At 39.4% G+C, this 72,089-nt stretch overlaps 1 protein-coding gene across 2 annotated transcripts; it reads left to right on the forward strand.

Annotated features, from left to right (window-relative positions):
* Positions 1 to 29,124: 29,124 nt before the first annotated feature.
* PGLYRP4 (peptidoglycan recognition protein 4) lies at positions 29,125 to 40,739 on the forward strand (the record flags this gene model as incomplete). 2 transcript variants are annotated; one of them, XM_080916352.1, is made up of 8 exons in its annotated part: positions 29,125 to 29,173; positions 30,044 to 30,151; positions 31,059 to 31,257; positions 32,542 to 32,660; positions 34,643 to 34,795; positions 36,332 to 36,533; positions 39,365 to 39,483; positions 40,561 to 40,739. In XM_080916352.1, the coding sequence occupies 8 exons, from the start codon at positions 29,125 to 29,127 to the stop codon at positions 40,737 to 40,739; spliced, it is 1,128 nt and encodes a 375-aa protein (XP_080772478.1). The 2 variants fall into 2 exon arrangements, with proteins under 2 accessions (XP_080772478.1, XP_080772479.1); XM_080916353.1 differs by having other exon boundaries at positions 36,335 to 36,533.
* Positions 40,740 to 72,089: the final 31,350 nt, after the last annotated feature.

Here is a 72,089-nt window from a genome sequence, read left to right on the forward strand (position 1 = left end):
CTTCACTTTATGTTTTTTTTTAAATTAACCATTACTGTCATTTACATCTCAAATGATATTTCCCCCCAATCCCATCTGCCCTCGTCCTCCTCCCCTTTGCCTCTATGAATCCACCTTATGTTTTAAGACAGGGTCTTCTTGGATTCAGGCAGGCTGGGCAGCCAGAGAAACTGAGGGCTATGGGGACTGTTTATATGGCCACTGAGGATGGAAACTCCTCATGCCTTAATGGTAAGTGCTTTACCAACTAAGCTCTCTCCCCAGCCCTATGTACCCTCTGTTCTAATTTATGATGACAATACCATTGTGTTTTTGTGGCTGCTGTGGCACTGTGGTCTAGAGTTAGTTACTGTGACTCCTTCAGCATCATTAACTTAGCACAGGGTGAGAGTGCCAGTGGGGTAGGCTTGGCTCTCGGTAGTCTCTTACACTTCTATACAAATTTTAGGATTGTGAAAACTGTTGTTTTATAGCTTTCTTCTGGGCAGCATGCATCATTTCCTTTGAATAAATACCCCCCTTTGTTCACAGAAGCCAAGATGGTGTAGCTCTCAGCACACACCCCCTTTGTACACAGACCCCACCTTATTCTGGCTTTTTTAAATTGTCTCTCTGCTTGGACTCAGAAGACCCACTGCTCATCTCCTCACCACAGGAGTGTCCCTCCTCAAGTGTGAAATCTTCCCCAGCTCTCTGGTTAGATTCAAATGCTGCTCCATCCTTCCCACGGGGAGATAATCTCCTTTTTGAGAACCTTTTCGTACAGCGCTCTAGCTTTCAACATGTGCTTTCTTGGAGTGAAGTTGTATGAATATTTGCATCTGTCTAAAGACTGGTTGTAGATTCGCAAGTAAGGATCTTGCTCATGGTCTCCTCTCATGCCTATAACTAGAGTGTGACACATGGGAAACCTTGATGTTTTCTGAATCATCCTGTCTCCTTACTGGCAACCCTCATCCCCCGGGACATAGGGAGGAACCACTTGCTTTGGCAATTCCTGGACACTCCTGTGTTTGTCTAAGACTCACCACGAGGACAAACATCTCCCCTTCACATTTCCGCTCTGCCTTTTCTCCAGTCTTCATAGACTTTCCTCATTGCTCAGGTCCCTTCTGCTGGCTTTGTTTCTGAAATTCCAGAGCAGCCCCTGTATGTGATCATCCTCAGGCCCGAGCATCTTCTGCCTTGGCAGTTCAGATAGCACTTGTAGTTGTGATAAAGAGTTCAGTTTTTTTCTTCTTTACCTGAAAGGCTTTTTATTATTACTCCAATCTCTTCATTTGTTATGGGTCTGTTCAGGTTGTCGAATCTTTCTGGTTTAATTTTGGAAATTGCACTAAACCTAGAAATTCATCCATTTATTTTAGGTTTTCCAGATTAGCAGCATTCCCAGGTTTTTAAAATACTTGTCTTTCTTTTGGTTTAGTTGGGCCAAACATCTGTCCATCTTGTTTATCTTCTCACAGAACCAGCGTTTAGATTCACTGATTTTCCTTTTCCTGTCAGTTTTATGTTTTATTGCATTGTGGTCAGATAGGATACAAAGAGGATTTTAATACTTTTGAATTTGTAAAAACTTGTTTTATGTCCCAGGAAGTGGTCTGTTTTAGAAAAACTTCCATGCGTTGCTGAGTAGAACATATATTCTTTGGTCTTCAGGAGAAATATTCTGTGGATAGTTGATAAGTCCACTTAATGTAACGTCAACTAATTCTGATGTTTCTCTGTTAATTTTTCCCAGATGACCTGACTGTTAAAGATTGTGGAATATTAAATTTATTTATTGCTATTGATTAATGTTAATGTATGTCTTTAAATCCAGCAGTTCATTTTATGAAGTTGGGTGCATTAGAATTTGATCCAAGTGATCCCTTGATTAGAATGGAGTGTCCCTCTTTTTCTGTCATGATCAGTTGTGTGGTTTGAAGTGGATTCTGTCAGCTGTACAGTAGTACTGCTTGATGTTTCTAGGTCTCATCTTACTCTATCCCTTTGCCCATCCTTACTTTAATGTGGCATTCATCTTTAAAGCCCTGCCTTCCTTTTATATCTTTTTAAAGATTTATTTATTTTTATATGCATTAATGATTTTTGCCTGCATGTGTGTCTCTTTGAGGATTCTAGAACCTCTAGAACTGGAGTTATAGGCAGTTGTGAGCTGAGCTGTGGGGCCTGGGAACTGAACCTGGATCTTCTGGAAGAGCAGCCAGTGCTCTTGAGAATGGAGCCATCTCTCCAGCTCCCTTAATGTGTTTCCTAACAGACAGATGGATTTTGTTTCTTTTTTAAAATTTTAAGTATTTTATTTTTCCATTAACTAATTTATTCACTTTATATCTCAGTTGTTGCCCTCCACCCCCCTCATACAGCCCTTCCTCCCCTTGCCCTCTCTTCTGAGAGAGTAGAGAACTCCCTGGGTATCTTCCAAAACTCTCATGACTCTGCAGCGCTAGGTGCCTCCTTTTCTGTTGAGGCCAGATAAGGCAGCCCAGCCAGGATTTTGTCCCCAGCTCCTTTTTCTTTTTAAAAATTTTTGCTAGGTCTTTTTTTTTCTGTTATTGGATATTTTCAAATTTACATTTTAAATGTTATCATCTTTCCCGGTTTCTCTCCAGAAACCCCCTATCCTATGTCCCCTTCCCCTGATTCTATGAAGGTGCTCCCACACCGACCCTTGCACTCCCTCCTGCCTCCCCGCCCTGGCATTCTCCTACACTGGGACATCAAGCCTTCAGAGGACCAAGGGCCTCTCCTCCCATTGTTGCCCGGACAAGACAATCTTCTGCTACATATGCTGCTGGAGCCATGTGTACTCTTTGGTTGGTGGTTTAGTCCATGGGAGCTCTGGGTGTGTGTGTGTGTGTTAGGTTAGTTGATATTGTTCATCCTAAGGAGTTGCAAACTCCTCCAGCTCCTTCAGTCCTTTCTCTAACTCCTCCATTGGGGACCCTGTTCTTAGTCCAGTGGTTGGCATTGAGTATCTGCCTTTGTCTTTGTCACGCTCTGTTCGAGCCTCTCAGGAGACACCTACATCAGGCTATTGTGAGCACGATCTCACTTCTTGGCATCAGCAATATTTTCTGGGTTTGGTGGCTGCATACGGGATGGATCCGCTGGTGGGGCAGAGTCTGGATGGCTTTTCCTTCAGTCTCTGCTCCACACTTCATCTCCATACTTCCTCCTGTGAGTATTTTGTTTCCTCCCTTCTAAGAAGGACTGGAGCATCTATATTTTGGTCTTCCTTTCTCTTGAGCTTCCTGTGGTCTGTGATTTGTATCCTGGGTATTCTGAGATTTTGAGCTAATATTCACTTATCAGTGAGTGCATATCATGTGTTTTCTTTTATGATTGAGTTATATCACTCAGGACGATATTTTCTAGTTCCATTCATTTGCCTGCAAATTTCATGAAGTCATTGTTTTTAATAGCTGAGTACTATTCCATTGTGTAAATGTACCACATTTTCTGTATCCATTCTTTTGTTGAAGGACATCTGGGCTCTTTCTAGTTTCTGGCTATTATAAGTAAGACTGTTATGAACATGGTTGTGCATATGTTTCTGTTAGATGTTGGAGCTTCTTTTGGGTGTATGCCCAGGAGTGGTATAGCTGGGTCCTCAGGTAGTACTATGTCCAATTTTCTGAGGAACCTCCAGACTGATTTCCAGAGTGGTTGTACTAGTTTAGAATCCCACCAACAGTAGAGGAGTGTTCCTCTTTCTCCACATCCTTGCCAGCATCTGCTGTCACCTGAGTTTTTGACCTTAGCCATTCTGACTGGTATGAGGTGGAATTTTAGGAATGTTTTGATTTGCATTTCCCTGATGACTAAGGATGGTGAACATTTCTTTAGGTGCCTCTCAGTCATTTGATAATCCTCAGTTGAAAATTCCTTGTTTAGCTCTGTACCCCATTTTTAATAGGATTGTTTAAATTTCTGAAGTCTAACTTTGTATATATTGAATATTAGCCCTCTATTGGATGTAGGACTGGAAAGATGCTTTCACAATCTATTGGTTGCCATTTTGCCCTATTGATAGTGTTCTTTGCTGTACAGAAGCTTTGAAATTTTATGAGATCCCATTTGTCTATTGTTGATCTTAGAGTGTAAGCCACTGGTTTTCTGTTCAGAAAAATTTCCCCTGTGCCTATGTGTTCAAGGCCCTTCTTTACTTTCTCTTCCATTAGTTTTAGTGTACCTTGTTTTATGTGGAGGCCTTTGACCCACTTGGACTTGAGCTTTGTACAAGGTGATATGAATGCATCAATTTGTATTCTTCTGCATGCTGACTGCCATTTGAACCAACACCATTTGTTGAAGAGGCTGTTCTTTTCCATTGAATGTTTTTACCTCCTTTGTCAAAGATCAAGTGACCACAGGCATGTCAGTTCTTTTCTGGGTCTTTAATTCTATTTTATTGATCTACCTGCCTTTCTCTGTATAAATACCATACAGTTTCTATCATGATTGAACTGTAATACAGCTTGAGGTCAGGGATGGTGATTACCCCAGAACTTCTTTTATTGTTGAGAATAGTTTTCCCTATCTTGTATTTTTTTGTTATTCCAAATGATTTTGCAAATTGCTCTGTCTAACTCTATGAAGAATTGAGTAGGGATTTTGATGAGGATTGCATTGAATCTGTTGGTAAAATGGCCACTTTTACTATATTAATTCTACTAATCCATAGCATAGGAGATCTTCCTATCTTCTGAGATCTTCTTCAATTTCTTTCTTCAGAGACTTGATGCTCTTGTCATACAGCTCTTTCATTTGCTTGTTTAGAGTCACACCAAGGTATTTTATAGTATTTGTGACTATTGTGAAGGGTGTTGTTTCTCTAGTTTCTTTCTCAGCCCATGTATTCTTTGAGTAGAGGAAGGTTACTGATTTGTTTGAGTTAATTTTATATTCAGCTACTTTGTTAATGTTGTATATCAACTGTAGGAATTCTCTAGTGGAATTTTTGGTGTCACTTAAGTATACTATCATATCATCTTCAAATAGTAATATTTTGACTTCTTTTTCCAATTTGTATCCCCTTGACTCCCTTTTGTTGTCTAATTGTTTTGGCCGGGACTTCCAGTACTATATTGAAATGGTAGGGGGAGAGTGGGCAGCCTTAACTAATCCCTGAGTTTAGTGGGATTGCTTCAAGTTTCTCTCCATTTAGTTTGATGTTGGCTATAGTTTGCTGTATATTGCTTTTACTAAGTTTAGGTATGGGCCTTAAGTTCTTAACCCTTCCAAGACTTTTATCATGAAGAGTTGTTGAATTTTGTCAAGTGCTTTCTCAGCATCTAATGAAATGATCATGTGGTTTTTTTCCCCTTGAGTTTACTTCTATAGTGGATTCTGTTGATGGATTTCTGTATACTGAACAATCCTGCATCCCTCGGATTACTTGATCATGGTGAATGATTGTCTTGACGTGCTCTTGGATTCGGTTTGTGAGAATTGTATTGAGTATTTTTGCATCAATATTCATGAGGGAAATTTGTCTGAAGTTCTCTTTCTTTGTAGGTTCTTTGTGTGGTTTAGATATATGCATAATTGTGAATTCGAAGAACAAATTGGGCAATGTTCCTTCTGTTTCTATTTTGTGGAATATTTTGAAGTGTATTGGTATTAGGTCTACTTGGAAGGTCTGATAGAATTCTGCAATAAACTCATGTGGTTCTGGGCTTTTCTTTTGTTGGGAGACTTTTAATGACTACTTTTATTTCTTTAGGGGTTATTGGACTGTTTTAATGGTTTATCTGATCCTTATTTAACTTCAGTACCTTGTATCTGTCTAGAAAATTGTTCATTTCATCCAGAGTTTGCAGTCTTGTTGAGTATAAGCTTTTGTAGTAGTATCTGATTTTTAAAAAATTTCCTCAATTTCTGTTATTATGTCTCCCTTTTCTTTTCTGAATTTGTTAATTTGGATACTCCTTGTGCCCCCTGGTTAGTCTGGCTAAGGGTTTATCAATCTTGTTGATTTTCTCAAAGAACTAGCTCTTTGTTTTGTTGATTCTTTGTATAGTTCTTTTTGTTTCTACTCCTTTGATTTCAGCCCTGAGTTTGATTATTTCCTCTGTCTACTCCTTTTGGGTGTATTTGTTTGTCTTTGTTCTAGAGCTTTCAGGTGTTCTGTCAAGCTGCTAGTATATGCTCTCTCCATTTTTTTTTTTTTTTTTTTTTTGTTTTTTGGAGGCACTCAGAGCTATGTGTTTTCCCCTTAACACTGCTTTTATTGTGTCCCATATGTTTTGGTATGTTTGGTTAAATTCTAAAAACTCTTTAGTTGTTTTCTTTATGTCTTCTTTGACAAAAGTTATTATTGATTAGACCATTGTTTAGCTTCCACTTGTATGTGGGCTTTTTGTTTTTGTTTTATTGAAAACCAGCTTAAGAGCATGGTAATTTTTATTTTTTTAGGATATATGGGATTATTTCAATCTCCTTGTGTTTGTTGAGGCCTGTTTTGTGAGCATTTATATTGTCTGTTTTGGAGAAGGTACCATTAGATGTTGAGAAACAGTTATATTCTTTTTTGTTTTAGGATGAAATGTTCTAATAATAACTGCTAAGTCCATAATTTGTTAGTTTTATTGTGTGTTTGTTTAGTTTCCATTTCAATGATCTCTCCATTGGATTTTTGAAATCTCCTGTGTTGTTTCCCTCATTGTGTTGGAGTTTTTCTTTTATTATCCTTTGTAGAATTTGATTGTTGAAAGATATTGTTTAAATTTGTTTTTGTTTTGGAATATCTTGGTTTCTCCATCTGTGACAATTGATAATTTTGCTAAGTATAGTAGCCTGGGCTGGCTTTTGCATTTTCTTAGTGTCTGTATGACATCTGTACGGGATCTTCTGTCTTTTAGAGTCTCTGGTGAGAAGTCTAGTGTAATTCTGATATGCCTTCCTTTATACGTTACTTAACCCTATTCCCTTACCACTATTAATATTTTTTCTTTGTTCTGTACATTTGGCATTTTGGTTATTATGTGACAGAAGGGCTTTCTTTTCTGGTCGGTCTATTTGGGGTTCTGTAGACTTCTTAAAAGAACCTCTCTTTCTTTAGGTTAGGAAGTTTTCTTTCATATTTTGTTGAAGATATTTAGTCCCCTTTAAGTTGGTAGTTTTCATACTTATCCTTAGATTTGGTCTTCTTATTGTGTCCTGGATTACCTGGATATTTTGTGTTAGGAGCTTTTTGCATTTTGCATTTGCTTTGAATGTTGTGTCAATCATTTCTATAGTATCTTCTGCCCCTGGGATTTTTCCTTCTATCTCTTGCATTCTGTTGGTGATGTCTGCATCTATGACTCCTGATCTCTTTTCTAGGTTTTCTATCTCCAGGGTTGTGTTTCTTTGTGATTTTCTTATTGTTTCTATTTCCATTTTTAGATCCTGGATTTTTTATTCATTTTTTTCACCTGTTTGGTTGTGTTTTCCTGAAGTTCTTTAAGGGGTTTTTGTGTTTCCTCTTTAAGGGTTTCAACCTGTTTGTCTTGTTCTTTATTTCTTTAAGGCAGTTATTTTTCTCCTCCCTAAAGTCTTCTATCATCATTATGAGATATGATTTTAAATCCGAATCTTGCTTTTCCAATGTGATGGGTTATCCAGGACTTGCTGTAATGGGAGAACTGGGTTTTGATGATGCCAAGTTGTCTTGGTTTCTGTAGTTTATGTTCTTGTCCTTGCTTCTCATCATCTGGTTATCTCTAGTGCCACCTGCTTTTGCTGTCTCTTACTGTAGCTTGTTTCTCCTGTGATCCTGATTGTGTCAGAATTCCTCAGAGTCCAGCTGTCTCTGTGATCCTGTGATCCTGAGATTCTGAGTGTCAGAACTCCTGGGACTCAAGCTTTCTCTGGGTGTTGCAGGAGTTGGTGGCAAGGCAGAGCCCTGGGTTTGCTCCGAGTACAAGTGCAAACTGGAAGGAACTCATGCCTTGGACTGGGCAGGGGTTTGTATTTCCCTGGTTCCTATGAGGGGTCCCAGTTATTCTGGGTGTTGGGAAAAATGTATGGCTGCAAATATGATCTGGTGTCAGAGCTCCAGTGTTTCTGGGTAGTCAGATCTCCTGGAAGTCGAGCTTCCTCTGTTATCCTGTGATCCTGGGTATGTCAGAGCACCTGGGCCTGGTCTCCCTGTGGTTGTTGTAAGAGTGAATGAGGAGCCAGCACCCCAGGTCTACTCCAGGTGCAGGTTCAAAACTGAAAGGAGCTTGTTTCATTGGTCAGGTAGGGAAATCTTGCATTCCTGGATCCCGGAGGTCCCGATTACTCTGGGTGTTGGGGCAGTTGTTGTGGCTTCCTTACCTGTGATCATGGGTGTGTTAGAGCACCTGGGCTTTCTCTGGGTGTGTTGTGGAAATGGGTCTGCTCAGGGCACAGGTTCAGATTGAAAGGAGGATTTTGTTTCTTGATTCATTCAGTAAGCCTGCGTCTTTTGATTGGAGACTCGAAACCATTGATATTAAAGTTATTATGTAACTGTTAAGACTACTATTTAAGTGTTTATTAGCGGTGGTCATTGAGATGTTGGTTTTTGGTTTTGTTGTTTGTGTTCTCAATAGTACTTCATGTTTTGGTAATAATGGTTTCATATTTCTTTCCTCAGGTTTTCTGCTGTGCTCATTCCTCTCTTCAGCCTAAAATACCGTTTTCTGTATTTTCTTTACGGTTGATTTGTTGGATATAAATTTTAAAAGGCAGTTTATAACGTGAAAAGGTTTTCTTTTTCTTTTCTTATGGCCGATAGTTCTCTGGGCATATTACTATAATCTGGCTATCATAATCGTTTAGGACTTGGAATAGATGTTCCAGGTTCTTCTGGCTTTCAAAATTTTCATTGGGAAATCAGCTGTTATCCTGTGGGTTTTCCTTTACACATGACTTTTTTTTTTCTTGCAGCTTTCAACACATCTTGTTATGCATACTTAATGCTTTAACTATGATAGACCATGGGATTTACTTTTTCTGTGGTATCTATTTGGTGTTCTGTGGGCTTCTTGAATCTGTATGGATGTACTTTCTTTAGTTTGGGAAAGAGATTCTTCTATGATCTCATTGAAGATTTGATTTATGCCACTGACTTGGGATTCTTAACCTACAGTTTAAAGATCTGCCTTTTCTCCCTATGGTGTTCTACATTTCCTGTGTGTTTCTCGTGTTTAAATTTTCCTTCATATTACTTGCTTATTTGGTCCAGATCCTTTGCTTTATTTCTGAGTCCTGAACTTTAGTCTTCTGCCTGATTCATTAGACTTATAAAGTTTTTCTTTAAGTTTTTGGTTGAGCAATTTTCTATTTTTCAGCTTGAGCCCTCATCTTATTAAATTCCATTCTCAAGTTCTGCCTTGTCTTATCCTCCCTTCTGCTTCATACTTATGTCTTCTTGGGCATCATTAAGGTTCTCCTTCTCCCTAGGCTCTTTCTCAAGTCCCCTGAGCTATTTCTTCTTTAAACTTCTTGCGTTCTTTGATGAAGATTATATATAGATTTTTAAAATTCTATGTCTTGGCATAAACATTTCTATAGAACTAGTAGGTACTGGAGAAAAGATTATTAGCTTGATGCTTCATATTGTTGGTATTTTTTCAATGAGAGCTTGCCAACTACCCTTGGCTTGGAGAGGGGTTCCGAGAAAGGGGTGTCTGGGAGTAGTGAAAACAAATGACTCAAAGTCAAATTGTGGGTCCAAGCTGACAGCATAGGTTCTGCAGAGATGACTTACCAGACTGTTCTCTCTCTGTGTTCTGCTCTCTGTTAGACAGCTTTTTCTTGCTAGTCTTAAAACTCTCTGGTTGAGACAGCTCTCACTGCTAGGAAAACTTCTAAAAGCTATCTGGATAGCTCATGGATCCTCTGAACACAGAGGATTTTGTTAATATCAGAAATTGTTTGAGTCAGAAATTGTGTTAGAAAAAAATTCTTGAAGAGCTGTTTGTGCTCTCTATAGATCAGCCCTCAAGAGATAAAATTCTAAAGAATGGTGTCACTTTCTGCTAGCTCATCCCACGAAGACTAAAGTCCAGTTTTTAATTTATATATCAATTCAGTTATTTATTCCAGGTTCCTTTTTGATTATCTTATAAATCAGCATTGTGTGACCCCAGTCCCTTAATTCTTAGGAGATAGAAAGCACACGTTTTCTTTTAACATTGCAGAAGAATTCAGAGATCTGCCTGCCTCTGTTAAGTACAGATGCTAAGCTGGCTGAGTGAGACCCCAGCCTGAACGTACCATTTCAACCACAATTGGGCATAACCTTGTCATAGGCTAACCTGTCACAGACTGATCCTGAACTCAGGAATTTGTCTCCCTTTGTAAACATAAATCAAATAAAACTTAGCTGGTTTTCCTGAAATCTCCTACTGTGTGTTGATGCTAAGGTGATATATGATTAGACAGTGGAGAGACAGGCGGTGAAAGGCTAGAAAAACAAGAGGAGGAGAGAAGGAAGAGATTCTGGGAGGAACAGAGATGGAGGCAGATGTGTATGTTTTTCTCAGCACATCTCTAGTATGATAAGGTTGTTATTATTATTTCTAAGGGTTTCTATGGCTCTTTTTTTTTATCTCATATAGAAGGGCAGTTTGTATCGTTGTCCATTGGTTGTAAGCTTACTGTGTAGAGGGTTTGTGAACTGAGAATTTAATAAAACCTGCTTGATAAGTTAATGGGTTTTGGAGTCATGTTTGTGCTGGGTGGTGAAGGAAAGGAAAACACAGGGACAGAAGCAACAGGGCAGGCCGAGTGAACTGCCTGGGTAGGAAACCGCGTTGAGAGAGCGGTATGCAGACCGACAGAGTCCATGGGCTCGGCTCCTCACTAGAGTGGAGTGAGACCATGGAGGCCAATCAAAGGTTCAACCATCTTTTTAATATTTACTGCAGCATCCTACAATCACCACTCACTAAATTTTAAAATGTTCTTCTTTAGTATCTTTCTGACATCAGTTTATAGTGTGGCTGCCTCTGTTTCTTTAGATTTATGAAGCCACTCATGTAATTCATATTTTGCATAGTTGAGAAATTAAATATTTTTTTTGAATTTATGTTTTTAGAACTCTTTTCCACAGTCTTGAGGGTTCTAGTGTTTACCATTTTGCTGAGACATTAGCCACATCTTTGCCTCCCGGACATGTCATCTGATTATCATAGAGCCATTAACAGGGAGAATGTTCCTTAAAGGAGGAATGTAAAATATGTATATCATAAAAACAAACTTTATGAGCACAGCAGCCAACAACACTCTAGGAGGCCTACATTTGCTGGCCCTGACCCAGGGCAGAAACCATATCAACATGTTGGATTTGTCAAGATCTGGACACATAGACTTCTGTAAGTTCTAAGTCTAATATGGACAGAGCAGGTTGGGGCAGAAGAGATGATATTCAGACAGGTTGTACCAAGAGGTTGGAAATGGCCTGGGTGAAATGAAGTTACGTGGACAGATGACTGGTGTACAGGATGTGAATCCTAGTCCGAGCCTGGCGTGCTGGGGTCGATCTGGATGGGTGGAAGGGTTTGATAAGTAAGGCAGGTCCTGGCAGAGGTCGAGAGATCAGTTGTGGCACAGAGGGTGGAGGACGAACTAGGCCAGAGCACTGGATGTGGAGTCTGGGATACATCTAGCTGGTTGGGGAGAAGGCGTGGGTAGGGAGAGTCAGGGAGACTCATTGGTTTAGACCCTTGAGAAGAAAATGGGAGTTCTGGTTGTATGGACCAGTTAGATGTAGTGCAGAAAGGACTTAAGGATGCTCCAGGGCCTTTGGTGACTTTTGGTTTGCTTATTGTTTCCTCTTGTAGAGGAAGTTAGCATCCCCCTCACCAAAGTTGCCCCTCAGGCCCAACACCACCCCTGCCTGCCTGTAGGTAGCCACAGATAGCTCCTGAGAGCCATTCCTATTGTACCTCTGACCAAGAACGAACAGTTTGAGACAAGGGTGCCTGGAAATCCAAATTCAGAGAGCTCCCAGGTAGTGGGTAAGGAGCATCGTTCTGCAACCTCTGGGCTCCATTCACACCAAGTCTTTAATAACTAGCCACCCTGAAGGCCACCTTAAGTTTTTTCTGTACATTGGGCTATGCCGGCATCCATGTGGAGGGCTTGTCAGCCACCTGGCTTCTGTTGAGACTGCACACTTCTCTCATTCCTGCCTGGGCCTCTCTGCTAAGAATCTCTGACTGCTGGGAAACTTGACCTTCCAAGCTGAGAAAGTTGCTTGCTTTTTCCTTGTTCCTGGTCGCTGTTCTCCAGTCCTTCCACTTCCCCTGGGTGTTGAATAAACCGTTGCCCTCAATTCACTTCCTGCTGAAACTCCGGACCTCATCCCAAGACTTGAAGGTGTCATATCTCAGGAGCTTCCTGCTGCTTGACTCCACTTCAGGAATCTCCTTGAAGTTTACAACCCTTTGTAGAAAATAGCAGGCTTTCCCAAGCACCACACTGTGGACATTATAATTACTGGCTTTTTGGTCTGTCTCCCTTCCTGCATTATTAATCTGCTAATTCATCACTAGATAAGTTTTGCCTATGGGATAAACATTTGCTAAATACAATGAAGACTGTGTTGGTTTTGACAGAACGTATGTTTAGAAGGTTATTTTCTATAATTAAGAAGTTGTGCAACACAGGACACAACAGGGAAGAAGATGAGATTAGATTGTGAGGAAGATCTCTGTTGGTGAGTAGAAGGATTATCAAAGTGCTTATGCTGCCACCTCATGGCCTGTCTAGGTCATGACAGCCTCAGCAGTCTTAAGTTTTAATTTTTTAGTTTTGATTTTTCAGCCTTACTTTACTTTATTTTTCTTGTATAAACTCCCTTATGTGGGAGCCACGGTTGCAGCCTGGGTTCTCTGAAGGGAGTCTCTGTTGTGGGTTTTCACAGGATGGTCAGTGAATTCCTGATAAGGAGACTCGGTGAACAGCCTCTTTCCAGAGGCTGGAGAGGTGGTGGGGAGTAGGGAGGTCAAGTAGCTGTAGATCTTGGATATGGCACTGAAGATGGCTTTGGCAAAGTTGCCCACGGTGGCAGTGAAGGCCCTGTATGATGTGGAACAGTCATCAATACTGACCCGCTTTTTACTTACTTACTGGCAGCTACTTCTTGGGCACAGGAGCGAGAGACAAAACCAGTGCCTCTCAGGGCAAGGATGAGATGCACCATCACAAGCCACAGCTACTCGTCACCTTGCATGGGACACTGTGGGACTTGCCAACCTTATTCCCCCAGTAACTTCTCTGCCCAGGGATGATAGAAAGCTTGGTCAAGATGATGGTCCCTCCCGATGGCAGTGGCTACTTCCTTGGAGGATTTACCACCAAGACCAACACGACCACTGTAGTCTCCAGTTGCAGACACGGCCTTGAATCTGGTTGGTTGGACAGCCTGAGTCTGCTTCCACACCAACGTGATCTTTAGAATTTCAGCCTTTAGGGATGTGCCCAGGATAAAAATCAATAATCTCAGATTTCCTGATGGTCAGGAAGAACAGCTGGATCACAGGCCCCCCCCCACTCCCCCAGGGTTTTGATTTTTATGTTCTCTACCAGGCAGCTCAGTTAGTGGTGGGAATGCACTCCTTGTCTTTGGCTTTACCTCCATGAGCCCCGGAGTCCTCACACATGAGCATGGGTCCCAAGACCCGCTAAATCATCTGCGGACGCTGCTTGGCCTCCTACTGGCCATTTGGTGTTCTCCCAAAGAAGTGAACATCACAGGCCCCGCACCGGCAGCACAATAGAGCTGGCTCCGGTAGCAGGGATCTGGGTGAGCTGGTCCTGAGGGCGTGACGGGGTAGGGGGGGAGCTGGCCTCTGCCCCTCATCTGCAGTGAGGCGGCAAGGGCCTGGGGGAGATACTCTTCCGCTCTTACCCATTGCCGCCGGAGGTAGTTTGGAGAGTTGGCCTCATGGTCAACTGAAAGCTGGTCCTCACTAGTTACAGCTTCAGTTCTCCTGGGCAGCACGGTGTGGGTGCGGGGAAGATACTCTCTCCCTTACCACTTGAGGCAGTTGGTTAAGCCAGCACGGGGGACGTGAGAACTGGAGAGCTAGTCCAGCCTCTCGATGGCTAAAGCGCTTAGAGAGTGAGCGCCGCACCACGACCAGGGCAGCACAGTAGAGCTGGTTCTGGTGGTGTGGGTGCAAGTGAGCCCGTCCCAAGGGCATGAGTGAAGGAGAACTGCCCCTGCCCCTGCCCCTGCCCCTGCCCCTGCCCCTGCTCCCTGCTAACTGCAACATTGCTTGAGTTAGTTGGAGCAGTGCTGAAGAGCTCGCCCTGGTGGTGCAAGCGTGGTAGAGCAGCAGGCTGACCAACTCAGCTAATACCCAGGTCTAGATCCAGGACTTTGAATTAGTCCACCCCCAAGTCTACCTCATTTATGAGCTGCTGGAGGACGTGAAGAAACCAATCCTGCAGAACAAAAGCTGCAGGATCTCCATGTCATAGGGTAACTACAGGATATCTTGGAGGAGTCCTTGTGAGGATCCAGTATTGTTGGTGCAGCAGAATCATCTGCAAGGGAAGATGTGTGGAAAAAGGGTAAACTGTATGACACATTACAGCTTCTACCACAAGCTGTATTCCACGCTTTGTTTTGATTATTTCAAATTTTGTTTTGTTTTTTATTTTCCCTCGGAGGGAGAGGGGAGGTTGCAAGGGAAGAGGATGGATACAGAGGAACAGGGAGAAGAGTGGAATAGAAGTGCTTGATTTGAAACTAATAAAAAACAGAAAAAAGTTTAAAAAAGTGAGATCTCTTCTTTTAATTGAACAACTTTATTTTAAAAAACAGAGATAAATGTACAGATTTTAAAAGAATTTTTGCATAAAAGTATATGAATATATTTTTGTTACTACTTGATTTTTTTTTTAAAGGTTTGATAGTGTGCATTAAAATCTTACTAATTACAATGAGTATAAAGTACATGTAAAAGAAGATGAAACCTGGAAATAGTCAAAGTTTTTTTGGTATGAAAAGATTAAGCATAACGATTTTTTTTGGCCTTTGTTTTCTTGAACTTCATATAGTCTGTAAGTTGTTTCTGGGGTGTTCAGAGCTTTCTGGGGTTAGTTTCCAATTATCAGTGACTGCATATTATGTCTGTTCTTTTGTGACTGGGTTATCTCACTCAGGATGATATTCTCTAGATGCATCCATTTTCTAAAGAATTTCATAAAGTCGTTGTTTCTGATAGCTGAGTAGTACTCCATTGTGTAAATGTACCACAATTTTTGTATCCATTCATCTACTGAAGGACATCTGGGTTCTTTTCAGCTTCTGGCTATTATAAATAGGGCTGCTATGAACATTGTGAGGCATGTATCTTTGTTGTATGTTGGAACATCTCTGAGGTATATGCCCAGAAGTGGAATAACTGGGTCTTCAGGTAGTACTATGTCCAATTTTCTGAGGAATCGCCAGACTGATTTCCAGAGTGGTTGTACCAGTTTACAACCCCACCAACAGCGGAGGAGTGTTCTTCTTTCTCCGTATAATCGACAGCATCTGCTGTCATCTGAATTTCTGATCTTAGCCATTCTGGTTGGTGTGAGGTGGAATCTCAGGGTTGTTTTGATTTGCATTTTCCTGATGACTAAGGATGTCGAGCACTTCCTTAGGTGCTTATCAGATATTTGATATTCCTCAATTGAGATCTTTTTGTTTTGCTCTGTATCCCATTTTTAAATAGGGTTGTTTGATTCTATGGTGTCTACCTTCTTGAGTTTTTTGTATACCTTGGATATTAGGCCCCTATCTGATGTGGAGTTGGTAAAGATCTTTTCCCAATAAAGATCTTTTCCCAAAAAAAGGCTGTCCTTTTTTTTTTTTGACAGTTTTTTTAACCTTACAGAAACTTTGTAATGTTATTAAGTCCCATTTCTTGATCCTTGATCTTAGAGCATTGGTGTTCTGTTCAGGAAAATTTCCCCTGTGCCTATGTGTTCAAAGGTTTTCCCCACTTTCTCTTTTAATAGTTTTAGTGTACCTGGTTTAATGTGGAGATCTTTGATCCACTTTCACTTGACCTTTGTACAAAGAGAAAAGAAAGGGTCCATTTTCATTCTTCTGCATGCTGACTGCCAGTTGAGCCAACACTATTTGTTGAAGAGGCTGTCCTTTTTCCATTGAATATTTACAGCTCCTTTGTCAAAAATCAAGTGACCATATATGTGAGAGTTCATTTCTGGATCTTCTATTCTGTTCCATTGATCTACCTGCCTATCTTTGTACCAGTACCATGCGGTTTTTAACACAATTGCCTTGTAATAAAGCTTGAGGTCAGGAATGGTGATTCCTGCAGAAGTTTTCTTGATGAGAATAGATTTGGATATTCTAGGGTTTTTTTTTGTTATTCCAGATGCATTTGCAAATTGCTCTTTCCAACTCTATAAAGAATTGAGTTGGAATTTTGATGAGGATTGCATTGAATCTGTAGATTGCTTTTTGTAAGATGGCCATTTTTACAATGTTGATCCTTCCAATCCATGAGCATGGGAGATCTTTCCATCTTCTGAGATCTTCCTCCATTTCCTTCTTCAGAGATTTGAAGTTCTTGTCATACAGGTCCTTCACTTGTGTAGTTAGAGTCACACCAAGGTATTTCATATTGTTTGTGACTTGTGAAGAGTATCTTTCCCCTAATTTCTTTCTCAACGTGTTTGTCCTTTGAGTAGAGGAAGTCAACTGATTTGTTTGACTTAATTTTATATCCTGACACTTTGATGAACTTGTTTATCAGCTGTAAGAGTTCTCTGGTGGAATTTTTGGGGTCACTTAAGTATACTATCATGTCATCTGCAAATATTTTTACTTCTTCCTTTCGATTTGTATCCCTTTGATTTCCCTTTGCTGTATACGTGCTCTGGCCTGGACTTCCAGTACTATGGTAGGGGGAGAGTGGGCAGCCTTGTCTAGTCCCTGATTTTAGTGGGATTGCTTCAAGTTTCTTACCATTAAGTTTGATGTTGGCTATTGGTTTGCTGTATATTGCTTTTATTATGTTTATGTATGGGCCTTGAATTCCTGCACTTTCCAAGACTTTAACATGAAGGGGTGTTGGATTTTGTCAAATGATTTGTCAGTATCTAGTGAGATGACCATGTGACTTTTTCTTTGAATTTGTTTATATGGTGGATTATGTTGATTGATTTCCATATATTAAATCACCTCTGTATCTCAGGGATGAAGCCTACTTGATTATGGTGAATGATCATTTTGATGTGTTCTTGGATTTGGGTTTGCAAGAATTTTGTTGAGTATTTTTGCATCAATGTTCATAAGTGAGATTGGTCTGAAGTTCTCTTTCCTTGTAGGGTCTTTGTGTGGTTTAGGAATGAGGGTTATTGTGGCCTCCAAAAATGAGTTAGGTAGTGTTCCATCTTACTGTATTTTGTGGAATAGTTTCGAGAGTATTGGTATTAGGTCGTCAATAAATGTCTGATAGAATTCTGCACTGAACCCATCTGGACCTGGATTTTTTTTGGTTGAGAGGCTTTTGATGACTGCTTCTATTTCTTTAGGTGTTATGGGAGTATTTAGATAGTTTATCTGGTCCTGGTTTAACTTTGGTATCTAACATCTGTCTATAAATTTACCCATTTCCTACAGATTTTCCAGTTTTTTTTTTGAGTTTAGGCTTTTGTAGTAGGATCTGATGATTTCTTGAATTTCCTCAGTTTCAGTTGTTATGTCTCCCCTTTCATTTCTGATTTTGTTACTTTGGATACTCTCTCTTTTCCTTCTCTTTATTCTGGCTAAGGGTTTATCAATCTTGTTCATTTTCTCAAAAAACCAGCTCTTGGTTTTGTTGATCAAAGACCCCCACATAAAACTAGGTACATGGAAACTAATAGAATAGAAAGCGGGGAAGTGCTTAGAACACATAGGTACAGGGGAAAATTTTCTGAACCCAGCAACAATGGCTTATGCTCTAAGATCAAGATCAATAAATGGGACTTAATGAGATTGTGAAGTTTTTGTAAGGCTACTTAGTTTTTGTCAAGAAACTAAACGCCAGCCAACACACTGGGAAAGGACCTTTACCAATCACATCTGATAGAGGGCTAGTATCCAATATATATGAAGAACTGAAGAAGTTAGACTCTAGAGACTCAAATAATCCTATTAAAAATGGGGTACAGAGCTAAACAAAGAATTCTCAATTGAGGAATACCAAATGGCTGAGAAGTACTGAAAGAAATGCTCAACATCCCTAGTCATTAGGGAAATGCAAATGAAAACAACCCAGAGATTTCACCTCACACCAGTCAGAATAGCTAAGATAAAAAATTCAGGTGACAGCAGATGCTGGCAGGGATGTAGAGAAAGAGGAATACCCTGCCACTGTTGATAGGATTGCAAGCTGGTACAACCACTCTGGAATTTATTCTGGCTGTTTTTCAGAAAATTTGACTTAGTACCTGAGGACCCAGATATACCACACCTGGGCATATACCCAAAAGAATCTCCAACTGTTGTATCACCCTGAGCAGTCAACCCACAGAACACAATTAAATAATAGACCACTGTAACAACAAGATGTTTTTATTCCATGTACTTGGGGTTGCTCATCCCCGCAGGAATAGACAGCCCTGAACTTAAAAAGCATACATCTTTTATACTTTTTTGTGAGGGGAGTGAACTACTATTTTACCATTGGTTAGCAGTATAATTTTCAGAAAGAGGAGAGGAAGAGGAGAGGAAAGGCATAAGAAACTTTGTCAATAATATTGTTGACAATTTGAAATTCTTTTTGGAAACCAATATAGGGAGGGATGGGGAGCTGTTCTTAAAGCAGTCATTTTTGTTTTGTCTTAACTTAGCTTAGTCAGTATAGCTTGACTTGTCTACTAAAACTATGTTTTTACATTTTTAGAACCTTGTTTACATATTTTAAAACTTTCAGGGGTTTTGTGCTTATTTTGTTTCTCAGAATTGGGTGATTAGAGCATGAGTTGACTATGACATGTGTCAAGACCCTATCTAGGGCTTTCTAGAAGGCCAGGTGGCTATCAGTCAGTATATTCTGTGGTTCTTTTCTAAGAATTACTCTGGGCCATTGTTTTTATTTGTCAGGCACAGGCAGGATCTCAAAGCCTTGGGATGACTGGAAAGTCTCTGAGTCTGACTTTAACCATTTCTGTTTCTTTAGGGTCTCACATTTTAAGAAGGGGTGTTTTGGAAAAGTTTCAGAACCCCTAAATCTTTGTTTTTTACATTACAGGATCTAACAAGAACACATGCACCACTATGTTCATAGCAGCCTTATTAATAATAGCCAGACGCTGGAAATAACCCAGATGTCCTTCAACAGAGGAATGGATACAGAAATTGTGGTACATATACACAATGGAGTACTACTCAGCTCTTAAAAACAATGATTTCCTGAAATTCCTAGGCAAATGGATGGAATTTGAAGCTATCATCCTGAGTGAGGTAACACAGTCACACAAGAGTACTCATGGTATATACTCACTTATAAGCAGATACTAGCCCCCAAAGCTTAGAATACCTAAGAAACCATCCACAGAACTTAAGAAGCTCAAAGAGAAGGAAGTTCAGAAGGTGGATGCCTTTCTTAGAAGGAGAACAAAACCCTCATGGGAGGAAATAAAGGCACAGAGGAGCAGGGATTGGAGAAAAGATCATCCAAAAGACTGCATCACCTGGGGATCCACCCCATATGCATCCAATAAACCCAAGCACCATTGCTGATGCCAAGTAGTGCTTACTGGCAAGAACCTGATATGGATGCCTCCTCAGAAGCTCTGCCAGAGCCATACTAATACAGAGGAGGATGCTTGCTGTTAACCATCGGACTGAACATGAGGACCCCAATGAAGGAGCTAGATAAAGGACTGAAGGAGCTGAAAGGATCTGCAACCCTATGGGAAAAACAAAATGATCAACTAACTAAACCCACCACAGCTTCCAAGGACTACAGTACCAACCAATGAATTCTTATGGAGAGACCCATTGCCCCAGGTGCATATGTAGCAGAGGATAGCATTTTCTGACATCAGTGGGAGGAGATGCAGTTAGTCCAGTGAAGGCTTGTTTATCCATTGTAGGAGAATGCCAAGGTGCTGAAGTGGGAGAGGGTGGTTGGGAGAGGGAGCACCTTTATGGAGGCAATGGGGGTGGGATGGGATTTTGGAAAAGGGATAACATGTGAAATGTAAATGCAGAGAATATCTAATAAAAAAAAGTTGAATAAAAAAGGAAAATGCTATTTTTCCCCCACTGGATGGTTTTGGCTTCTTTATCAAAGATCAGGTGAACATATGTGTGTTGTTTTAATTCTTGGCTTTTAATTCTATTCCATTGATCTACTGTCTGTCTCTGTACCAATACAATGTGTTTTTTTTTTTAAATCAGTATTTCTCTGTAGTATAGATTGAGGTTAGGGACAATAATTCCCCCAGAAAATCTTTTATTGTTGAGAATAGTTTTCACAATCCTGGGTTTTTTGTTAGTCCAGATGAATTTGAGAATTTCTCTTTTTTTTCCTCTGTGAAGAATTGAGTTTATAGTTTGATGGGGATTGCATTGAATTTGTAGATTGCTTTTGGTAAAATGGCTGTTTTAACTATGTTAAGCCTACTGATCCATGAGCATAGGAGGTCTTTCCATCTTCTGAGTTCTGCTTGGATTTATTTCTTCAGAGACTTGAAGTTACTGTCATACAGATATTTCACTTGCTTGGTTAGTCATACCTAGATATTTTACATTTTTGTGACTATTGTAAATGCTACAATTTCCATAATTTCTTTTGATGACTGTTTATCCTTTAAGTAAGGGAAGGCTACTGATTTGTTTGAGTTAATTTTATATGCAGTTACTTTGCTGAAGTTGTTTATCAGCTGTAAAAGTTCTCTGATGGAATTTTTGGGGTCACTTAAGTATACTATCGTGTTATTGGCAAATAGTGATATTTCGACTTCTTCCTTTCCAGTGTGAATCCCTTTGATTTCTTTTTGTAGTCTAATTGCTCTGGCTAGGACTTCTAGTACTATATTGAATAGGTTAGGGGACAGTGGGCAGCCTTGTCTAGTGCCTGATTTTAGTGGGACTGCTTTAAGTTTCTCACTGTTTAGTTTAATGTTGGCTACTGGTTTGCTGTACATTGCTTTTACTATGCTTAGGTATGGGCCTTGGATTCTTGATCTTTCCAATCCTTTAAACATGAAGGGGTGTTAAATTTTGTCAAATGCTTTCTCAGCATCTAGTGGGATGATCATGTATTTTTTTTCCTATGAGTTTGTTTATATGATGGATAATGGTAATGGATTTCCATATATTGAACCACCCCTGCATTCCAGAGATGAAGCCTACTTGATCATGATGAATGATCATTTTGATGTGTTCTTGGATTCAGTTTGCAAGAATTTTATTGAATATTTTTACATCAATGTTCATGAGAGAGATTGGTATGAAGTTCTCTTTTCTTGTAGGGTCTTTGTGTGGTTTAGGAATGAGAGTAATTGTAGCTTCAAAGAATAAGTTGGGCAGTGTTCCCTCTGTCTCTATTTTGTGGAATAGTTTGGAGAGTATTGGTATTAGGTTGTCAATAAATGTCTGATAGAATTCTGCACTGAACCCATTTGGACCTGGGCTTTTTTTGGTTGGGAGGCTTTTGATGACTGCTTCTATTTCTTTAGGTGTTATGGGACTGTTTAGATGGTTTATCTGGGACACTGGGAACAGAGGAGATCCAGGGACACAGGTCTGGCGAGATTGGGCTGTGAGTAGCCGGGGTACAGAGAGGGCTAGGTTGAGTGCACGGAAGGCACGGCCCTCCCCTTGGTTCAGGAAAGCAGGAAATCTGCCATAGGGACTCGGTATCTGCCCAGAAAGGTCTTGCATGAGGTCTAAACGCTCAAGGCATTTGCCACATGGAACAGCAGAAATCCAGGGTCATAGGCTTGGTACACCGGAGAGATGGGTACCAATCACTGACAACAAGACCACATATAATCACAGACAACAAGATGGCAAGAGGAAAGTGAAAACACTTAAGCAATGGAAACCAAGAAAACCTGACAACATTAGAAACCAGCTCTCCCATCACAACAAGCAGTGGAATTCCAAACACTCCAGAAAAAGAAGACTCAGACCTGAAATCATACGTCAAGATGATGATGGAGATCTTTGCGAAGAGCATGAATAACTCACTTAAACAAGAACAGGAGTACAACCATAAACAGAAGCTTTTAAAGAGGAAACATGAAAAACACTCAAAGAAATCAAAGAACTAGAGGTAAACAGAAACAAAGTGATGAAGGAATTGAAAATGGAAATAGAAACAATAAAGAAAACACTAAAAGAAACAACCATGAAAGTGGAAAACAAAAAAACAAAACAAAAAAAAAAAAAACAAAAAAACAAAAAAACAAAAAAAAAAAAAAAAAAAAAAAAAAAAGAAACCAGAAGTCAACAGATGCAAGCATCTCCAACAGAATACAAGAGATGGAAGAGAGAATCTCAGGGGCCGAAGACAACATTGAAAATATAGAAAAAACAGTCAGAGAAGATGCAAAAGCCAAAAAGCTCCTAACCCAAAATGTCCAGGAGATCCATGATACAATGAGAAGACCAAATTTAAGGATAATAGGAATAGAAGAGGGAAAAATATCAACTAAGAGGCACAGTAAATATCTTCAACAAAATTGTAGAAGAAAACTTCCCTACCCTTAAGAATGAGATGACCACGAGCATAAAATAAGCCTACAGAACTCCAAATAGAGTGGACCAGAAAAGAAATTCTTCAGGACACCTAATAGTCAAAACGCCAAGTGTTCAAAACAAATAAAGAATACTAAAAGCAGTAGGGGAAAAAGGTCATGTAACATATAAAGGCAGACCAATCAGAGTTACACCCAACTTCTCAACAGAGAATATGAAAGCTAGAAGATCCTGGACAGGCATCATGCAGACCCTAAGAGAGCACAAGTGTCAGCCCAAGCTGCTATACCCAGCAAAACTCTCGATCACCATAGATGGAGAGAACAAGATATTCCAGGACAAAACTATATTTACACAATATCTGACCACAAATCCAGGACTACTAATAAAAAAATAAAGGTTTTATTTGGGTAAATGAAAAAAAAAGAATTTTCAGTGGAAAACCCAATACAAGGAGGGAAACTACATCTTAGTAAGAACAAGAAAATAACTAAGCAAGAAAGCCAAAAGAAGAAAGACACACAGGCACAATTCTACCTTTAAAAGCAAAAAGAGCAAGAAACAGTAACCACTGTTCCTTAATATCTGTTAACAGAAATGGCCTCAATTCCCAAATAAAAAGACATAGGCTATCAGACTGGATACATAAACAAAATCCAGCATTTTGCTGCATACTGGAAACACATCTCAAAGACAAAGACAAAGACAAAGACACTATCTCAGAGTAAAAGTTTGGGAAAAACCCTTCCAAGCAAACAGCCTCAAGAATCAAGCTGGAGTAGCCATTCTAATATCGATTAAAGTAGATTTTCAACCAAAAGTTATCAAAAAGTAAAGGAAGGACACTTTTTACTCATCACAGGAAAAATATAACAGGAGGAACTCTCAATCCTTAACACAAATGCTCCAAATACAACAGCACCCATATTCATAAAAGAAATCCTAATAAAGCTAAAAAACTACATTGCACCCAACAAAATAATAGTAGGAGACTCTACACCCCACTCTCATCAATGGACAGATCATGGAAGCAGAAACTGAACAAGGACACAGTGAAACTAGCAGAGGTTATGAACCAATTGGAATTAACAGATATCTACAGAACATTTTACGCTAAGACAAAGGAATACACATTTTTCTCAGCACCTCAGGGCACCTTCTCTAAAACTGACCATATATTGGTCACAAAACAAGTTTCAATAGATAAAAGAAGATTGAAATCCTCCCATGCATCCTATCAGATCACCATGAACTAAGGCTGGACTTTAGTAACAACAAAGCAACAAAAAGCCCACATACACATGGAAACTAAACAATACTCTATTAAACAATAGCAGGGTCAAAGAAGAAATAAAGAGATTAAGGATTTTCTAGAATTTAATGAAAATAAAAACACAACATACCCAAACCTATGGGATGCAATGAAAGCAGCACTGAGAGGAAAACTCATAGCTCTGGGTGCTTCCAAAAAGAAACTGAAGAGAGCATACACTAGCAACTTGACAGCACAGTTGAAAGCTCTAGAAAAAAAGGAAGCAGATACACCCAAGAGGAGTAGATGGCAAGAAATAATCAAACTCAGAGGATAAATAGACCAAATAGAAACAAAAAGACCCATTCAAAGACTCAACAAAACCAAGAGCTGGTTCTTTGAGAAAATTCACAAGATTGATAAACCCTTAACCAGACTAACTAGAGGGCAAAGAGAGAGTATACAAATTAACAAAATCAGAAAGGAAAGTGGGGATATAACAACTGAAACTGAGGAAATTCAAGAAATCATCAGATCCTACTACTCAATAAAGCTGGAAAATCTGGAGGAATTGGATGAATTCCTAGACAGATATCAGATCCTACAGTTAAACCAGGACCCGGTAAACCATCTAAATAATTCCACAACACCTAAAGAAATGGAAGCAGTCATCAAAAGCCTCCCAACCAAAAAAAGCCCAGGTCCAGATGGGTTCAGTGGAGAATTCTATTGGACATTTATTGATGACCTAATACCAATACTCTCCAAACTATTCTACAAAATAGAGGCAGATGTAACACAACCTAACTCATTCTTTGAGGCTACAATAACCCTCGTTCCTAAACCACACAAAAACCCTACAAGGAAAGAGAACTTCAGACCAAACTCACTTATGGACATTGATGCAAAAATACTCAACAAAATCCTTGGAAACCGATTCCAAGACACATCAAAATCATTCACCATGATCAAGTAGGCTTCATCCCTGGGATGCAGGGATGGTTTAATATATGGAAATCCATCAACATAATCCATCATATAAACAAACTCAAAGAAAAAATACCTCATGATCATCTCACTAGATGCTGAGAAAGTGTTTGACAAAATTTAATACCCCTTCATATTAAAAGTCTTGGAAAGTATAGGAACCCAAGGACCATACCTAAACATAATAAAAGCAATATACAGCAAACCAATAGCCAATACAAAACTTACTAGTGAGATACTTGAAGCAGTCCCACTACATTCAGGGACTAGACAAGCTTCCCCTACCTATTTAACAGAGTACTGGAAGTCATGGCCAGAGCAATTAGACATTAAAGGAAATCAAAGGGATACAAATTGGAAAGGAAGAAGTAAAAATATCACTGTTTGCAAATGACATGATAGTGTACATAAGTGATCCCAAAAATTCCACCAGAGAATTTCTATAGCTGATAAACAAGTACAGCAAAGTGGATGGATGTAAAATTAACTCAAAACAAACCAGTAGCCTTCCTCTACTCAAAGGAAAAACATGCGGAGAAAGAAATTAGGAAAAAGATACCTTTCACAATAGTCACAAACAACATGAAATATTTTTGTTTGACTCTAACCAAACAAGTGAAGGACCTGTATGACAAGAACTTCAGATCTCTGAAAAAAGAAATGGAGGAAGATCTCAGAAGATGGAAAGATCTCCCATGCTCATGTATTGGAAGGATCAACATTTTAAAATGACCATCTTACCAAAATCAATCTACAGATTCAATGCAATCCTTATCAAAATTACAATCCAATTCTTCATAGAGTTGGAAAGACCAATGTACAATTTCATATGGAATTACATCCTCAACAACAAGAAAACATCTGCGGGAATTACTGTCCCTGACCTCAAGCTATATTACAAGCTAATTGTGTTATGAACTGCATTGTACTGGTACATGATTATGTATATCAGCACTCCTGGAGGTCAAACTTCCTTTGTGAGCTTGGGCTTGCCAATACTCCTTTGAGCCTGTATGTGCCAACCCTCCTGGGGGACAAGCTTTCTCTTGGTGGAATTGGGATGTGAAGGGATGTAGCATATGGTCAGCTCCCAGGTTCAGATGGAAACTGGAAGGATTGTGTACCCAGCTGCCCTGAGGTTCCTGTGTTCACTGGGCCCAGGGCCAGACCCACTTGGGCCAGGTATTGGGTTGTAATGGGGGTCTCACCAGTGAGCTTAGAGGTGTGTCAGTTCTGCTGGGGGACACATTTTTTTCAGGGTGGTCTTGGAGAGTGGAGGGCTATGGCAGGCACAGGATCAGCTCCTGGGTGCACATGGAAACCAGAAACTCTTCTTTTTCTGAACAGGATTTTTCCATGTATTCTGACCACCACCGCTGGGCCCCTGGAATTTTCTCTGTAGTTCAGGCTGGTCTTAAACTCAGAGATCTACCTGCCTTTGCCTTTTTAGTGCTTGGGTCAAGGTGTGTGCCACCACTACTACCAAGCTTTCTTTTAGTTTTTAAAAATGCCCATTGTGGAATCAATTAATTTTTATTGTTAATTAATTAATTAATTGTGTGTGTGTGTGTGTGTGTGTGTGTGTGTGTGTGGTGGGCACGCATGTGCCACAGCATGCATTAAGAGGTCAGAAAACAACTACTGGGAATCAGTTTTCATCTTCTGACTTGTTGAGGTAGTATGGTATCTTTTGTTTTGTTTTCCTGTGGCTGCACTGCATATCCTTGGCTAGTTGGGCAGTGAGATATCTCTGTCTTCTATATCACTGCTGCAGATTGTGTCTCCATATCCAGCTGATTAACCTGGGTTCTCAGGATGTCAGACTGGCATAACCAGTTCTTTTAAATGCTGAGCTATTTCCTGGCCTCAGATTTTAAAACATTTGGCTTTTAGAATTATTTTGTGCTTGTGAGAATTATTGTGTACTACAAAAAGTTTTTATGAGTTATATTTCTATATACTTAATTTGAAAAAACCCAAATTGTTTAAAGTAACATTTAAAAATCCATTAGTGCTAACCTATTAAAAATAAAGTAATTGTTCTACAAAGCTGTTGCAAAATATGTCTTTAAGACAATGTTCACAAATCTTTTTACTGTACATCTTAGGGGAAGAATGCTGCCTCTTTATTTCTATTTCTACATTCAATATATTTCTATATTCTGTTTATATTGAAGATGAGAAGAAAAATACATTTCAGATAAATACTTTTGAAGGTAGCAAAACACACAAGTAAGTTTAAATATAGTTAAAGATAGTAACTTTTATATTACACCAAAAGTGTAGAAGAAGGTGGCATGCCTCTATCTAGAGTGCTATTTCCTAGGGTCTCTGAAGGCTCCCTATCTGCTGGAAGCTGAGAGGCTGTATATCCCCTGTGAAGACGCTGGAATGTAGAACTTCCAGGATACCTGGTCAGGAATGACATAATTAGGCCCTGAGTCAGTAGTAGGTGAAGACTGTTTCCTCTCCTGGGTCATAGAGTGAGTGTAGCAGGAGGAAAGGTGTTGTACACACAGGCTACAGGATCAGATTTAGGCACAGTGGACTACCTCCTGGGAACACAGCTTTCTACTTTCTTTCAATCCTGCCTCTGTTGGTGACTTTGGTAGAAAGGCATTTGGAGTAACTGGTAAATGACCTAAACCAATGGCCTTAAGAATTGAGAGTAGACTGCTATTGGCAAGAAGTTCACTGATGTCGGAAACACCCACCAGGCATTTATGAAGGCTGAGCTGAAGGAGGTGAGGAGGATGTGGCAATTGTATCCTTTCCAAGGAAGGAGGAACCCAAGCTTATTCACAGGGTGGGTCCCTGTGCTCTCAGTTTGTCTGTTCTCTACTGAGTTCCTGTTGGTGCTCTGAAGTGCATTGAATCTCAGTCTCAGTCTTCTATCCTCCATCCTTTTTTGGGCTCCCTCACTTCTTTTGAGGAAGTTGGAGTTTGAGTGCTTCATTCCTAGTGACAGGTTGCCCTCTAGAGCCAGGGAGAGTAGGAGGAGACACCTGCTAGAGGAAGTACAAGGCCTGGAAACCAAGGCAGAAGGCGGGAACTACCTGAAAGGGACTGGTGAGCTGGCTGTCCTCTGACCTGCTGGACTGGAGTAGAACAGGGTCCCCAGGTAATTCTATTTTGTTTATTCTGTACGAGAGCATGGCAGTGTATATGTATATGCCAGTGTTCCCCCATCTATCTCCTTCCTCCCCCTTCCTCTCCTCTCTCCTTTCTTTCTCTCCCCCCTTGCGCGCGCGCGCGCGCGCGCGTGTGTGTGTGTGTGTGTGTGTGTGTGTGTGTGTGTGTGTGTGTGTGTGTGTCTGTGTGTGTGTTTACATGCATGTGGAAGCTAGAGGTCCAGGTCGGGTGTCTTTGTCAACTGCTTTCCATCTTGTTTTCTTAGACAGGACATCTCAGTGACTGCTGACATCATGGGTTTGGCCAGGCTGGCTGAACAGGGGTCTGTCTGCCTGTCTCCACCTCCCAGTAGTGGAACCACTGACTTGCACAGCCACCCTCACACTCAGCTGTTTTTTTTTGTTTTTTTGTTTTTTTTTTTTTTTTAATTTTGAACTCCATCATTCTCACTTGGCAAACACTTTAGCAACTGAACCATCCCCCCAGTTTCAGCTGGTCCTGTTTGAGTGTGAGCTTTAAAATCTCCAGAAGAAACTTGACTCTGCTAAGCCAGTTTTAAGACACAGGTCCCCTTTGCCCAAGAACCAGGTCTGGTCTCTCTCAACTCCTACATCCTGCTTACCTCAGCTGGTCTTATTCCTAGCTGGAAAAAGAATGTCTGCATTAGACCCTTCCATGTGAGTTTGGATTTCTTAGTAGAACCATTCTTAGATTTTGTTCCTGTATATACAGAATTTGAGTGAGGATTAGTTAAGACTTACTGTGCAAATAACACACACACACAAACACACACAGACACACATACACACACACACACACACACACACACACACACACAGAGCAGGCACCAGTAAAATAGTTAGGAGTCTGTACTAGGATGTTGTCTACCAGCTGTGTACAGGGCACCCAGAGCCTTAGCCAGGTGCTGGTCCTCAGAAGGCTCACAGCAAGTCAGTAGATAGACAGGGTTTCACACAGTCCAGTGACATGTCCTTGGCAGCTGGCACAGTCATGTTAATTGTCAGTGTCTCTTTTTGTGTAGGTGACTTAGGACCACCTAAGGATGCTGTTGTGGCTTCTTGTCTTCTCTACCTTGGTTCTTCCGGCATGGGGTAAGTTTTACCCCACTCTGGACCAAATGCATGCTCTTTCCTGGCATGTCAAAAGAACTTTGTGGAGTCCTGGGGCCAACTCTTTGCTCTACCCCAAGGAATAGTTTTCAATAAGTGGTTAGATCCTTTAAATTACATTCTTTGAATTCTATGTTCTCTATCAAGATTGAGAAAGGTTGCTTTCTTCTTAAACTTGAGAATCAAGTGAGGTAACACACATGCCTGACTTAGCACTTGGCAGTAAGAACCAATCAATGGTAACAATGGTTATATCTGTATTAATATTATGCCAGCTAGCATTTACCCAAACTTATATTTGTGCTTGTCAGTAAAACAAGGCTCCTTTGGAGCAATAATGTAAACCAGTACCTGGTGACAGGCCTCACAGTCCTTTGGAGTAGGAGCATGGGTTTGACTAACAGCCTTACACTGAGCAGGAGATGTCTTGATTCATGAAAGGCCATTTTAACCATTTTTTCTTAGTGCGTCAGACACACATGATGTACACAGATGAAAACTTTTTTTTTAAGTTTTGAGGTGCTTGAATATATTTCTCAGTTATTTTTGCTAATTGTATGCTTATATGTGTCCTTTAATTTTTCAATTTGCCTAATTCCTACCTATAACAATGAACTATCATTCTGAGGAATTACCAGAAGACAGTATTAGAGAAAACCATGCCACCATCTGTTAGAGGGGCTTTCCTAGTCAACCCAGAAGGGCTTCTTGGAGGACACTTGGGGACTTAGGAAGAGAAAAAGGTAGTGGAAAGAGCAGTCATTTCTGGCTAGAGCTCTGTTATTCCCATTATTATCAAAGGGTTTTGGAACTCTTTGAAGAATGATGAAAACAGGGACATTCTTTTTGTAGGTGTTTCCTCCTGGGAAAACCCACAAACAAATCAGGTGTCAGAAGGGCTGCAGAAATTGCTTGGCAACATCTCCCAGTTCCTTGAGAAAGGAATCCTGGGCCGTGAAGGTAAGGAGACCAAAGGATCTGCTGGGACTTCCTTTTTTTTTTTTTTTCTTTAAATACCTTTATTAAAAAAACAGAGATAAATGTACAGATTTTTAAAAGCATTTTTGCAAAAAACTATATGAATATATTTTTGTCAGTACTTGGTTTTTTAAAAAAGGTTTGATAGTATGCATTGAAATCTTACTAGTTGTAATGAGCATAAAGTACATATAAAACAAAACGTAACATGGAAATTTTCAAAGTTTTCTTGGTGAATGAAGATTAAACATAATGTCCTTTAAGTACCAAGAATTGCCAGAAGGCTACATTCTTATCTGCTGTGGTTTCTTATGTGGCCAGAAATACATTGCAAGTTTGCACAACCAACCTGGACAGGTTGAATACCATTGAATTGTAGAGGGGCTCTGGCCAGCAGCTCAATTGCTTAATTTTTTTTTACACTTTTTGGATATAGGGGAACGATATAAAAATGGGAGAAACATATGTAGGGTAGAGAGCTGGTCTCTGAGTTCAGCATGTCAGAGAGTAAAGGGCAGATGAGGTCCCCTAGGCAGAGGAAGAGGTGTGACCCTCTTAAGGAGAGTAGAGGTTATAGAGGGGATTGTCAGTGGATGCAAAATCAGGCTAGAGGGCTGGGTGGGGACAAGTGGAAGTCATGGGCATCCTTCCTAATGGGGGTGCACTTATGATGGGGATTTCTAAGATGGAAGAACAAAATATCCAGACTCCCTGGCCAGTTCAGCTGCATTGGCCGTGAGAGCCTGCAAGGTATACACAGGAGCAGGAAGGTACAGTGAGCTGCTGATACCTCTTCTGGGGCATTTTCGGCACCATGGGTCAGACAACATGTGCAGCTCAGGCGGGAAATGTACGATGCACTAACTGATGTGCCGTACTTTCCCCACAGATGTCTTCATCACGGTTTCTCGTAAGGAATGGGGGGCAGAAGCAATTGGCTGCAGCTCCAAGCTGAGCAGGCCAGTTGATGTCCTTGTCACACACCATGTCCCTGGACTTGAGTGCCACAACAAAACTGTCTGTAGCCAGAAGCTTCGGGAACTACAAGCCTATCACGTACGCAACAGCTGGTGTGATGTGGCCTACAAGTATGTGGCTGGGCCATTCATGTGCCCAGAGCTGCTTTGTTAAGGTTCTTGTAGCCTTTCCACCCGTTTTCCTTGCCTTCTTGGTTGTGGTTCTATAGGTTTTGTAATGAAAACAGTATTCAGTTTGAAAAATTCAATTCATAATTTTCTGTGATGTTCCTGCCTCTGAGATGCAGAATGAAGATCAAGACATAACTGCTCCTTTGAATGCTTCTGAAAATATTGGTTTACCTGATACATCACAGTTTACAGGGGTCTTTCTTACCTACCAGTCTGAGTAGGGCAGAGCAAGAATCACCATTTCCCCAAGGTAGGGAGGTGGTTTGCTTTCCTCAGTATCATACAGAGATACAGTCATCTATTCTAAACTAGCTCAACCTGTCTCCATCCGAGGTATTCTCACCACACTACAGGTATGGGCTCTGATCTCCCTGGGGAAATTATCCCATCTATGACCCCAACAGCCAATCTAGGAGACTCTTATTTGACTTTGGCCAGTTGTCAACAGTCTGGAGCTTGGTAATGGCTTCTCGTTTCAAGTGTCCACAGCATCTCTGCTTTCCTAAACCATGCTTTCTCTGAGGCGTCTATGGTTTAGGAGAATTAATGATGCATGGAGGACAGGAATTAGTGTTTAACTTAATCAGCCCAGTCCTTCTGAAGGATGGCTCTAAAGTGCATATACACAGTTCTTCAGCAGGACATGTTGGGTGAGTGGCAATCTGGGTGCCCTCTCTGCTAGTTCAGGAGCATAGCTTTGGTCTTTATTCTCCTTGTTCCATCTCTGTGGCTTCTGGGATCACTCCTCAAACACATTGCCTGACACCGTGTTTGTGTTTCACATGGTGTATTTATGTAGGTTGTTACCTATCATGGAGAAAACAAATGAGTAGCCTGTTCGAAGATCATGTGGTCAGTATGTCTTCAGTGGGAGGGAGGAGACCCATTTTTAAGGATGTATGGAATCCATGGAGACAAATATTATGTGGCTAGATCAACTGTAGCTTCTGCAGATGAACAAGGTCCTCTCTTTCTTCTTAGTATTTAGGATGATTTTTATATAACTTGGGTATAGGAAGGGAGTATGAGATGTGTGTGTGTGGATCCTTTTCAGTGTTAAGGATGAGAATACATAACTTGGTCTTTTTATTGTCTCAGAGAAATTCATGCAGATACTTTTGTGAAGCTGCCCTGAGCTGTTCTCCCTTCTCAGCCTAAGTAGGTGGTTTCCCTTTTCAGGAATGTGTCAGTGCCAGTCAGTAATTTGTGTTTCTCTGCCCACAGTTTCCTGGTTGGGGATGATGGCAGAGTATATGAAGGTGTTGGTTGGAATGTTCAAGGCTCTCATGACCAGGGTTACAACAACATCTCCTTAGGTGTTGCCTTCTTTGGTACCCAGAAAGGTAATGGCACTTCAGCTGGCAGTCCTTCCAAGAGATCTCTGCTTCTCTGCCTTGATGTCCTGCTGTCCTTTCAGGCATCTCTGTAAAGCCAGTTGCTCCTGGCGCCTTTTCCTCCCTTGGTTTCTTGAATACACAACATGATGCTTTTCTCCTTCTGCTCTGGCTTCCTCCTATATCTCTGCCATGTTTCTTTTCCCCCCATTAATTAATCTATTCACATCCCAATTGCAGTCCCTTCTTCTTCCAGCCCCTCCACACATGGCTGTCTCCCTCCCTTCCCATTCACCCCCCCCCAGAAGGGGGAAGTCCGCCTGGAGAAGAAACTCACCCTGGCACCTCAGGTTGCATCAGGACTGCATACATTTCCTGTCACTGAGGCCAGAGAGAACAGCTCAGTTAGGGAAGTAGGATTCACAGGCAGGCAACTGAGTCAGAGATAGCCACTTTAGTTGTTGGGTACCCACATGAAGATCAAGCTACACCTCTGCTACATATGTTCTGCCACATTTCTTCCTCCAACTCCCAGGCTTCATTAGGTGAGCCCCTCCTGCTCTTTGTACTGGGCTTCCATCTGCTAGGTTCTTGCTTTGTTCTTCTTCAGATAGACCTGTGGTTTGTGTGTTATATCTCTGTGTTAGTAGTTAATGCACCCTTTCTCCAGGATGTACAGGTCTGTGGCTGTAGACCAGATGACCCTCTGTTTCTCACTCTTAGATTTTCTATCCACTAAAAAAAGAACAACAGCTGTATTAGGTATTTTTCTTGTTACTGTAACCAAATACCAGATGAAGCCAACTTAAGGAAATAAAGAAGGGTTTATTTTTGCTCACCGTTTGAGGGCAGACATCATATCAGAGGCTCTAAGTGACTGGTGGCATTGCACCCGTGGTTAGAAACAGGAGGATGACACTCGGGCTCACCCCATTCTCTCCCGTGTTCAGTCCAGGATTCCATTCACAGAATGGAGCTGTCTGAAGTTAGAGTGGGCCATCCACCTCAGTGTACTTCAGGAAATGTATCCATAAGTTTGTCTCCAAGATATGCTCAAGTTGACAGTTGTTTTAAATTTTTCATACAATATATTTTGACCATGTTTTCCCCTCTCCAACTCCTTCCTGATTTCCCTACTTCATGTTCTCTCCCTCTCTCTCTCCCTCTCCCTCTCCCTCTCTCTCTCCCTGCCGTCTCAAAAACAGAAAAAAATCTAAGCAAAACAAAATGAAATGAAATCTCAAAGTGGAGTGTGACACATAGAATTTGTTTTGTGTTTTGTTCTGGGGCATCCCAGCCTCTAATAACAGTCTTTCATTTTCTTCCAAGTCTGTTGATTCCAACCCCTGCCCCTGAATCCTAACATTCAGTCCTAGCAGCATGTCTGTCTGTTAGCTGATTTCTGTAGTTTCTCATTTCCCACTTAGTGCCCTTTGGGATAGTCCAGGTAGATTCCATTATTCCGATTACTATAGTGTGCTACCCAGGTTTCAGAGAAGCAGATAAGCCAAAGTGACACAACATGGGGAACATAAGCCTGCACTTTCCATTTCCAATAGGGGGTGGTTCCCACAGATTACTGGGTCCGGGACGCCTGCTCAATCTATGGATTTATTTGTGTTTGGGATTTGAAGCATGCATCTTTAGATCTCATGTTGTTCTTCATGAACAAGGGGGCTGCTAATAGTGCTTGAGAATAATAATGGTGGGAATCACCGACATGAGCAGGTGGGGCTTACCAGGCATGGCTACCTTAAAGTTCTCTTGTGGACAGAGGGTATGGGCATGTGAAGTCTCGGCACATCTTTGGGGAGGGCTTCAACCTGAGCTACCCAGAGCCCAACTATAGCAGGTCCTTGATGCTCACCTCTCTGACCTGTCCCCATAGTTTCCTCAAGCAGCTGTGTAGGTTTGTCAGAGCACCCTGGCTTCTTCCCACTGTTCCCTGATACTAGGCCGGACTGGGATACCTAGAAACTACTTTCTTCCAGGTCATAGTCCCAGCCCTGTTGCTCTGTCAGCTATGAAGGGCCTGATTTCCCATGCCGTGAAGAAGGGCCACTTGTCATCCAAGTATATCCAGCCACTTGTTGTGAAAAGTGAAGACTGCCTGGTCCCTCCACAGAAGGAGAAACCGAAGAAAGGTGAGACCCAGGAGTGACCCTACAGGTTTTCTTACATCCCTCCCAGGAGCAATGTGGTCACCTAGCTTTCTGAAATACTGATTCTGGCAAGCCTTGAGAATAAGGCTCTTTCTGCATTAGCTATGGTGACAGCACCCCATCAGGATGACTGGTGAACAGTCTTTCTGCACTCACACCACACGTGCTTCCTCAGCAAAAATTGGATATAATCAGTAAAGCACAAGAACCCTTGAATCATAGAGTTTCAGTGCAGAGGGGAGAGAAAGAGAAGGGACACATCGAACAGGTAAAACACTCAGTGTGTTATATGGTCAAAATTGTTAGAGAATGAAATAGGCATAGAAAAGGGCCAGGCACATTACTGCACAGTTATTTTTTACAACTACACATTTATAAATATAGAAAATAACTTGACATTGTCACTCTGACATTAAAGAAGGAAATAAAAAATTCAGACAACAAGTTAGATGCTGTTTTGGGTCAACAAGCAGTGGCAACATAAAAACCAATGAGTTATTAGATTCTTTTGTTTTATTGTTTATGTGTATGAGTATTTTGTCCATATGTATTTTGTCCACATATGTATACACACACACACACACACACACACACACACACACACACACACACACACACATACACGCACACACACACACACATACCATGTGTGAACCTTGTGCCCATGGAAGCCATCAGATCCCCTGGAACTGGAATTACAGATGATTGTGAGCTATCATGTGAACACTAGAAACCAAGCCCAGGCCCTCTGCATGAGCAACAAGTGCTCTTAGTCACTGAGCCATCCCTCCAGCCAAAACTAAAACCAAACTTCTTTGTTTCTTTGTTTCCTTCCTTCCTCAGTCCATCCCTTCTTCCCCCCTAAACCGATGAGTTTTTTGGGGTTAATTACAGAAGCATGGGTGAGGGCTTACTTATGAGAGAACCCATCACCAAAAGCTCACCCCAGTCTGGGTTGCCACTCTCAAATGTGGAGCTTATTGTATAATTTGTAGGTAGTTCAACAAGTCACATGGACACACAGACACACACAGATACACACACACAGACACAGACACAGACACAGACACACACACACACACACAGAGGCATAGGCAGGAGAGGTCAGTGTGTCAGGGACTTCCGAAGCTTTTGAGATAAAACAAGTCTGAACTATTGGCCTTCTCTTGGGCTTAATAAAGTTTGAAGAAACTTGTCCTCATTGTCATGAGCCCTGAATCAGTTTGACCACTTCCTTGAGATTGCTGTCATCTCTCTGTATTTAGGATCGCTTTATACAAGCAGAATCTTATTGGCTTTAAACGTCTATCAAACAGGCTTCCATAATAAATCTTCTATGGATCATAATAAAACTGCTTGGATCAGTATATTCCAGAGTACCACAGTCAGGATTGGGATGAGGTTTGAGGGTAGTTTGGAAATCCCAACAAACAGAGGGTTACACCAGCCTTCAGTAGTCATGTGGTTGGCATGTGTTAGTAAAATGACTCATCTATGCTTTGCTGTTTTACTCTACAGCAGCTTGTCCCCACATAGTTCCACGGTCTGCTTGGGGGGCAAGAGAGGCCCACTGCTCCACAATGACTCTCCCTGCAAAGTATGCCATCATCCTTCACACTGGTGGGAGAACGTGCAGTCAGCCTGATGAATGCCGCCTGCTGATGCACGATCTCCAGACCTTCTTCATGGACAGCCTGAACGCATGTGACATTGGGTATAAGTAAGTCATCTTTTATCCTTCAGTGGGAGAATCAGAATCTCTCAATAGGGGGGAAAGGCAGATATTTTTAATAGATTAATGACCATATGAGAGACCTATAGGTACTTACTACATTGACTTCTAACTCAACCCAGGATGCTTTATTTAGGATACATATTAGGGGCAGTCATAGTTCCAGGCATCTCCTCATAATATGCACCTATCAAAGGCAGTTTATGGACATTATAGATACCAAGGCTTCTGAGGAGATATTTAGAGGAAGGTACGACATGTGAGATTGTGGAATCTGTAGAGGAGACTAACCCAAGTCCACTGCCTCTCATTACACTGTGACTCAGGTGATGCCCTATGCTTGAACTTCTCCTTCTGATGTTATTGTGGCAGCCCTTTGCATCTAAGAGTCTGAATACTCAGAGGGAGAGTCTTTCTACACAGAGAGACTGGATAAATCTTCAATAATTTCATAGCACCAAGGTCTGTAATTCCATAGTAAAGAATGTGTTAATGTGTTACTAATTCTTATCTGTCTGTCTCTTCTCCCTCTTTCCTTTTCTCCTCCTACCCTGTTCCTTTTTTCTCTCTTCATCTTCATGCAATGTAATCTAAATGAATATCAAAATTCTGTGACTGGATTTTGTTGATTAAGAACACTTACATTAGGGAGAAATGGCTCAGTGGTTAAGAGCACCAACTGTTGTCCCAGAGGTTCTGAGTATAATTCTCAGCAACCATATAGTGGCTCACAACCATCTGTAATGAGATCAGATGCCCTCTTCTGATGTGTCTGAGGACACCTAAAGTGTATTCATATAAATAAAATAAATAAATCTTTTAATAAAGAATATTTACATTAAAAGACAGTAACTTAAGACTGGCACACATAGAAAATAAAATGTTTCACTAAACAGTCAAAAACATGGAAGTATGTATCCAGAGCTTGCAGCTAAGATACAAGAACAACTCAGCTCATTTCCCATTACAAACAAAATAAACTTAAAGCCTAAGAACAAGCCACTGCTAACTCATATGGTGTGTTTATATGTGTTAATAGAAAGACCCGCTACTCTGGGAACAATCATGGATTAGCTTCCGGAGTTGTATTGTAGTCTTGATTATCTCCACCAGGCACTTGTGTGCAATATGTCTGCCTCAGTTGCATTTGTTACTTGATATATTCTTCTAAGATAAATGATCCTCTTTAGTGAAGCTCTTTAAAGATGGGAGAAAATATTACCTCTAATTATGTATCAGGACTTACCAAATGATTAGTAGGTCTTGTCATTCAGGATAATCTGGTGTTGTTCTCTCAAACTGCAATGGAGATGTGAATATTAAATACAAATTTAGAAACATTTTTTTTCAACTGAGGATACAGGATTTTCTTTCCTGTTTGGGCTCTAGTTACCGTTTTCCCAGCTCCCGATGTATATCGTGTGTCCTGTTGCCATTCTTGAAAGGGTCCGAACTCAGGAAATGCTCTCATACATGACAACATTAGGGTATGCTCTGGGGCAGGAAGCACAGGTGGCTCTTACCTTTTTGGCATTCAGACCTCAGTGAAGGAGACAAAGAACTTACAACACTAGTCTCAACAAGGTAAATTAAGTGCTTATGAGGCACACATGACGGATGAGCAGGAAGGCAGGAAGAGGAATGAAGGACTGGTTCCACAGAGGAGAAACTCACTGGCTGGGACCCCAGGAGGGAGTGGGGACAAATCAGAGGAGGAAGCAGCAAGAGTGCTTCAAATACAGGTGAAGGCCTGGATTCCAGGGTAAGAATAGTGTCTTTGAGGATCTGAGCGATTGATTATGATCACATAAATGCCAACATTGGGTGTGGTGAGAGGCAAGGCTGGGAGGCAAAGAACCATGTTCTGCAGAATGACATATCTTCAACTGGGAGTTTAGATTCTGCACAAAGGATCAAGAACAAGATTTTACAATAATTTGTATTCGAAAAAGGCATAGTGGATATGGATAATGCTTTGGGAACAGAATGGTGAGGGTAAGGAGAATTTAAGATTTGTGGCAATCCAGGTAAGGCAAGATATTTATAGAGCTAAGAGGGTATAGATGTCACAGGGAGAAGTGGAGGTATTTAAGAGTTCATGAATGTGAGTGGCTAGTGACTATGGCATAACACTATGTCAGAGAGGTGGCTGGAAGACACTGGTGACAAGCCTTGGCTGGCAGGTAGTTAAAGTGAGTGGGCGGAGGCCTGGGTTTGGGGCCAGTGGGTGGTGATTTTTCTCTCCAGTGCTACCCCAGAGAAGGTGGAGGTGGCTCCAAATGTGAGTTATGCACTTTCATGGATGGTGAAGAAGCCAAGGAAATGATAGGCTAGTTCTGAGTGAGTATGTAGAGAAGGAAGAGGTGCAGGAGAGCACGCCACGGAGCACAAACTTGAGGAGGATGAGATACAGAGATGGATCTGCCAAACAGAAGGGTGAGCAGATCATGACATAGTGGACTTCAAAGGAAGAGGATGACTAGAGAAGGAAGAGGGGTTGGAAGGTTCAACTTTATGGGAAATGATGGTTAGACATTTGAGAAATCAGGGAGTCAGTTGATAAGTCATTTATATTCTAACAGCAGCTACTGTGGCAATTTACTCCTATAGAGATCAGAAAATGTTTTAAGTCTGGATCCCACTAGAGCCCCATTCCTCCAGATGTTTTCACTAGCATACCACTCACAATGACTCTCTCCTACTGGTTCTGAAACTTTGTGCTTAGTTGAGTTTAAAAAAAAGTGAATAAATGAAGGAAGGCAAGGGTCAATCCTAGAGTGTCTTTCATGCTAACCTTCATCTCTTCTGTGCATCTCCAGTTTCCTTGTGGGCCAGGATGGTGGTGTTTATGAAGGGGTGGGATGGAATAACCAAGGCTCCAACACCGATGGGTACAATGACATCGCTTTGAGTATCACCTTCATGGGCATATTCACAGGTAAGTGGAAGCTTTGGCCAGTTGGGATCCTTGCGTGATGTTTGAGGAGAGTGTCTGATTTGTTTAAAGCATCATATGCTAAAGCTTCGTATTTACATTTATCTAATATGAGTGTGGTTGAAAGTGACCTTCAGATCCCAAAGAGTAGGCATTCTATAGTTACTTTATACAGACAAGTTTTAGTCTTTCCCCTTCTCTGTCTTCCATTTCTCTTTTTATCATTCTCTATCTCTTCTGCTCTCCCCATCCCCTGCTCTCCCCCCTTTCTGCTACAATAAATGGGTGAAGCAAAGGAAAATGTCATTTTGAGTAATTTCAGTTCCCCTTTGTAATCTATCCTAATTTGGTTCTCATAGTAACAATTCTAGATTACTTAGCCTTACACACCAAGACAGGGATTTAGGTATTTGCCTTGACGCCACTGAAAGCATTTATTTACAGAGAGCTCCTGACTAGAGCTACAGTGTTTTTTTTTTTTTTTTTTTTTTTTTTTTTTTTTTTTTTTTTTTTTGAGTCTCTGGAAAGGTGAGGTACTGTTATTGCTACACATTTCTGGTTGGTTTGAAGATGAGCCCTAGATGGAGGCTAAGGGCAGGTAAGGAGAGGCTGAATATTGGCTCTGTTGAGAAGGCCTGTAAATCTTGCTACTCCTGACATTCTGGGTGAGATAACTCATTGTTACAGATCTGTACTTTGAAGTTTGGTTGGTATGGTCATTGCCTTCTACCAACTCAACAATGAAAATATCCTTTTTTCTCTCCCACTTTTGTCAATCTAGGAATTGCCAGATGGCTCTTAGGGTACTAAAATATTTCCAATAGAGAACTATCAGGACAAATTTTCACTGTAGGGAAAACATTTAGAGTCATTCAGAACTGTATTCCAGGAATTTAGAGTCAGGGAAACTTTGGGACTGAGATATGTAAAATATTGATTTACTGTTCTGTTTGTCTGTAGAATGACTGCCAGAAATCAAATATGCTATTTTGATGGTAGTCTGGGTGGGTTTTGGAACATGTTCTATCCTCTCTGGGTACCCTGGGATCTTACAACCAGTGGTTTGACTGTGTTTTGCAGGTTCTTCACCCAATGCAGCTGCACTGGAGGCAGCCCAGGACTTGATCCAGTGTGCTGTGGTCAAGGGGTACCTGACCCCAAACTACCTGCTAATGGGCCACAGTGATGTGTCTAATACTCTGTCCCCTGGGCAGGCATTGTACAACATTATCAAGACATGGCCTCATTTCAAGCACTGAGGGAGGCCCTAGCCCTATCGGAGGATGCACTTTTTCCTGCTGGGTGTCTGTCTTTACCTCTCACCTTAAATTAGTGTCTCTGTCCTCTCATTTAAAAAACTCTTTACCTTGTTCATTTCTCCAGTTGGGATGACCTCATCCTCACTTCATGATATCTACCAGTGTCCTCCAAGTTTTTCACTTATAGTTTTTTGAGTCTGAGTTAAGCATCTTCTCTCTTGGGTAACTTGTCTGCTTAGCCAGGGGAGGATATGGGCTGGTTCTTGTCATACCTCCTTACCAAGTTGTCTGCCCCTATGCTTGGTATCTATGGTCTGTTTGGTAATTTCCAGTGCTAATCCATGGCTCAGGGAGAGTGCCTTCACCTCCTCTGCTCACACATTCACTTGTGCATGTGTGAATGCTCCCTTGCAAATATGTAGGTCTTTTAGATTGTGAGTTTTTCCAGGACAGTAGCAGAATTTTCTTTACCACTAGGTAGCCTGTGTCAGCTTCTAATCTGTGTTTAAGTGTTAGTATATATTATAGATGCTTGTTGGAGAAATGGAAAAACAAGTTAAAGGCCCCAGTCCTTTTCCAACAGTTTGCCATCACCCCTCTGTGCAAGCCTTGCTGTCCAGTGTCCCATACTGCCATTATTCTCAGCACTGGTACTTCTTGGTTGGAAGCACAGAGCTGACTGTGGTGACTTGTCCATAACAGATGCCTTGTCTCTGAAGTCTTGTGCCATTGTATCCATAGAGCATCCTAAGTACCAGGACCACATGTTCCTCCAATAGCAAGGCAGACTGCCAACACTTGCTGCCCAGTATTGTGTCCTGACTTTGCCTGGATGGGTTCTGCTGAGCTCTGAAACTCTACCTTCATCATTTGTCATTAGCACATGAAGCCTTATTTTTCTCCATGATGTTCTGAAAAATGGACAGGAGAGTAGGAGGAAAAGAGGAGAGATGAATAAAAGAAATATAATGTAGAGATTGTCTTGTTAAAGTTTTGATAAAATAAAGTTTTATCTTGTTTTATAGATTTTTGTTGCTCTTATTTTAGTAAAAATAAATATAAGAGAACTCTCTTTCTCTCCCCCACCATCCTATTATTATTATTATTATTATTATTATTATTATTATTAATTTGCTGGGGACTGAACCTAAAACCTCACACAGGCTACACACTAAACTACATTCCTTGGCTTGAAGCTCTCATACTTTATAGCAAAAGTTTTTTGCCTTTCAAAGCACTCAGTGGCCTTCATTTCCTTGTCTTTTGTTTTCAGATCATTTGTGTAAAGAGTGGAAGGGTACTCTCTATTTCTCAGTGTCAGAGAAGCATGGTCAAGTTTGGGGGTTTCTTCTTGTATCCTTCAATAGGATAACCTAGCTCTAGGCCAGAGCCTTTAAGATACTGTTTCTCCAAGGGGTCCTGCCAATCACACATCCTCTATGATTGATATTGAGCTCTCTGTTTGAATTTATTGTGTTTCAATCTCTCCTCTGCTCTGTTGAAGGAGGTAAGTAACCCAGAGAAGATACTGAGCTTCTGCAAAGATGACATAGAGCTGTCTAAGCTCCCTCAGTGCAGATGAAGTGCTGCTGTTCCTGGAGAAGCAAGAGGCAATATTCCTACTGTTTTCCACATTTTGTTGACTAGAGCTAGTCTTCTTTCCTCTGTTCTCTACAGTCTCCATTTCTCTAAGCCCTTCCATAAGCTACATAAAAAGTAATTATAGGACTAAATTTTTGACATTTTTTATTATTTCATGCTATTTAAAAATTATCCTTTCATACATCATCTGAGTAAAATAAGTCAGTGATTGTCAGAGGGTTGCATATTTGGAGTTATTTTTCAGGCCTCATAGTTGGATTCTCTCCTCTCTTTTTAAAGCTTTCCTGTGAATATCTGTACTAGGGATAACAGTATTATGCATCTCATAGGTTGTGGGATTGGCTGCATCACACTTTCTGATATGTTAGAACTAGTGCCTGATATGTAGTAAGCCCTCAGCTCTTGCCGTGTTGTTATTGTTATCTTTGCCAGTAGCATGGCCACTTCTATTTGGCTCTACAGGCTCTGCTTCTTTTTGGGCAACTGTCTCCAGTTCTCTGTTTGAATTTATTGTTGTATGTGTCAGTGGCTCAACTAGTGGCAACCATATGAGATGTTAAGGAAGAGAACAGGGCTTGGTCACACAAGAGAACAGATGGTAGACACCCATGATGACAGGTGGAATGAAGGCTGAGTCTTTCTTTTCATGGACATTAGTGTTAACAGACTGATAAGGATTTAAATATGCTATAGTTTGCAATGTCCAATGTCAACATAGACTTAGGTTGAAGATGATAGGTTTGTTTCAATTCATGCTAAAGAGGGCAAACTAACTGTGATAGTTTTAACGTGCTTGACCAAGGGAGTGGTACTATTTGGAGGTGTGGCCTTGATGGAGGAAGTTTGTCATTGTGAATGTGTGCTTTAAGATCCTCCTCCTAACCACGTGGGTGCCAATCTTCTCCTAGCTGCCTTTGAAACAAGAGGTAGAGCGCTTAGCTCCTCCAGAGCCATGTCTGCCTAGACACAGCCATACTTCTTGCCATAATGATAATGTACTGAACAAGCAAGCAAGTTTCAGTAGAATGTTGTCCTTTATAAAAGTTGTGGTGGTCATGGTCTCAGTTTACAGCAGTAAATCCTAGTTAAGATACCAACTCAGTCAAAGTCACACGTGAGTCAGACACTATAGATAATAGGTAAATTCTTTATTTTTTTAAACTTTATTTTAAAAAACAAAGATAAAAAATTTTTTAAACATTTTTGCATAAATGTATACAAATACAATTGAGTCAGTGCTTCTTTTTTTTTTTCTTTTTTTAAAGGTTTGATACTCTGCATTAAGGTCTTACTATTTACAATGAGAAAAAGTACATGTAAAACAAGGTGTAACTGGAATTAGTCAACGTTTTCTTGGTGTGTAAGGATTGAGCTTGACTATTTTTTTTCTTTTTTTCTTGAACTTCACACAGTCTGTGAGTTGTTTCTGGGGCAGTGCAAGCCTCTGGGGTTAGCATCCCACTATCAGTGACTGCATATTATGTCTGTTCTTTTGTGACTGGGTTATCTCACTCAGGATGATATTCTCTAGATGCAGCCATTTTCTTAAGAATTGGGTCAAGTCATTGTTTCTGGTGGCTGAGTAGTATTCCATTGTGTATATGTACCACAATTTTTGTATCCATTCATCTTCTGAAGGACATCTGGGTTCTTTCCAGCTTCTGGCTATTATAAATAGAGCTGCTATGAAAATTGTGGTGCATGTATCTTTGTTGTATATTAAAGTGTCTCTGGGGTATATGCCCATAAGGGGAATAGCTGGATCTTCAGGTAGTACTATGTCCAATTTTCTACGGAATCGCCAGACTGATTTCCAGAGTGGTTGTATCAGTTTACAACCCCACCAAGAGTGGAGAAGTGTTCCTCTTTCTCCACAACCTCGCTAGCATCTGTGGTCATCTGAGTTTTGGATCTTGGCCAATCTGACTGGTGTGAGGTAGAATCTCAGGGTTGTTTTGATTTGCATTTCCCTGATGGCTAAGGGTGTCGAGCACTTCCTCAGATGTTTTTCGGCCATTTGGTGTTCCTCAACTGAGAACCTTTTGTTTAGCTCTGTACCCCATTTTTTAATAGGGTTATTTGATTCTCTGGTGTCTAGCTTTTTGAGTTCCTTGTATACCTTGGATATTAGGCCTCTATCTGATGTGGTGTTGGTAAAGATCTTTTCCCATTCTGTTGGTTGCCGTTTTGTTTTCTTGACAATGTCCTTAGCCTTACAGAAACTAGCAATCTCATTAAGTCCCATTTGTTAATCTTTGATCTTAGAGCTTGAGCCATTGGTGTTTTCTTCAGAAAAATTTCTCCTGTGCCTATGTATTCTAAGGTTTTCCCTACTTTCTCATCTAATAGTTTCAGTGTATCTGGTTTAATGTAGAGATCTTTGATTCACTTACACTTGAGCTTTGTACAAGAAGATAAGAAAGGGCCTATTATCATTCTTTTGCATGCTGAGTGCCAGTTGGACCAGCACAATTTGTTGAATAGGCTGTCCTTTTTCCATTAAATGTTTACGGTTCCTTTGTCAAAAATCAGGTGACAATATACATGAGGGCTCATTTCTGGATCTTCTATTCTATTCCATTGATCTACGTGCCTATTTTTATACCAGTACCATGCAGTTTTCAGTACAATTGCCTTGTAATACAGCTTAAGGTAAGGGATAGTGATTCACGCAGATGTTTTCTTGTTTTTGAGGATGGATTTCAATATTCCAGGTCTTTTGTTATTCCATATGAAATTGCACATTGATCTTTCCAACTCAATGAAGAACTGGGTAGGAATTTGGATGGGAATTTGCATTGAATCTGTAGATTGCTTTTAGTAGGATGGCCACTTTTAAAATGTTGATCATTCCAATCCATGAGCATGGGAGATCTTTCCATTTTCTGAGATCTTCCCCAATTTTCTTCTTTAGAGGTTTGAAGTTCTTGTCATACAGGTCCTTCACTAGCTTAGTTAGATTCACACCAAGGTATTTTATATTTTTTGTTACTATTGTGAAGGGTATCTTTTCCCTAATTTCTTTCTCCACATGTTTGTCCTTTGAATATAGGAAGGCTACTGATTTGTTTGAGTTAATTTTGTATCCAGCCACTTTGCTGAACTTGTTTATCAGCTGTAGGAGTTCTCTGGTGGAATTTTTGGGGTCACTTAAGTACACTATCATGTCACCTGCAAAGAGTGATGTTTTTGCCTCTTCCTTTCTGATTTGTATCCCCTTGATCTCCTTTTGCTGTCTAATTGCTCCAGCCAGGACTTTCAGTACTATGTTGAGTAGGTAGGGGGAGAGTGGGCAGCCTTGTCAAGTCCCTGATTTTAGTGGGATTGCTTCAAGTTTCCCACCGTTAAGTTTGATGTTGGCTGTTGGTTTGCTGTATATTGCTTTTATTATGTTTAGGTATGAACCTTGGATTCCTGTTCTTTCCAGGACTTTTTACATGAAGGGGTGTTGAATTTTGTCAAATGCTTTCTCGGCATCTAGTGAGATGACCCTGTGATTTTGTTCTTTGAGTTTGTTTATATGGTGGATTACATTGTTGGATTTCTTTATATTAAACCATCCCTGCATCCCAGTGATGAAGCCAACTTGGTCATGGTGAATGATCCTTTTGATGTGTTCCTGGATTCGGTTTGCAAGGATTTTATTGAGTATATTTGCGTCAATGTTCATAAGTGAGATTGGTCTGAAGTTCTCCTTCCTTGTAGGGTCTTTGTGTGGTTTAGGTACGAGGGTTATTGTAGCCTCAAAAAATGAGTTGGGTAGTATTCCATCTGATTCTATCTTTCGGAATAGTTTGGAGAGTATTGGTGTTATATCCGCAATAAATATCTGATAAAATTATGCGCTGAACCTGTCGTGACCTGGGCTTTTTTTGGTTGGGAGGCTTTTGATGACTTCTTCTATTTCTTTAGGTGTTATAGGGTTATTTAGATGGTTTACTTGGTCCTGGTTTAACTTTGGGATCTTGTATCTGTCTAGGAATTCGTCCATTTCCTCCAGATTTTTCAATTTTGTGGAGTATAAGTTTTTGTAGTAGGATCTGATAATTTCTTGAATTTTCTCAGTTTCAGTTGTTATGTCTCCACTTTCCTTTCTGATTTTGTTAATTTGTATACTCTCTCTTTGCCCTCTAGTTAGTATGGCTAGGGGTTTATCAATCTTGTTGATTTTCTCAAAGAACCAGCTCTTGGTTTTGTTAATTTTTTCAATGGTTCTTTTTGTTTTTATTTGATCTATTTCTGTTCTGATTTGATTATTTCTTGCTGTCTCTTCATCTTGGGTGTATATGCTTCCTTTTGTTCTAGAGCTTTTAGCTGTGCTGTCAAGTTGCTGATGTATGCTCTCTCCAGTTTATTTTTGGAAGGTCTTAAGGCTATGAGTTTTCCTCTCAGTACTGCTTTCATTGCATCCTATAGGTTTGGAAATGTTGTGTTTTTGTTTTCATTGAATTCTAGAAAATCTTTAATTTCTTTCTTTATTTCTTCTTTGACCCTGCTATTGTTTAACAGAGTGTTGTTTAGTTTCCATGTGTATGTGGTTTTTTGTTGTCTTTGTTGTTGTTAAAGACCAGCTGTAGACCATGGTGATCTGATAGGATGCATGGGAGTATTTCAATCTTCTTATATCAACTGAGGCTCATTCTGTTTCCAATTATGTGGTCCATTTTCGAGAAGCCTCCATGGGGTGCTGAGAAGAAGGTGTATTCTTTTACTTTAGGATGGTATGTTCTGTAGATATGTATTAATTCTAGTTGGTTCATATTCTCTGCTAGTTTTACTGTGTCCTTGTTCAGTTTCTGTTTCCATGATCTGTCCATTGGTGAGAGTGGGGTACTAAAGTCTCCCACTATTATTGTGTGGTGTGAAATGTATTTTTTGAGTTTTAGTAGGGTTTCTTTTATGATTGTGGGTGCTTTTGTATTTGGAGCATATATGTTAAGGATTTAGATTTCTCTGGTAATGAGTAAAAAGTGTCCTTCCTTATCTTTTTTGATAACTTTTGGTTGGAAATTTACTTTATTCGATATTAGAATAGCCACTCCAGCTTCCTTCTTGGGGCTGTTTGCCTGGAAGTTTATTCCCACCCTTTTACTCTGAGATAGTGTCTGTCTTTTTCTCTGAGATGAGTTTCCTGTATGCAGCAAAGTGCTGGCTTTTGTTTATGTATTCAGTCTGATAGCCTGTGTCTCTTTATTGGGGTAGTTGAGTCCATTTATGTTAATAGATATCAAGGAATAGTGGTTGCTCTTTCCTGCTATTATTGCTTTTGTAGATTGAGTTGTGTCTTTTTCTTCTTTTGGTTTTCTTGCTTAGGAGTTTTCTTGTTTTTATTAGAATGTAGTTCCCATCATTTTATTGGGTTTTCCACCTCTAATTTGTTGTAGTGCTGGGTTTATGGTCAGATATTGTGTAAATTTAGATTTGTCGTGAAATATCTTCATCTCTCCATCTATGGTGATTGATAGTTTTGCTGGGTATAGCAGCTTGGGCTGGCACTTGTGCTCTCTTAGGGTGTGCATGATATCTGTCCAGGCAATTCTAGCTTTCATAGTCTCTGTTGAGAAATCGGGTGTGATTCTGATTGGTCTGCCTTTATATGTTACCTGACCTTTTTCCCTGACTGCTTTTAGTATTCTTTCTTTGCTTTGGGCACTTGGTGTTTTGACTATTATGTGTCAGGAGGAATTTGTTTTCTGGTCCAACCTTTTTGGAGTTCTGAAGGCTTCTTTTATGCTCGTGGTCATCTCATTCTTAAGGGTAGGGAAGTTTTCTTGTACAATTTTGTTGAAGATATTTACTGTGCCTCTTAGTTGATATTATTCTTCCTCTTCTATTCCTATTATTCTTAGGTTTCGTCTTCTCTTTGTGCCCTGGGTCTTCTGGACATTTTGGGTTAGGAGCTTTTTGTTTTTTGCATCTTCTCTGACTGTTTTGTCTATGTTTTCAATTTTGTCTTCGGCCCCTGAGATTCTCTCTTTTATCTCATGTAGTCTATTGGAAATGCTTGCTTCTGTGACTCCTGATTTGTTTTTTAGGTGTTCTACCTCTAGGGTTATCTCTTTTAGTGTTTTCTTTATTGTGTCCATTTCCGTTTTAAATTCCTTCTTTCATTCCTTCTTCTCTTTGGTCCTGTTTTCCTCTAGTTCTTTGAGTTCTTTGAGTGTTTTTCTTGTTTCCTCTTTAAAAGCTTATTATTTTTTTTTTTTGCTTTTCCTCCCATTCTTGTTTAAGGATCTCTATCAGTGTCTGAGGTACGATTTTAGGTATGCGTCTTTTTTTCTGGAGTGTTTGGCATTCCAATGTTTGCTGTTATGGGAGAGCTGGGTACTGGTGTTGCCAGGTTGTCTTGGTTTCCTTGGGATATACTCTTTGGCTTTCCTCTTGCCATTTTGTTGTCAGTGATGTTTTGTCTTTCCCTTGTATCTGGTCTATGTCCCTGGATCTCCACTGGTCCAGGTGGCAGATGATCCAAGCCATGTTCTGTGCCCCAAAGCCACCATGTGGGAACAGAGGTCCCAATGCTGTGTTCCTGGTCCCTGGATCAGGCATGTCAGGGGTGGGCTTTCCGTGGGCATTCTGCAGAGATCTCTCTGCTCCCTGGCTTCCCAGATCCCCTACTCACCAGTCTTTAATCCTTTGGGAACTGCTGGTCCAGGTGGCAGATTGGCCGAGCCCCAACCACACATCTTATATATTTAAACTAGATAAATTTTTTGCTTTTATTTAGCTGTAATTTTAAGAGATGGGAACTTTGTCATCTGTTGAGCTCTACAAACAGATTTTTCTAGTAGCTACAAGTGAATAAGCTGCCTGCATCCTTTTCTAGGAACAGCCTAAAAATCAGCTTCCAGCAGGTCTTCAAATGAGCTAAACTACCAACTTTAGGTGTAGGGCCCTAAATGCCTGTTTTTTTTTTTAAATCTTTAATTTTATCTTCTTAGACTGAGTTAAATCTGAATCAAGAGACAACCACATAACATTTTCTTTTGGACATGAAACACGAGTAACATTTAAACAAAGAAAGCATGAACATAAATTGACACACACGGACGGACAGACAGCTTGGCGCTCCAAGAGATAAACACACAAGAGAACTACATGTGTCAAAGGGATGCTGATATTCTTTCTAAGGGACCCAGAACCAGAACTAGACATTTCTCCAGTGACAACTAGAAAACCAGGACGTCTCCTGACCTTCAAGTTCCCACTCGAAGAACTCAGAAACAGTTAACAGGTTTTTTAAAAATTTGTTTTCTTTTGTTTTTGTCAAGGTGATAAACAAGGGCCAGCCAGGGCAGACTGGCACGACTAGCGCTGCGTGAGACTCTGAGAGCAGGCAGACAGTATTGTCTCTCCTCAGGCAGCAGCAGCAGCCTCCTGTTGAGTCTCTGAGCACAGGCAGGCAGCTGAGCACAGGTGGTGGTTGCCTTTCCTCCAGCTGCCACAGCTGCAGCCTCTTCAAAAGCACTCTCCACAGAGGCATCTTTGTCAACTTTTCTTTTTAGAAGTGGGAAAGTCAAAAGGGGTTTCTGCAGTGCCTCTAAAGAGCAGGAAACCTCTGCTGTTTGGGGAAGGGAAAGGTACGCAGCACTAACTCCATAGGTGTGCACTCCCTTGGATAACCTCTGAATGATTTTCCAGTCTAGCGGCTCACGGTAACAATTACTCTGCACATCCTGAAATATAGGAAAACACTGGGCCTTTAGCTCTCTCCAAGTTTCAGGATGCAAACTATGCCCTTTCACTCTGCCTGGGGTATAAGGAGGCAGAGTTGGCGGCCTCGGAGCCAACGGCTCGATACCTACTTTCATTTTTCTCCAAAGTGTCGACTATGCTCTCTAGATCATCTTCCGACATTTCTCCCTCACTAGACATTTCTCCCACTTCTGAATTCTGGGAGCGCTCTTTCCTAACCTGATTCAGAGCCTCTTTTTTCTTTTCCAGCTCCACACTACACCATTCCTTATCTCCTATACAGCTTTTGACCAATTTCCATACTGGCAGCACTCTTTTAGCCAGTACCCCTTGCTCTTCAGCAAACCGAAAATCCTTTCCTAATTTTTTCCAACTAGACATTGTAAGATGTCCGGATATCGGGAGCCAGGGAGCTACCTGGTCCACTGCTTTTAAAAAATTCTCTATAGTCTCCTGTTTTAGCCCGGTTCCTTTTGCTTTCAGCAAATCCTTCAGAGGTTGGCGAACTGTCTGATGTTGTGTTTCCCATAGTGCTGGGTGCAACTTGTCCCTGTACTGGGAACTTTATCATCTCAAACTGAGAACTTTCCTCATCCCCTGTACCAGGGAACTTTATCATCTCAAACCAGGAACTTTCCTTGTCCCCTGTACCAGGGAACTTTATAGTCTCAAACCGAGAACTTTGATTATCCCACTTACCTGGGAGCTTACCGACTAGTCACCCTGACCGCAATGATTTCTGAACGTCAAAGGGGAGTTTTGCCTTACAGGGCACCACTTGTTGCCGCTGTCTCCGACCAGCAGAAAAGGAGCAACTACACAGCATTCTTCTCAAAGCGATTTATTCAGGAACCTTACAGCATGCTCATGAAAATCTTTCTGTCCCCTCTCTGTCTCTCTTTCCATCTCCCTCCTGGTTTCTCTTTCTGTTTCTCAAGTTGTTCCCCTTTCGGTTTCTCTTTTCAATTTCTCTGCATCCAAGCGCAGTCCTGTTGTCCTGATCTCAAGTCATGGGTGCACCTGCGCAGCTCCCACAGTGGGAGTGGCTAATTTTGGGGGCAGGAGGAAGTCAGGTGCTAGTCACAAGACCAGGCCGAAGTCCCAAGCATCATCTTGGGACTGCCGCCACACTGGCTCTCCACAATTAACAAAATTGATGAACCCTTAGCCAGACTAACTAGAAGGCAAAGAAAAGTATCCAAATTAATGAAATCAAAAATGAAAGTTGACACATAACAACTGAAACTGAGAAAACTCAAGAAATTATCAGATCTTACTACAAAAGCCTATACTCAACAAAGCTGGAAAATCTGGAGGAAATGGATGAATTCCTAGACAGATACCAGATACTAAAGTTAAACCAGGACCAGGTAAACCATCTAAATAATCCCATTACACCTAAATAATTAGAAGCAGTCATCAAAAGCTTCCCCACCAAAAAAATCCCAGGTCTAGAAGGGTTCAGTGCAGAATTCTATCAGACATTTATTGAGGATCTAAGACCAATAATCTCCAAACTATTCCACAAAATACAGTCAGATAGAATACTACCTAACTTATTTTTTGAGGCAACAACCTTCGTTCCTAAACCACACAAAGACCCTACAATTAAGAGAACTTCAGACCAATCTCTCTTATGAAAATTGATACAAAAATAATTAACAAAATTCTTGCAAACCAATTTCATGAACACATCAAAATGATCATTCACCATGTTCAAATAGGCTTCATCCCTGGGATGCAGGGATGCTTTATTATACAGAAATTCATCAACGTAATCCACCATATAAACAAACTCAAAATAAAAAACCACATGGTCATCTCACTAGATTCTGAGAAAGCATTTGACAAAATTCAACAACCCTTCATGTTAAAAGTCTTAGAAGAACAGGAATCCAAGTCACATATAATAAAAACAATATACAGCAAACACATAGCCAACATCAAACTTAATGGTGGGAAACTTGAAGCAATCCACTAAAATCAGGGACTAGAAAAGGCTGCCCATTCTCCCCCTACCTATTCAACATAATAATGTAAGTCCTGACCAGAGCAAATAGACAGCAAAAGGAAATCAAGAGGATAAAAATTGGAAAGGAAGAACTATAAACATCACTGTTTGCAGATGATATGATATTGTACATAAGTGACCCAAAAATTCCACCAGAGAACTTCTACAGCTGATAAATAAATTCAGTAAAGTGGCTGGATATAAACCTAACTGGAACAAATCAGTAGCCATCCTCTATAAAAAGGACAAACATACTGAGAAAGAAATAAGGGAAAAGATACCCTTCACAATAGTCACAAACAATATGAAATACCTTAGTGTGACTCTAACTAAACAAGTGAAGCATCAGTATGACAAGAACTTCCAATCTCTAAACAAGAAAACCGAGGAAGATCTCAGAAAATGGAAAGATCTCCCATGCTCATGAAATGGAAGGATCAACATTTTAAAAATGGCCATCTCACCAAAAGCAATCTACTGATTCAATGCAGTCCCCATCAAAATTCCAAACCAATTCTTAATAGAGTGGGAAAGAGCAATGTAAAATTTCATCTGGAATAACAAAAGACCTAGAATAGCGAAATCCATCCTCAACAACAAGAAAACATTTGTAGGAATCACTATCCCTGACCTCAAGCTATATTATAAGGCAATTGTGCAAAAAACTGCATGCTACTTGTACAGAGACAGGCACGTGGATCTGTGGAATAGAATAGAAGATCCAGAAATGAGCCCTCACATTTATGGTCACCTAATTTTTGACAAAGGAGTTGTAAACATTCAATGGAAAAAGGACAGACTTCAAGAAATGGTGTTGGTCCAACTGGCACTCTGCATACAGAAGAATGAAAATAGACCCTTTCTTATCTCCTTGTACAAAGCTCAAGTGCAAGTGGATCAAAGATCTCCATATTAAAACAGGTACACTGAAACTATTAGAAGAGAAAGTAGGGAAAACCTTAGACCACATAGGCACTGGAGAAAATTTCCTGAACAGAACACTAATGGATCATGCTCTAAGGTCAAATATCGATAAATGGGACTTAATGAGATTGCTGAGCTGCTGTAAGGCTAAGGACACAGTCAAGAAAACAAAATGGCAGCCAAGAGATTGGTAAAAGATCTTTTCCAACTCCACATATGATAGAGGCCTAATATTCAAGGTATAGAAAGAACTCAAGACACCAGAGAATCATACAATCCTATTTAAAAATGGGGCACAGTGATAAACAAAAAGTTCTCAATTGAGGAATATTGAATGGCTGAGAAGCCTCTAAGGAAGTGCTCGACATAATTAACTATCAGGGAAATGCAAAGCAAAAACAACCCTGACATTCCACCTCACCAGAATGGCTAAAATCAGAAATTCAGATGACAGCAGATGCTGGTGAGGATATGAAGAAAGAAAAAACACTTCTCCACTGTTGGTGTGGTTCTAAACTGGTAGAACCACTCTGGAAATCAGTCTGTTGATTCCTCAGAAAATTGGACATAGTACTACCTTAAGACCCAGTTATTCCACTTCTGGGCATATACCCCAGAGAAGCTCCAACATAAAACATAGACACATGAACCACAATGTTCATAGCAGCCCTATTTATAATAGCCAGAACTTGGAAGAAACCCAAATGTCCTTCAGTAGATGAAAGCATACAAAAATTGTGGGATATTTACACAGTGGAGTACTACTCAGCTATCAGAAACAATGACTTTATGAAATTCTTAAGAAAATGGATGCATTTAGAGAATATCATCCTGAGTGAGGTAACCCAGTCACAAAAGAACAAACATAATATGCAGTAACTGATAATTGGATACTAACCCCAGAAAGGTCTGCACACCCCATAAACAACTCTCAGATTATATGAAGTTCAAGAAGTACAATGGCCAAAAAAAAAAAAAAAAAAAAAAAAAAAAAAGAAAAGAAAAGAAAAACCATTATGTTTAATGTTTACACACCAAGAAAACTGACTGTTTCCAGGTTACATCTTGATTTCCATGTACTTTATGCTCATTTTAACTAGTAAGATTTCAATACATACTATCAAACCTGTAAAAAAATCAAGTACTGACAAAATGTATTCATATACTTTATGCAAAAATGCTTAAATTTGTACATGTATCTTTGTTTTTTTTATAATAATGTTTTTCAATTTATAAAAAAGGAAAACTTACTGGCTACAAAATGTATAAAGTTCATATAAAACAAAAAGTAACATGGAAATAGTCAAAGTATTTTTTTGTATAAAGATTAGACCTAATTTTTAAATACCAAGAATTATCATAAGGCTGCATTCTTATTTCTTGAATTATTAATTATTTAATGTTTAGGTTTACCATGCTCTGAGTGGGTGCTATGTACTTATAGTTTTTTCATAGAAGCGCCGAGAAATTCATATTTTGGCCTTTCTTCTTTTTGAGATTCATATGATCTGAGAGTTGTTTCTTGGGTATTCAGAGCTTTCTCTGACTAATATCCAGTTATCTGTGACTGCATATCATGTGTGTTCTTTGTCACTGGGTTTCCTCACTCAGGATGATATTCTCTAGTTCCAACCATTTGTCTAGGAATTCCTTAAAGTCATTGTTTTTGTTAGCTGAGTAGTACTCCCATGTGTACTTGGCTTTTTTTAGAGCTTCATATACTCTGTGAGTTGTTTTCTTGGGTATCAGAGCTTTCTGAGGCTAGTAGTATCCAATTAACAGTGACTACATATTGTATCTCTTCTTTTGTGACTGAGTTACCTTAATCAGGATAATATTTTCTAGATACATCTATTTTCCTAGGATTTTAATAAAGTCATTGTTTCTAATAGCAGAGTAGTAGTACTCCACTGTGTAAATATACCACAGCTTCTGTATCCATTCATCTTCTGAAGGACATCTGGGTTCTTTCCAGCTTCTAGTTATTATCAATAAGGATGCTATGAACATTGTGGTGCATGTGTCCTTATTGTATGTTGGAGCATCTTTGGGGTATATACCCAGAAGTGGAATAACTGTGTGTTCAGGTAGTACTATTGAAAGACTCCCGAATTGGGGAAGCCCCTCACTCTACTACCAAGAGAATGTGAACCCAAGAACTCACAAAGAGCCTATCTTGCTGCAATCAGGCAAGAGGTTTATTGGGGGGAAGGAGGTAGACTAGAGCTCCGAGGATGACACATATGTCACACAGAAGATAGAGGAGTCGACCCCAAACTCAATTAGGGGGACATATTTATAGGGAAAATCACATAATCAGTTAGCAACGGGTGCCTAGTAATTTTATTGGTTTATTCAAATTGGCACACTGTGCTTACTTTTGGAAAGGATTCCACTCTAGGCCACTCTATTTTGCGGCACACTGACCGTGTACTTGTTTTTCTCAGGGTTTTAACGTCAGACTTTATTGAGTCTAGATGGTTGGGTTTGGGCCATTTCTTTGAACATGTTACTTTCTTCTTAGCCTTGAAGCATACTTATCCTCAAGGCAGGGTCAGTAGGGCCAACTTAAAATTTTAACTCTTTCACTATGTCCAATTTTCTGAGGAACCACCAGACTGATTTCCAGAGTGGTTGTACCAGGTTCAACCCCACCAACGTTGAAGCAATGTTCCTCTTTCTTCGAATCTTGCCAGCATGTGCTGTCATTTGTGTTTTTGAATTTAACCATTATGAATGGTGTGAGCTAATCTCAGGTTTATTTTGATTTGAATTACCCTGATGACTAAGGATATTAAGCATTTCCTTAGCTGCTTCTTTGCCATTCCATATTCCTCAGTTGAGAATTCTTTGTTTAGCTCTGTACCCCATTTTTAATAGGGTTGTTTGATTCTCTGGGATCCAACTCCTTGGGTTCTTTTTATATACTAGATATTAGACTACTATCAGATGTAGGATTGGTATATATTCTTTTGCAGTCTGTTGGCTGCAGTTTTGTTTTCTTGACAGTGTCCTTAGGCTTTCAGAAACTTAGCAATCTTATAAAGTCACATTTATTGATTCTTGATTTTAGAGCATAAGCCATTGGTGTTCTGTTCAGAAAAATTTCCCCTGTTCCTATGTGTTCTAAGTTTTTCCACTCTTCCTCTTCTAATAGTTCCAGTGTACCTGGTTTAATATGGAGATTTTTGATCCACTTGGACCTCAACTTTGTAAAAGGAGATAAGAAAAAATTGATTGTATTCTTCTGCATGGTGACTCACATTTCAACCAATACCATTTGTTGAAGAGGCTGTCCTTTTTCCATTGAAAGTTTTTAGCTTTTTTGTCAATAATCAAGTGACAATAGGTGTGTAGGTTTATTTCTGAATCATCTATTCTTTTTCATTGATCTACCTGCCTATCGCTGTACAAGTACCATGTGGTTTTCAACACAATTGCTTTGTATTATAGCTTGAGGACAGTGATAGTGATTCCAAAAGAACTTTTGTTGTTGTTGAGAACAGAATTTGCTATTCTAGGATTTTTGTTATTTCAGATGAATTTGCAAATTGGTCTTTTCAACTCTATGAATAATTGAGTTGGAATTTTGATGGGGATTGCATTGAATCTGTAGATTGCTTTTGGTAAGATGGCCATTATTACAATATTGATCCTTCCAATCCTTGAGCTTTGGAAATCTTTCCATATTCTGGAATCTTCTTCAATTTCCTTCTTCAGAGACTTAAAGTTTTTGTCATACAGGTCTTTCATTTGCTTAGTTAGGGTCACACCAATCAATTTCATATTATTTGTGACTATTGTGAAGGGTATCCTTTCCCTAATTTCTTTATCAGCATGTTTGTCCTTTGTGTAAAGGAGAGCTAGTGATTCATTTGAGTTAGTTTTATAACCAGCCACATTGCTGAAGTTGTTTATCAGCTGCATTAGTTCTCTGGTATAATTTTTTGGGGTCACTTAAGTATACTATCAACTGCAAATCATTAAATTTTGACATTTTTCTTACCAATTTGTATCTTTTTTACTGCCTTTTTCTGTCTAATTTCTCTGGCCAGTACTTACAGTACTATATTGAATAGGTCGGGGAGAGAGAGAGTAGTCTTGTGTAGTCCCTGCTTTTAGTGGGATTGCTTCAAGTTTCTTATCATTTAATTCAATGTTGGCTTCTGGTTTGCTGTATATTTCTTATATTGTGTTTAGGTATGGGCCATGAAATCCTGCTCTTTCCAAGACTTTTAACATGAATAGTTACTTTCTCTATTTGTTTGATAAAATGTCACAAGGGAACAAATTAAAAGATAAAATGTTGATTATGGCTCATCCTTCTATATAATAACCACCACAGCCATAAGATTTGCAGCCCTAAATCAATAAATATTATGACTATTGCTGTTTACCTACCCTTTCCCTTCTGTAAACTACAGGATCCAATCTGAGGGACCGGTTTCCCACATTTTACCATGAATCTTCTGAATTAAATTAACCTAGGCAAGGTATTATGTCACAGGGAAAGGAGAAGGCTGATCTAATCAAAACCATCTTCCACAATAATATCTCTGAAATGTTCTTTCTAAGTGATTTCAGATCCAATTCAGGGAAAAAAAAAAAACAGAATCTCTCAAAACATAAAACTTCAAAATGGGGCATGATGTTTTTAAGTATAGGTTTATTCTTAATACCAGTTTTACATTTTAGTTGATTTCATAATTTCTAATTTTTTATTGCATTATGACAATTCACTTTATAAATGTTGCACATTTAATTGTTGATTCATAAGTGATGACAATCTAAACTGACTTCATCATCTAACCATTATGAATAGAGTAATAATATTGATGTGCATGTATCAGTATCTTAGATTATGTATCTTTGGAGAATTTGCCCAGGGGTGGCATATTTGGGTCATGTGGTATTTATATGCTTGGTTCAGTAAAATTTTCATATTTGCAAGTCAAGTTCTCACTCTTATTAATGGTGAATAATTCATCTTACCTCCCAACTCTCCCAGCTTTTATAATCTTTTCTCTACTTAATGATACCTAATGTATCTAGATTTTAGATGAGATGTCAAAATCGTTCAATTTTCATTTTTTAAAGGTAAGAAGTTTTACAAACTCTTAAAATACATATAGCACATTTTCTCATATTTTCCTTTGAGAATCCTCTATTACAATTCTTAGTGTATTCACTATTAGATTGTTTCTTTTGTTATTGATTGTGATATTATGTCATTTGTTGTACTATATATTCTGCTATGTTTTTTTAAGTTGCACGAGTTGTACCTGTCAATAGTTGACCTTACTCCTTATGAAAACAAACCTGTCATGTATCCCTCATACATGCTTATATCTAAAGAATTATATCCTGCTTTTCCTCTATCAGTTTTTGTGTGTCCCATTATGGTAAAGTATTTGATGTTTGGCAAACAGACCTTGTTTCCACTTTTAACATTTTTAGCATCTTTTCAAATATCATGTATATAAGACTAGGACATGATTAAATAAAAACACTTATACATACATACATACATACATACATACATACATACATAATAAATAAGAATTATCTGCCTTCCATTGACCTGGATTCAATTGCTTGAACACGTATGGCAGCTAAAAACCATTTGTAATTTCATGTCCAGTTTGTCCAATTTCATTTTTTAGTTACTGTGAACATTGGGTTCATAGATGTATTAATTTGCAAACACTGAAACATATGAAATGAAAAGAAATAAAAATTCAAATTATTAAATTAAGTAAAAAAGGTATGATTTTATATCCAGAGTTTCTATTTTTTTAAAATTAATTTAGAGAGGTGATATGTGCGAGCTTCATGATGCTTTTGTTACATGGCTATTTATTACTACTTAAATCAGATATGGAAAAAATCTAGGTAATATGAAAAATCTAAGTGCCTGTATACAAATGAATCAATGAAAATACATATCTTCTTCGTCCAGTGTGTATGGTGAGTTTTATTTAGCTATTAAACTGATAAAACATATCGCTTAAAGGATCTCAAACTTGACACATTATACAAAGGTAGCAAGTCTCACAAAGAGGAGCCCTGCAAGTCATTTTCAGGAACAAAAGGTATTGTGTACAAATAGAGATGAAGAGAATAACCAGGAGCACAAGAAAGATTAATACAGTTTATTAATAGAATCACAGAATGTAGAATGTATTTGAAATGTCACAAAGGAACCCATAAAATTATAGTTACCCCAGGCACACTACTCAAATTAAATTCAAAACTGATATTCTAACTTGTAATTTTCTGGAGTGTTGATCACAAAAAAAAAAAAAAAAAGACTAGAATTACTAAGTAATCCTTGTACTTCTAGATCAACATTTGTTCTGAGAGTTCAAGGACACATGCTCCACCATGCTTATAGCAGCCTTATCTAATAGGCAGAAACTGGAAGAACCCAAATGTCCCTCAATAGAGGAATGGATAGAGAAAATGTGGTACATTTACAAAATGCAGTAGGACTCATCTATTAAAAACAATGACTTAATGAAATACTTAGAAAACTGGAAGGGAGAAAAAAATACTCACGGGAAGAAATACAGGGACAAATAGAGGAGCAGGGATTGAAGCAAAGATCATCCATAGCCTGCTTCACCGTTGAATTCATCACTGAAGCATCCATGAAACCCAGTAGTTTCCTGATGACAAGAAGGAGCCAGATACGGATGCATTCTCATAGGATCTGCCAGAGCTGTAAAATTACAGATGAGGATGTTAGCAGCTAACTATCGTACTGAGAATGAGGTCCCCAATGAAGAAACTAGAGAAAGAACTGAAAGAGCTAGAATGGTTTGCATCCTCATGGAAAAAACAGCATTATCACCAAACAAACAATCCAGAGCCCCCACAGGGTAAAACACCAACCAATGAGTGCATACAGAAGGACTCTTTGACTCCAGTTGCATATGTAACAGAGGATAGCATTGTCTAGCATTAATGGAAGGAGAAGCCTTTGATCCAGTGAAGGCTTCTTTTTCCAGTGTATGGGATTCCAAGGAACTGAGTAGGGAGAAGATAGTTGGAGAAAGCATCTTCATGGAAGCAGAGAAGGGTGAGTGGGGATGGGAGCAGGAGGAAAGTAGATAACAATTGAAATGTAAATACAGAGAATATACAACAAAAAGGAAATAAGAAAAAATAATAGAGACAGACAAGACTGGCGAGAACCAGGTGAGAACGGATTCTGACTAGCCAGGGGGCAGAGAGATCTCAGAAGAGCACATGAAATGTGTGTCCGCCTGGCTTGATCCAGGCATCCAGGAACCCGGCGGTGGCATTGGGCCTTCTGTTCCCAGCCGGTGGCTTCATGGGTGCATAACAGGAATTCAGAACATCCACCAGAAGGAAGAGAAGAGACCCAGACAGACAGGACTGGTGAGACCTGGGTGAGAACAGATTCCGACTAGCTAAGGGGCAGAGAGACCTCAGCAGAGCATGCAGAAAGTGTGTGCCTGCCCGGCTTGATCCAGGGACCCAGGAACCTGGCAGCATTGGACCTTCTGTTCCCAGCCTGTGGCTCTTGGGGTGCACAACAGGCGCTTGGACCATCTGCCACCAGGAACAGCAGAGATCCAGGGACACAGGGCCCATACAAGAGAGAGGCGAGAACCAATCACTGACAACAAGATGGCAAGAGGAAAGCAAAAGAATGTACCCCAGGGAAACCAAGACAACCTGGCAACACTAGAACCCAGCTCTCCCATCACAACAAACAGCGGAATGCCAAACACTCCAGAAAAAGAAGACTCAGACATAAAATCCTACCTCAAGATGATGATATAGATCCTTAAACAAGAACGGGGGGAAAAAACATAAGAATTGGAAGCTTTTAGAGAAGAAACAAGAAAAACAATTGAAGAACTCAAAGACCTAGAAGAAAACAGAACCAAAGAGATGAAGAAATAGAAGAAAGAATTTAAAATGGAAATTGACACAATAAAGAAAACCCTAAAAAGATAACCCTAGAGGTAGAAATCCTAAAAAAGAAATCAGGAGTCACAGATGCAAGCATTTCCAACAGACTACAAGAGATGGAAGAGAGAAAACTCGGGGGCCGAAGACAACATTAAAAACATAGACAAAACAGCCAGAGAAGATGCAAAAACCAAAAAGCTCCTGACCCAAAATGTCCAGGAGATCCAGGACACAATGAGAAGACCAAACCTAAAGATAAGAGGAATAGAAGAGGGAGATGAATATCAAATAAGAGGCACAGTAAATATCTTCAACAAAATCCTGGAACAAAACTTCCCTACCCTTAAAAATGAGATGACCATGAGCATAAAAGAAGCCTACAGAACTTCAACTAGGTTGGACCAGAAAAGAAATTCCTTCTGACATATAATAGTCAAAACACCAAGTGCCCAAAGCAAAGAAAAAATACTAAAAGCAGTCAGGGAAAAAGGTCATGTAACATGTAAAGGCAGACCAATCAGAATCACACCCGATTTCTCAACAGAGAATATGAAAGCTAGAAGAGCCTGGAAAGACATCATGCAGACCCTATGAGAGCACAAGTGCCATCCAAAGCTGCTATACCCAGCAAAACAATCACCATAGATGGCAAGATGAAGATATTCCAAGAGAAAACTAAATTCACACAATATATGACCACAAACCCAGAACTACAAGGAATTATATGTGGAAAACACAATATAATGAGGGGAACCAACTCATAGTGAAAACAAGAAAATTTCTAAGCAAGAAAACCAAAAGAAAAAGACATACAGGCACAATTCAACCTACCAAAGCAACAATAGCTGGAAACAGCAGCCACTATTCCTTGATAACTCAACTTCCCAATAAAATGTTATAGGTTATCAGACTGGATACATAAACAAAACCCAGAATTTTGCTGCATACAGGAAACTCATCTCAGAGACAAAGACAGACACTATCTCAGAATAAAAGGTTGGGAAAAAACCTTCCAAGCAAATGGCCCCAAGAAGCAAGGTGGAGTGGCCATTCTAATATCGAATAAAGTAGATTTTCAACAAAAAGTTATCAAAAAAGGTAAGGAAGGACACTTTTTATTCATTACAGGGGAAATCTGTCAGGAGGAACTCACAATCCTTAACATATATGCTCCAAATACAAAAGCACCCATATTCATAAAAGAAACCCTCTAAAGCTCAAAAAATACATTTTACCCCACACAATAATAGTGGGAGACTTTAATACCCCACTCTCACCAACAGATCATGGAAACAGAAACTGCACAAGGACACTGTAAAAGTAGCAGACACTATGAACCTGCTGGAATTAATAGATATCTATAGAACATATCATCTTAAAACAAAAGAATAAACCTTCTTCTCAGCACCTCACAGCACATATTCAAAAATGGACAACATAAATGAACACAGAATGAGCCTCAATCGATACAAGAAGATGGAAATACTCCAATGCATACTTTCAGATCACTATGGTCTAAGGCTGGTCCTTATAACAACAAAGACAATAAAAAGCCCATATACACATGGAAGCTAAAGAATGCTCTATGAAATGATAGCATGGTCAAAGAAGAAATAAAGAAATTAAGGAGTTTCTAGAATTCAATGAAAATGAAAACAAACTTATCCAAACCTATGGGATGCAATGAAAGCAGTACTGAGAGGAAAAATCATAGCTCTGAATGCTTCCAAAAAGAAACTGGAGAAAGTATACACTAGTAACCTGACAGCACAGTTGAAAGCTCTAGAACAAAAGGAAGCAGATACACCCAAGAGGAGTAGATGGCAAGAAATAATCAAACTTAGGGCAGAAATAGACCAAATAGAAACAAAAAGAACCATTGAAAGAATCAACAAAACCAAGAACTGGTTCCTTGAGAAAATTAACAAGATTGATAAACCCTTAGACAGACTAATAGAGGGCAAAGAGAGAGTATCCAAATTTACAAAATCAGAAAGGAAAGTGGAGAAATAATGACTGAAACTGAGGAAATTCAAGAAATCATCAGATCCTACTACAAAAGCCTATACTCAGCAAAGGTGGAAAAATCTGGAGGAAATGGATGAATTCCAGACAGATACAAGATACGACGAAAATAAAACCAGGACCAGGTAGACATTGAACAATCCCATAACACCTAAAGAAATAGAAGCAGCCATCAAAAGCCTCCCAACCAAAAAAAAAAAAAAAAAAAAAAAAAAAAAAAAAAAAAAAAAAAAAGCCCTGGTCCAGATGGGTTCAGTGCAGATTTTTATCAGACATTTATTGACGACATAATACCAATACTCTATAAACTATTCCACAAAATAGAATCAGATGGAACACTACCTAAGTCGTTTTTTGAGGCTACAATAACCCTCATTCCTAAACCAAACAAAGACCCTACAAGGATAGAGAACTTCAGACCAATCTTACTTATGAACATTGATGCAAAAATACTCAACAAAATTCTTGCAAACCGAATTCAAGAACACATCAAAATGATGATTTACCATTATCAAGTAGGCTTCATCCCTGGAATGCAGGGAGGGTTTAATATGAGGAAATCCATCAATGTAATCCACCATATAAACAAACTCAAAGAAAAAAAACCACATGGTTATCTCACTAGATTCTGAGAAAGCATTTGACAAAATCCAACAACACTTCATGTTAAAAGTCTGAAAAGAATAGGAATCCAAGGTCCATACGTAAACATAATAAAAGCAATATACAGCAAATCAACAGCCAAAATCAAGCTTAATGGTGGGAAACTTGAAGCAATCAAACTAAAATGAGGGACTCGACAAGGCTGCACACTCTCCCCCTACCTATTTAGCATAGTACTGCAATTCCTGACCGGAGCAATTAGACAGGCAAAAAAAAATCAAAGGGATACAAATTGGAAAGGAAGAATTAAAAACATCACTATTTGCAGATGGCATGATAGTGTACTCTCAACTTCCACCAGAGAACTCCTACAGCTGATAAACAAGTTCAGCAAAGTGGTTGAATATAAAATTAACTCAAGATTTCCCAAAGGTAAAGGCCTGGTGAGAAGGAGATCCGAGTAGCCAGGGGACAGAGATACCTCTGCCGAGAGTGCTCGAAAAGTGCGCCCCTGACCTGCCTGATCCAGGGATCAGGAACCCAGCATTGGGACCTCTTTTCCCACCTGGCGGCTTTGGGGCCCAGAACAGGAATCGGCCCATCTGCCACCTGGACCAGCAGTTCCCAGAGATAAAGGCCTGGTGAGAAGGGGATCCGAATTGCCAAGGGGCAGAGAGATCTCTGCCAAGTGCACACGAAAAGCACACCCCTGCCCTGTCCATCCAGGGACCAGGAACCCAGCATTGGGACCTTTGTTTCCAATAGGAGGCTTTGGGGAGCAGAACAGGCCTCGGACCATCCGCAACCTGGACCAGCGGAGATCCAGGGACACAGACCAGGTACAAGGGAAAGGCAAGAACATATCACTGACAACAAGGTGGCAAGAGAAAAAAAAAAGAACATATCCCAAGGAAACCAAGACAACCTGGTGACACCAGTACCCATCTTTCCCATCACAGCAAACAGCAGAATGCCAAACATTCCAGAAAAAGAAGACAGACACCTAAAATCATACCTTAAGATGATGATAGAAATCTTTAAACAAGAACAGGAGGAAAAGCAAAAAGAATCAGAAGCTTTTAAAGAGGAAACAAGAAAAGCACTCAAAGAACTCAAAGAACTAGAGGATAACAGAACCAAAGAGATGAAGGAATGGAAGAAGGAATTTAAAACGGAAATTGACACAGTAAAGAAAAACACTAAAAGAGATAACCCTAGAGGTAAAACACCTAAAAAAGAAATCAGGAGCCACAGATGCAAGCATTTCCAATAGACTACAAGAGATGGAAGAGAGAAAACTCGGGGGCCGAAGACAACATTGAAAACATAGACAAAACAGCCAGAGAAGATGCAAAAACCAAAAAGCTCCTGACCCAAAATGTCCAGGAGATCCAGGACACAATGAGAAGACCAAACCTAAAGATAAGAGGAATAGAAGAGGGAGATGAATATCAAATAAGAGGCACAGTAAATATCTTCAACAAAATCCTGGAACAAAACTTTCCTATCCTTAAAAATGAGATGACCATGAGAATAAAAGAAGCCTACAGAACTTCAACTAGGTTGGACCAGAAAAGAAATTCCTTCTGACATATAATAGTCAAAACACCAAGTGCCCAAAGCAAAGAAAGAATATTAAAAGCAGTCAGGGAAAAAGGTCAGGTAACATAAAGAGAGACCTATCAGAATTACACCGATTTCTCAACAGAGAATATGAAAGCTAGAAGAGCCTGAACAGACATCATGCAGACCCTAAGAGAGCACAAGTGCCAGCCCAAGTTGCTATACCCAGCAAAACTATCAATAAACATATACGGAGAGATGAAGATATTTCAAGACAAATCAAAATTTACACAATATCTGACCACAAACTCAGCACTACAACGAATTATAGGTGGAAAACCCAATACAATGAGGGGAACTACAGCCTAGTAAAAACAAGAAAACTCCTAAGCAAGAAAACCAAAAGAAGAAGGAGACACAGACACAACTCAACCTTCAAAACAATAATAGCAGGAAACAGCAACCACTATTCCTTGATATCTATTAACATAAATGGACTAAAGTCCTCAATAAGGAGACATAGGCTATCAGACTGGATACATAAGCAAAATCCAGCATTTTGCTGCATACAGGAAACTCATCTCAGAGACAAAGACAGACACTATCTCAGAGTAAAAGGTTTGGAAAAAAAACTTCCAAGCAAACAGCCCCAAGAAGCAAGCTGGAGTGGCTATTCTAATATTGAATAAAGTAAATTTCCAAGCAAAAGTTATCAAAAAAGATAAGGAAGGACACTTTTTACTCATTACCAGGGAAATCTTTCAGGATTTCCTTAACATATATGCTCAGTCCTTAACATATATGCTCCAAATACAAAAACACCCACAATCATAAAAGAAACCCTACTAAAGCTCAAAAAATACATTTTACCCACACAATAATAATGGGAGACATTAATACCCTACTCTCACCAATGGACAGATCATGTAAATATAAACTGAACAAGGACACTGTAAAACTAGCAGAGACTACGAACCAACTAGAATTAATAGATATTTACAGAACATATCATCTTAAAGTGAAAGAATACACATTCTTCTCAGCACCCCATGAAACGTTCCCAAAAATTGACCACATAATTGGAAACAGAACGAGCCTCAATGGATATAAGAAGATTGAAATACTCCCATGCATCCTCTTGGATCACCATGGTCTAAGGCTGGTCTTTAACAACAACAAAGACAACAAAAAGACCACATACATATGGAAACTAAACAATGCTCTGTTAAACAATAGCAGGGTCAAAGAAGAAATAAAGAAAGAAAATAAGGATTTTCTAGAAATCAATAAAAACAAAAAAATAACATACCCAAACCTATGGGATGCAATGAAAGCAGTACTGAGAGGAAAACTCATAGCCCTGAGCACTTCCAAAAAGGAAATAGAGAGAGCATACATTAGCAACTTGACAGCACAGCTAAAAGCTCTAGAACAAAAGGAAGCAGATACACCCAAGAGGAGTAGATGGCAAGAAATAATCAAACTTAGGGCAGATATAGACCAAAGAGGAACAAAAAGAACCATTGAAAAAAATCAACAAAACCAAGAGCTGTTTTTTTTTTTTTTAAAAACAAATCAAGAAGATTGATAAACCCCTAGCCAGACTAACTAGAGGGCAAAGAGAGAGTATCCAAATTAAAAAAATCAGAAAGGAAAGTGGAGACATAACAACTGAAACTGAGGAAATTCAAGAAATCATCAGATCCTACTACAAAAGCCTATACTCCACAAAGTTGGAAAATCTGGAAGAAATGGATGAATTCCTCGACAGATACAAGATCCTAAAGTTAAATAGGACCAGGTAAACCATTTAAATATTTTCATAACACCTAAATAAATAGAAGAAGTCATCAAAAGCCTCCCAACCAAAAGAAGCCCAGGTTGAGATGTGTTCAGTGCAGAATTTTTCAGACATTTATTGTGGACATATCAGCAATACTTTCCAAACTATTCCACAAGATAGAATCAGAAGGAATACTACCTAACTCATTTTTTGATGCTACAATAACCCTAGTTCCTAAACCACACAAAGACCCTACAAGGAAAGAGAATTCAGACCAATCTTACTTATGATCATTGATGCAAAAATATTCAACAAAATCCTTGCAAACCAAAGCCAAGAACACATCAAAATGATCATTCACCATGACCAAGTAGGCTTCATCCCTGGGATGTAGGGATGGTTTAATATAAGGAAATTCGTCAATGTAATCCATCATATAAACAAACTTCAAGAATAGAGTCACATGGTCATCTCACTAGATGCTGGGAAAGGATTTGACAAAATTCAACACCACTTTCATGTTAAAGGTTTTGGAAATAACAGGAATCCAAGGTCCATACCTAAACATAATAAAAGCAATATACAGCAAACCAACAGCCAACATCAAACTTAATGGTGGGAAACTTGAAGCAATCCCACTAAAATCAGGGACTCGACAAGGCTGCCCACTCTCCACCTACTTATTCAACATAGTACTGGATGTCCTGGCTGGAGCAATTAGACAGCAATAGAAAATCAAACGGATACAAATAGAAAGGAAGAGGTAAAAACATCACTCTTGGCAGATGACATGATAGTGTACTTAAGTGATCCCAGAAATTCCACCAGAGAACTCCTACAGCTGATAAACAAGTTCAGCAAAGTGGCTGGATATAAAATTAACTCAAACAAATTAGTAGCCTTCCTACATTCAAAGGACAAAAATGTGGAGAAAGAAATTAGGGAAAAGATACCCTTCACAATAGTCACAAAAACTATGAAATACCTTGGTGTGACTCTAACTAAGCAATTGAAGGATCTGTATGACAGGAACTTCAAACCTCTTAAGGAGGAAATCCAGGAAGATCTCAGATAATGGAATGATCTCCCATGCTCATGGATCAGAAGGATCAACATTTAAAATGTGGTCATCCTACCAAAAGTAATATACAGATTTAATGCTATCCCCATCAAAATTCCAACCCAGTTCTTCATTGAATGGAAAGATCAATGCACAATTACATCTGGAATAACAAAAGACCTAGAATAGCGAAATCCATCCTCAACAACAAGAAAATATCACGGGAATCACTATCCCTGACCTCAAGCTATATTACAAGGCAATTGTGTTGAAAACTGCTTGTTACTGGTACAGAAATAGGCATGTGGATCAATGGAATAGAGTAGAAGATCCAGAAATGAGCCCTCACATATATGGTAACCTGATTTTTGAGAAAGGAGCTGTAAACATTTAATGGAAAAAGGACAGCCTTTTCAACAAATGGTGCTGGTCCAACTGGCACTCAGCATGCAGAAGATTGAAAATAGACCCTTTCTTATCTCCTGTACAAAGCTCAAGTGCAAGTGGATCAAAGAACTCCACATTAAACCAGATACACTGAAACTAATAGATGAGAAAGTAGAACACATAGGTACAGGAGAAAATTTCCTGAACAAAACACCAATGGCTCAAGCTCTAAGGACAAAGATTGACAAATGGGACTTAATGAGATTGCAAAGTTTCAGTAAGGCTAAGTTTATTGTCAAGAAACAAAATGGCAGCCAACAGAATGGAAAAAGATATTTACCAACTCCACATCAGATAGAGGCCTAATATCCAAGGTGTACAAGGAACTCAAAAAGCTAGGTACCAGAGAATCAAACAACCCTATTAAAAATGGGGTACAGAGCTAAACAAAACATTCTCAATTGAGGAATATAGAATGGCTGAGAAACATCTAAGGAAGTGTTCGATATCCTTAGCCATCAGGGAAATGCAAATCAAAACAACCCTGAGATTCCACCTAACACCAGTCAGGTTGGCCAAGATCCAAAACTCAGATGACAGCAGATGCTGGCGAGGTTGTGGAGAAAGAGGAACAGTTTTCCACTTTTGGTGTAAACTGATGCAACCACTCTGGAAATCAATCTGGCAATTCCTCAGAAAAGTGGACATAGTACTACCTGAATATCCAGCTATTCCACTTCTGGGTATATATCCCAGAGATGTTCCAATATACAACAAAGATACATGCACCACAATGTTCATAGTAGCTCTATTTATAATAGCCAGAAGCTGGAAAGAACCCAGATGTCCTTTAGTAGATGAATGGATACAAAAATTTTGGTACATTTACACAATGGAGTACTACTCAGCTATCAGAAACAATGACTTAACCAAATTCTTAAGAAAATGGTTGCATCTAGAGAATATCATCCTGAGTGAGATAACCCAGTCACAAAGAACAGACATAATATGCAGTCACTGATAGTGGGATGCTAACCCCAGAGGCTCGGACTGCCCCAGAAACAACTCACAGACTGTGTGGAGTTTAAGAAAAAAATAAAACAAAACAAAACAAAACAAAACAAATACATTATGCTCCATCCTTACACACCAAGAAAACGTTGACTAATTCCAGTTACATCTTTTTTTTACATGTACTTTTTGCTCATTGTAACTAATAAGACCTTAATGCAGAGTATCAAACCTTAAAAAAAAAAAAAAGAAAAAAATAAAAGCCCAGCACTGACAAAAATGTATTTGTATACATTTATGCAAAAATATTTATATTTTTTTCTTTTATCTTTGTTTTTTAAACTAACATTTAAAAATATATATTTCTTTACATAGTTATATTACTTCATTCATAATAATTAAGCTCTGCCAGGAGCATTACACATTTCCTCAATAAAATGTTTAAATTATTCAAGTGTATACCTGAGTAACTCAAGTTTAATTTTAAAACTGCAATAGGCCAGGATAGATTTTAAATTTGAAATTCAATTTGCATGTGGACACAGAGTATAATAGAAAGGATAATGAAATTGCATTTCCACTAGAAATGTTTTATTATTTATCAGAAAATGTCCCTGTCATGCTGCACACCACCAATATAAGCAACTCTAAGTACTGTATTATGGGCACAAAGTCACTCATTAGACTAGCAATTATTTTTTCATTGAGAAGTGACAGTTTTTGCCACACTAGGAAAAATTATTTTCTCCTAACCACCAAGGTCACAAAGAGTGTTCAGGATTTTCAAGCAATGTGTAATTATACACATGAATACCTATATAAATGTAGAATTCTCTCATATCCTTCTTTACACACCATTACTCAGGAAGAGGGTGCTTATAGTGATGGAATTACATTCAGTAGAGAACAGGTATCTTAGGTCATGTTCTTGGTTTCCAATGGTAACATCATTAAGTGAGGTATTTGTGAAGGCCATAAAACCTAACTAATTGCAACATGGCATGGCCTTAATTTTAATTTCTACTTTTTTCATTTCTCATAAGAACACAAACACACCCACATATGTGTGTACAAATTATATGTGAGGTAACATATGGTATACATTATATAGGGATGTCGAATATGTATAACAGAAATATTTTGAAGAATATTTTGTGTTTAGTTTAAATGTATTAGGCAATAATATATCTATAAATAGTAGCTGATTGCCTTTTGAAAGGAAGCATAACAGTAACACAAGTTATGAATAAATAGAATTAATTTACATGTCATTATAATGTGATTGCTCAAATTGCCATGCTTATTATATCCACATTGACAACCATTAATTTTATCAGTGACTATAGAAAATGAAATTAATAATTAGAATGGGAATTACAAATATCTACTTAAACCTGAATCAAAAAAGCACATTGGAAACATATTTCCCAAGAGAATCATGAGCCTTGTACAAAATAATTCTATCATTTTTTCGGAGAGCATAGTGCATATGTGCAAGACACTCATGAATAAAATGTTCAATTTTCAAAAAAAGTTAACTCAAACAAATCAGTAGCCTTCCTATATTCAAAGGACAAACATGTGGAGAAAAAAATTAGGGAAAAGATACCCTTCACAATAGTCACAAAATCTATGAAATACCTTGGTGTGACTCTAAGTAAGCAAGTGAAGGACCTGTATGACAAGAACTTCAAACCTCTAAAGAAGGAAATTGAGGAAGATCTCAGAAAATGGAAAGATCTCCCATGCTCATGGATCAGAAGGATCAACATTTTAAAAGTGGTCATCTTACAAAAAGCAATCTACAGATTCAATACAATCCCCATCAAAATTCCAACCCAGTTCTTTTTTTTTTTTTTGTCTTCAAAACAAGATTTATTTTTTTTTAACATGAAAATACATGGAAAATACATTGGTCTCTTATCTGTTACAAATAAGACTCAAATTATTAATCATAACAAGAAGTGTTTCTTGAGATATTTCCATCTACACAAAAGACTAACAGCTTATTATTTTTTTAAAGATTTTAAACATTTTTTGCTTAAAATTATACATTTTTGTCAGTACTGTTTTTTCAGACATTAAAATAAATTTTACATAAAACCATGTGAATATGTTTTTTAGTCAGTACTTGATTTTTTTCAAGGGCTTGACAGTATGCATTGAAAACGTACTAGTTGCAATAAGCGTAAAGTACATGCAAAACAAAACGCAACATGGAAATAGTCAAAGTCTTCTTGTTTTGTGAATATATGTATATTTTTTGTTTTCTTTATTTCTTGGACTTCATACAGTCTGTGAGTTGTTTCTGGGGGAGTGCAAGCCTCTGGGGTTAGCATCCCACTATCAGTGACTGCATATTATGTCTGTTCTTTTGTGACTGGGTTATCTCACTCAGGATGATCTTCTCTAGATGCAGCCATTTTCTTAAGAATTTCATAAAGTCATTGTTTCTGGTGGCTGAGTAGTATTCCATTGTGTATATGTACCACAATTTTTGTATCCATTCGTCTTCTGAAGGACATCTGGGTTCCTTCCAGCTTCTGGCTATTATAAATAGAGCCGCTATGAACATTGTGGTGCATATATCTTTGTTGTGTATTAAAGTGTCTCTGGGGTATATGCCCAGAAGTGGAATAGCTGGGTCTTCAGGTAGTACTATATCCAATTTTCTGAGGTATCGCCAGACAGATTGACAGAGTGGTTGTATTAGCTTGCAACCCCACCAACAGTGAAGAAGTG

Source organism: Micromys minutus, assembly GCF_963924665.1.
Source record: "Micromys minutus genome assembly, chromosome: 4".
Taxonomy (NCBI): domain Eukaryota; kingdom Metazoa; phylum Chordata; class Mammalia; order Rodentia; family Muridae; genus Micromys; species Micromys minutus.